Source organism: Triturus cristatus, chromosome 8 (assembly GCF_964204655.1).
Source record: "Triturus cristatus chromosome 8, aTriCri1.1, whole genome shotgun sequence".
In the NCBI taxonomy this organism is placed as follows: Eukaryota; Metazoa; Chordata; class Amphibia; order Caudata; family Salamandridae; genus Triturus; species Triturus cristatus.
In genome coordinates, this window is record NC_140591.1 from 1344315224 (window position 1) to 1344387312 (window position 72089).

Consider the following 72089-nt stretch of genomic DNA (forward strand, 5'->3'; position numbering starts at 1 on the left):
CTGGGTAAAACTTTTAAGTTTTTCACTTTTGCCGCAGTAAAAAGATTAGTACATGGTACTGGATCAGTCACTGGATGAGTGCACGATGAGTGACAAGATGTTTATTGAAGTATATAGATATTTACTAGTTAATTAAAGAAGTGAAAGACAAGTGTGTAGGTGACTAGAGGTTTATATGCATACTGCATTGGGGTTTCAAGCAGTCCATGTTGTAAGGCCTGGCTCGCTGCATGAGTACTTGGATACTGACTGAATGATAAGAGTACTACAAAGAGAGTGCCTGAGTGAATTTATAAGTGTTTGGGTTTTGGAAAAGTGAATGGTTTAGTATATGCTGCTGAATGGGTCACTAGAGGAGTACATGGGGACTGACAGGGTGTTTGCTTGAAGTGTATGAATACTGACTGTGGAATTAAAGGTGTGAAAGAGAACTGTGTAGATGGTTAGAGGACTGCATGCAAAGTGGATAAGCATTTGAAACAATGCATGTGCTAAGGCCTGCCTCACTTAGTTACTACTTGAATATTAACTGAATGTTTACAGTATTGCAAGGACACTTCCTGGGTGATTACATAAGCCATGACTGCCTTCTAATTCTAACAAAACTTGAGAACAGGAACGTTTTTAAGCAGTTATGCATATTCAACCATATGAAGTACCCAAATACTTCTCTCACAGTGGTTCCCAAATGCACACAGACTCACAGTGTGATTCTAGATGAGCAACACTATCCCTAGGAGTTTACCAAAACTCATTCACTACTGTGGAAGGGGTAAGGGTACTGTACACAACCTACATATTTCAGTACGACACTTTACTGTCAATGCCTGACTCATTTTATCAATGCATAAGCAATGACTGGCTTCTAATGCTACTAAAACTTGATAACATGACAGTTTTTAAAACAGTTCTCTGGCAGCAAATACATGATCTTACCAAATGCTTCTCTCACAATCCTTACCCAAATGCACACAGACTCACAGTGTGATTTTAGGCAAGCAACACTATGCTAGGAGTTTACCAAAACTCATTCACTAGTGTAGAAGGGGTAAGAGTACTGTACACAATCTACATATTTAAGTACTGCACTTTAGTGTCAAAGACTGACTCATTTTATCAATCCATAAGCAAAGACTGGCTTCTAATGCTACTAAAACTTGACAACATGACAGGTTTTAAAACAGTTATCTCTCAGCAAATACATAATGTTACCAAATGCTTCTCTCACAGTGGTTCCCAAATGCACACAGACTCACAGTGTGATTCTATACAAGCAACACTATCCCTAGGAGTTTACCAAAACTCATTCACAACTATGGAAGGGGTAAGGAGACTGCACACAATCTACATATTTCAGGACTCCACTTTAGTGTCAATGCCTGACTCATTTAATCAAAGCATAAGCAAAGACTGGCTTCTAATGCTACTAAAACTTGACAACAAGACAGGTTTTAAAACAGTTATCTGTCAGCAAATACATTCCGGACGGCTATAAGATCACCCGGAGGGACCGCATCAACCAAACCGGAGGCGGCATCGCCGTTGTCTACAGAAACACCATCCGCTTTACGACCAACACCGACGACACACTCACCGCCGCCGAGCTGCTTCACTTCCAGATACACACCGACCCCAAGACCACCCTCAGAGGTACTCTCATCTACAGACCCCCAGGACCACGCACACAATTCAGCAAAGCCATCGCAGACTGCATCAACCTGCTCGCCCTCGCCTCCTCCGACTACATCCTCCTAGGGGACCTCAACTTCCACCTGGAGAATACCAAGGACAAAAACACCACCACCCTGCTAGACAACCTCGCCATCACCCACTGCGCCGACGCCCTTGCACCACTGAAGAACCCTCCAAGCATTCCCGACAGCAAGAAAGCCGCATGGTTCACCGACGACCTCAAAGACTCCAAGAAATCCTGCCTTACACTCGAAAAAGCCTGGCGCCACGACCAATCAACAGAAAACATGACAGCCCTCAAGAACGCCATCTGCAAACACCACCAGCTGATCCGCACCACCAAAAGAACATCTTTCAGAGACCGACTGGACAACAATGCCCACAACAGCAAGGAACTCTTCAGCATTGTCAAAGAGCTCTCCAACCCCGGCGCCAGCAACAACGACATCACGCCATCGCAAGACCTCTGCGACTCACTCGCCACGTTCTTCCACTGCAAGATCGCCGATATACACACAAGCTTCGGTGCTCAGACTACGCACCCATCCACAGAACCAAGGCCCACCACCACCACCCTCTGCACCTGGAACCCCATCAGCACGGATGACACCACCCACATGATGAACACCATCCGCTCCGGCTCCCCAGCCAAACCCTGCCCACACCACATCTTTAACAAAGCCAACTCCATCATCGCACCCCAACTTTGGGACATCATTAACAACTCCTTGACATCCGCCACATTGCCGGAGAGCTGGAAGCAAGCGGAGATCAGCACCCTCCTGAAGAAACCCACTGCGGACCCCACAGACCTCAAGAACTTCCGTCCCAACTCGCTCCTCCCCTTCCCCGCAAAAGTCATAGAGAAAACCATCAACAAACAGCTGACCACCTTCCTCGAGACGAACAGCTCCCTCGACCCATCGCAGTCCGGATTCCAAGCAAACCACAGCACCGAGACAGCCCTCATCGCAGCCACCAACGACATCAGGACCCTGCTTGACAACAGTGAAACTGCCGACCTCATCCTCCTCGACCTGTCGGCCGCTTTCGACACTGTCTGCCACCGCACCCTGACAACCCGCCTCCACCATGCCGGGATCCAAGGAAAGGCCCTGGAATGGATCACCTCCTTCCTCTTTGACAGAACTCAGAGAGTCTGTCTCCCGCCCTTCCGCGCAGCGGCCACCAAGATCATCTGCGGCGTACCCCAAGGATCCTCGCTCAGCCCTACACTCTTCAATGTCTACATGAGCCCCCTCGCAGCCATCGCACGCAAACACAACCTCAACATCATCTCCTACGCCGAAGACACCCAACTGATCCTCTCCCTCACCAACGACTCCGCCACCGCCAGAGCCAGCTTCCAGGAAGGAATGCAAGACGTCGCGGAATGGGAGAAGCTCAGCCGTCTGAAGCTGAACTCAGACAAGACGGAAGTCCTCATCCGCGGGCCATCCCCCTCCGCCTGGGATGACTCCTGGTGGCCCCCGGCTCTGGGCACCGCCCCCAAGCCCACGGACCACGCACGCAACCTGGGCTTCATCCTTGACTCCTCCCTCACGTTGACCAAGCAAGTCAATGCCGTTACATCTTCCTGCTTCAACACCCTCCGCATGCTCAGAAAGATCTTCAGTTGGATCCCCACTGGAACCAGGAAGGCGGTCACCCAGGCCCTCGTCACCAGCCGACTGGACTACGGGAACGCCCTATACGATGGTACCACCGCCAAACTACAGAAAAAACTCCAGCGCATACAGAATGCATCGGCACGCCTCATCCTGGACATTCCCCGACACAGCCACATCTCTGCTCATCTGAGAGACCTGCACTGGCTCCCTGTCAGCAAGAGGATCACGTTCAGACTCCTCACCCACGCACACAAGGCTCTCCACAACATGGGCCCCGAATACCTCAACAGCCTCCTCACGTTCTACACACCTACCCACCAGCTCCGCTCCGCCAGCCTCGCCCTCGCCACCGTCCCACGGATTCACAAAACCACCCCCGGAAGAAGATCTTTCTCCTACCTGGCGGCCAAGACGTGGAACTCCCTCCCCACCCACCTACGACTGACCCAAGACCATCTCTCCTTCAGGAAGCACCTCAAGACCTGGCTCTTCGAGCAGTAGTGGCACCCCCCCCCCAGGGCCTTGAGACCCTCACGGGTGAGTAGCGTGCTCTATAAATGTTCTTGAATGATTGATTGATTGATGATGTTACCAAATCCTTCTCTCACAATCTTTACCCAAATGCACACAGACTCACAGTGTGATTTAAGACAAGCAACACTATCCTAGGCGTTTACCAAAACTCATTCACTAGTCTAGAAGAGGTAACGGTACTGCACACAATTTACATATTTTAGTACTGCACTTTAGTGTCAAAGCCTGACTCATTTTATCGATGCATAAGCAAAGACTGGCTTCTAATGCTACTAAAACTTGACAACATGACAGGTTTTAAAACAGTTATCTCTCAGCAAATACATATTGTTACCAAATGCTTCTCTCACAGTGGTTCCCAAATGCACACAGACTCACAGTGTGATTCTATACAAGCAACACTATCCCTAGGAGTTTACCAAAACTCATTCACTACTGTGGAAGGGGTAAGGGGACTGCACACAATCTACATTTTTCAGGACTCCAGATTAGTGTCAAAGCCTGACTCATTTTGACAAAGCATAAGCAAACACTGGCTTCTAATGCTACTAAAACTTGACGACATGACAGGTTTTAAAACACTTATCTGTCAGCAAATACATAATGTTACCAAATGCTTCTCTCACAGTGGATCCCAAATGCACACTGACTCACAGTGTGATTCTAGACAAGCAACATTATCCCTACAAGTTTACCAAAACTCATAATCTACTCTGGAAGGGATAAGGGTACTTCACACAATCTACATATTTCAGTACTACACTTTATCAATGCATAAGCAAAGACTGGCTTCTAATGCTGCTAAAACGTGACAACATGACAGGTTTTACAACAGTCATCTATCAGCAAATCCATGACATTTCTTAATCTACGAGTACTACATTTTAGTGTAGAAGCATGACTCATTTTGCAAATTCATAAACAATGCCTGATTTCTAATTGTACCAAAATATAAAAACAGCACAGTTATCTGTCTGCAAACACATGAAAAACACAAATGCTTATCACAGAATGGTTTCTACATGCACACACACTGTCAATAACATTGTAGACAAAAAAAGTACTCCCTGCACTTTAGCAGGAGAAATACATTAGTCTGATTAAAATCAAAATAGTCTACATACATCCCCTCACAATTAAATAACTTACCTTTCAAGTTGTTTTGTAGATTAAGAAGTATATCAGTCACACACCAGATTTTCTTATACAGAATCTCTGCACTGTGCACCTGTCAGCAAAACCAAAGACTGGCAAAGTTTCCCTCTCATTTTCCATACATATACATGTAAACATCAAATCACATTCCTTCCCACATAAATTCAAAAGCAAACACACATTTCTATTGGTTAAACATTTCAACCCTTTCCAAATAATATAAATTTGAACTGTACCCCCAATCTGCCTTCTGCCTGTTAGTGCACTGTGGTGGTAATGACCTAGGCACTTTGACTGGGGTAGGTCTGTAAATGCTTATAAAGGACACCTTTGCAGAATTGTTTTCACTTTTTCCCAAAACTGCCTTTGTATATTCTATCATATGCCAAAGGCAGAAGTGGAACTGGTCCAATCATTTTTGTCCACAGATTGAGAAAGCTAGGAAACCTGTGAATAAATCTGTTTCTGCTTTTCTCCGAGACTATAGAATGGGGTCCATGTACAATAACAATCTGCGCTTTCATATGCAAGAGATGTATAGGAGAGATGGAGTACACTTTACTGATGAAGGAACAGAGTCTTCCTCAACAACTTTAGACTCTGTATAGGTACTTACTTATAAGTACCAAAAACTCTCAATGAATACAACGGCTCTTTTTAGAGCCACTCAAGAACAAAACACTTAAGCTTGATGTTTATCTCCCAAAAGTTTCAGTTTTTTTTCCTTGGATCTGCGCACCCAACGCGTTAGGAACCGCGCACCCAACGCGAGAGGAACCGTGCACCCAACGCGTTAGGATGCGCGACTCCTAATTTTACTGTAAAAAAAAATAGCCCCTATCACTAATTGTTATTATCCCCGGGGACCCCATTCCCCGGGGCTTATAAAAAATCGCTGGAGACCGTGGGGGTAGCCCCAACACCCCCACGGTTCCAGCCAGCTCCCCGCGTCCTTTGGGAGCCGGCATTGCTTTTCCACATGGGGAGCTGCTGACATGCAGCTCCCCATGTGGAAAAGCAATATCGTTTGGATTTTGAAAGAGAGAGCAGGTTTCCCTGCTCTCTCTTTCAAAATCCTAACAAAGTTTGCTATGGGAGGGCGGGAGACTCCCTCCCTCTCATAGCAAATAACAGTGTCCTGGGGTGGGCACCCCAGGACACTGTAGGAGCCGGCCCTGGGGGGTGGCGGTTCCCAGGGCCCTCAAGGGCTCCAGGAGGGGAGCCAGCAGCCCCCCTCTCCCTATTAATTAATAACCATTTTGCCCCCGGGATTTGGCCCACCCGGGGGCTAATTATTAGCGAAGCGCGGAAGCCCACGCTTTTTTTTTAAAAAGGGGGCCCCAGGGGGTCCTTCTGGGACCCCCTGAGCAATACTAGCGGGTCAGAGTATTTCTACCCTTCCCCCTTTATATGTTTTAAACACTTATTCCCCTTACTTCTTCAGCCTCGCTTCTACCGAGGCACAAAATGGCTGCCAACAGTGCCTGGTTTCGGATGTAGACAGACACTCGACAGCCAATTAGCATTCAGCGTGTGATCGGGATGGTGCGCGCTCGGTTCGGGGAGGGTGCGCTTAGGGTGCGCTTAGGGTGCGCGGATCCTCCGAGGTCAAAGACATATCTATCTTTTTTAGTATAATTTTCTCAGGAACTACTGAACAGATTTACACCATTTATGCAAAAGGCACGAGTCTGAACTGAGGACTACCTCTTTGCCAAATTTGGTGTAATTCCGTTAAGCGGTTCGGGCTGTAGCTGCGTCAACAGGTCCTATGGGAAATTGCATGGGGAAAACACGTTTTGGGACCCCCCTTTTTCTCAGCCCCCGCTTGACAAATCACCACGAAACTTTCAGGATAGGAGCGGACCGGAGCTGGCCAAAAGTTTGGACAATTTCGCGAAGATTTGTCAATCGGCGCCAGACTTATTGGGAATAGAATGTTGCGTTTTTCGTATGGAAAATAGGTCCTAACTATGACTACCTACTGACTCCTTACGGGTTAAATCAGGATGAGGAACTGTTTGTGCATCTGTACATTTTGAATGGATACTCTACTTGGATACTAGTATTCAACTATTTACTTGGGGAACAGCTTTGATTAATTACATATTAGTCACAATGATATTAATGACAACACTGAAGTTAGTATGCTGCATCTTTGATAAGAGAAAATGTTATCAGGAATGGTAAAATAACATTATCAATTCAAGGGTCTCTAGGCAATATATCTAATCATTAGAACAAGCATATATACCCAATAGAGGGATGATAGAGCCATACTGAAGCAGCCGTGACTAAATTATTGGTAGTGGTAGTGGGGATGATCATGCCTCCTGATTAGACAGAAAATGATCATGATCTGGTGAAAATATTGTGATGATAACTGACTCTTCCCAATATATTAATATGATTTCAAATATTAATACCCACTAGAGGGCTTATACTATAACAATGATTTAATGATGAATAATTGAAACATTAGTTTTGGCTTTCATACAGCTAAATGTCATTATTTTAACAATTGTTTTATCATGCACTTTCACATATTTTTTTGTAAATTAGCACTTCTTCACAGAAAACTCTCAAAAGGAAATTGTATGAATCTTCAAAGGAAACATTCATAACACGTAAAAATAATAATTGTGTGCACTACATAGACCAGAAAGCTTTGCAACTATATAAACAGGAAGTAGTTGTGATAGTAGAAATAAATAATGCCTAGTCTTTCCCGGTTGTTACCCGTGATCAAGGTTCAGGTTGAGAACTGAAACGCATTGGGCATAGCTTTGTTTGCGAACATGGAATAAAAGCAGCAGATTCTGAGTGAGTGTGTCTTGAATTGACCTCTGGGCTAGGAGGTCACTTGTGTTTATATTTACCGGCTGCCCTGCCGGAGGAATCTTTCTCCACGCCAAAAGAGGAGCGCCGACTTTCAAATTGAGGGCCCCACAGGATTTATATATATATATATATATATATATATATATATATATTACATACTGGCGGTCGCCAGTAGGTAGTTATAGTTAGGACCACGTTTCCATAGGAAATCTGCAACATTCTATTTTGAATAACTTTGGCGCCGGTCGACGAATCCTCGCAAATTATTCAAAATAGGTGGGGCGCTACGCTCCGCTCCTACCCTGAAAGTCTCGGGGGGATTCGTCAAGCGGGGGCTGAGATAAAAGGGGGGTCCCAAAACGCGTTTTTCCCATGCATTTTTCCATAGGACCTTTAGACACAGCTACAGCCCGAACGGCTGAACAGAATTACTAGAAATTTGGCAGAGAGGTAGTCCTCAGGTCAAGGAAGTGCCTTTTGTAGGTTTGGTGTAAATCTGTTCAGTAGATTCTGAGAAAATAGCCTTTAAATCAATATATATATCTGAGCCAGCTTACGGTGCGCTTACGGTACGCTTACCGTACGCGTACGGTGGCGTGCGCGAGCGCGATTCTGATTGGCTCTTAGATCTTAGTAAACATTCGAATCGGTCGAAACCAGGAAGCGGCGGCCGCCATTTCGTGTGTTTCACTCAGAAAAAAAAGAGTGATAACAAGAAAAGGGGGCAAGGAGGAGAGTTACAGACCCCCTAACATTTGTAAGGGGGTCAAAGAAGGACAGAAAAGTACAAAGAAAACATTTATTGATTTTAAAAAAAATCACGGGGTACACGTACGGTAAGCGTACGGTAGAAAAAAAAAATAAAAAAAAAAATGAAATGCAGATTTAAGTGTTTAGATATTAGGGGGCTCTAAAATGAGCCGTTGTGTTTATTAAGTGTTTTTTTAGTGGTACCTACAAGTAAGTACCGATGCAGAGTCTAAGGTTCAAGAGGAAGACTCTGTTCCCTTCATCATTGAAGTGTACACCATCTCCTCTATAAATGTCTTGCATGTCATAACGCAAGTTGTTGTGGTAAATGGAACCCATACCATAGTCACGGAGGAAAGCAGAAACAGATTTGTTGACGTGCTTTTTTGCTTTGTCAATCTGCGGACAGAAATGATTGGACCAGTTCCATTTTTGCCTTTGGCATATGTTAGAAAACACAAAGGCAGTTTTAGGGAAAAGTGAAAACAGTTGTGCAAAGGTCTCCTTCATAAGCATTTCCAGACCTACCCCAGTCAAAGTGCCTAGGTCATTGCCACCACAGTGCACTATTATGAGGTCAGGGTGTTGGATGTGCATGAAGGATTTCACCAATGGCATCAATTGGTGCCACTTTAACCCTCTCTGACCAATCCATTTAATGTCTACATTTGGCAAAGCAAGGTCTCTCACCATATCTGTTTTCTCTGCATACTTTTCACTCCAGAAGACATAGCTGTGCCCTACAATCCACACTGTGAACATCTTCAAAGGAGAACTGGATGCACTCAGGAGGTGTCTTTCAGTAGAATGGCAATATGAAAAGAAAGACAGTTTGGAAATGGAGGCATACATATTTTTTTAAAAAACAAAAAGAACTGATTGGCTGTTTCATACCATTCTAGAATAAAAACTAGGCTGTATGTGTAAATTAATAGAAGCATGTTTTGTATTGGTACAGAAAAATGTGTTACCAAAGAACAGTACTATGGATTTGCTGTTAGGTTTGAAAAGTCAAGCACTCTTGCTCTTTGGAATTGAAACATTGTTTGGCGAACTTCTGACCTGACTCCACACAGCAGTGTTCCATGAGCTGTTGCTATGGTAGCAGGCAGAAGTCAAGTTGGGGGAAGGGTACTAGGCAGAAGTCAAGTTGGGGGAAGGGTACTTTTGGAAAAGGGTTGGTTTTCAACCAATAGAAATGTGTGATTACATTTGAAAAAAAGGGGCAAGCACTGAGATTTGAAACTAACATGTATATGTGTGGAAAAAGAGAGGGAAAGTTTGCCATTATCTGGTTCTGCTGAGAGGAGAGAGGTGTAGAGAACAGAGATCCTGGCTCTGATAATCTGCTGTTTGAGTGCCACATTTCTTTCACAACTAACTAATTTTAAAGGTGAGTTTAGAGTCTGAGAGGGGATGTATATGGTAAATTAAGAAATGAATAATAGAAATGCAATTCTTTTTGTTGAAGTTGTGTTTATTATTTTCTGTTTGGGGAGAAATTTAAATGTGAGGAACATGTAAAATAATATGGACTATGTTTTCACAATAAATTAAGGTGTACTGGTATAATAAAAGAATAGTTTAAGGGTTTGAGGTTGGACTCAGTAATGCAAATACATTCAGCATCACTAAGGCTGGTTGCCCTTGCTGGAGTGTAGGCAGACACCCAGGTTACAAACGATGCTGGTCTGAAAAAGCAGTTTGGACATGTGCTTTGTAAAAAATCTGAAAAGTGGATTCATAATGTGTCAGTCTGTAAAAGTGTTTATCACTTGCCAAAAAAAAGAGCAGTAAGTGTGCTTTCAAATTGGCAAAGAAATTTCGTTTTGTGACTAATGTGAAAACATGACTCTGTGTGCAAATAGGAATTACAGGCAGAGATTTATTGCGTATTGCTCTGGTGATTTCACAGTTGCATTAGAAGGAAAGGGGGAGCCTTTTTTTGGTGCAGAAGCAGACTCTTAGCACACAGGTAGCTGCTTACCATGTGGAATCATGCACAGTATTCACAAGCGAGTGGGGTTTGAGGTTTCAGTCAGTAATGCAAATACATTCAGCATCACTAAGGCTGGTTGCCCTTGCTGGAGTGTAGGCAGACACCCAGGTTACAAATGATGCTGGTCTGAAAAAGCAGTTTGGACATGTGCTTTGTAAAAAATCTGAAAAGTGGATTCATAATGTGTTAGTCTGTAAAAGTGTTTATCACTTGCCAAAAAAAAGAGCAGTAAGTGTGCTTTCAAATTGGCAAAGAAATTTCGTTTTGTGACTAATGTGAAAACATGACTCTGTGTGCAAATAGGAATTACAGGCATAGATTTATTGCGTATTGCTCTGGTGATTTCACAGTGGCATTAGATGGAAAGGGGGAGACATTTTTTGGTGCAGAAGCAGACTCTTAGCACACAGGTAGCTGCTTACCATGTGGAATCATGCACAGTATTCACAAGCGAGTGGGGTTTGAGGTTTCAGTCAGTAATGCAAATACATTCAGCATCACTAAGGCTGGTTGCCCTTGCTGGAGTGTAGGCAGACACCCAGGTTACAAATGATGCTGGTCTGAAAAAGCAGTTTGGACATGTGCTTTGTAAAAAATCTGAAAAGTGGATTCATAATGTGTCAGTCTGTAAAAGTGTTTATTACTTGCCAAAAAAAGAGCAGTAAGTGTGCTTTCAAATTGGCAAAGAAATTTCGTTTTGTGACTAATATGAAAACATGACTCTGTGTGCAAATAGGAATTACAGGCAGAGATTTATTGCGTATTGCTCTGGTGATTTCACAGTTGCATTAGAAGGAAAGGGGGAGCCTTTTTTTGGTGCAGAAGCTGACTCTTAGCACACAGGTAGCTGCTTACCATGTGGAATCATGCACAGTATTCACAAGCGGGTGGGGTTTGAGGTTTCAGTCAGTAATGCAAATACATTCAGCATCACTAAGGCTGGTTGCCCTTGCTGGAGTGTAGGCAGACACCCAGGTTACAAATGATGCTGGTCTGAAAAAGCAGTTTGGACATGTGCTTTGTAAAAAATCTGAAAAGTGGATTCATAATGTGTCAGTCTGTAAAAGTGTTTATCACTTGCCAAAAAAAAGAGCAGTAAGTGTGCTTTCAAATTGGCAAAGAAATTTCGTTTTGTGACTAATGTGAAAACATGACTCTGTGTGCAAATAGGAATTACAGGCAGAGATTTATTGCGTATTTCTCTGGTGATTTCACAGTTGCATTAGATGGAAAGGGGGAGATATTTTTTGGTGCAGAAGCAGACTCTTAGCACACAGGTAGCTGCTTACCATGTGGAATCATGCACAGTATTCACAAGCGAGTGGGGTTTGAGGTTTCAGTCAGTAATGCAAATACATTCAGCATCACTAAGGCTGGTTGCCCTTGCTGGAGTGTAGGCAGACACCCAGGTTACAAATGATGCTGGTCTGAAAAAGCAGTTTGGACATGTGCTTTGTAAAAAATCTGAAAAGTGGATTCATAATGTGTCAGTCTGTAAAAGTGTTTATCACTTGCCAAAAAAAAGAGCAGTAAGTGTGCTTTCAAATTGGCAAAGAAATTTCGTTTTGTGACTAATGTGAAAACATGACTCTGTGTGCAAATAGGAATTACAGGCAGAGATTTATTGCGTATTTCTCTGGTGATTTCACAGTTGCATTAGATGGAAAGGGGGAGATATTTTTTGGTGCAGAAGCAGACTCTTAGCACACAGGTAGCTGCTTACCATGTGGAATCATGCACAGTATTCACAAGCGAGTGGGGTTTGAGGTTTCAGTCAGTAATGCAAATACATTCAGCATCACTAAGGCTGGTTGCCCTTGCTGGAGTGTAGGCAGACACCCAGGTTACAAATGATGCTGGTCTGAAAAAGCAGTTTGGACATGTGCTTTGTAAAAAATCTGAAAAGTGGATTCATAATGTGTCAGTCTGTAAAAGTGTTTATCACTTGCCAAAAAAAAGAGCAGTAAGTGTGCTTTCAAATTGGCAAAGAAATTTCGTTTTGTGACTAATGTGAAAACATGACTCTGTGTGCAAATAGGAATTACAGGCAGAGATTTATTGCGTATTGCTCTGGTGATTTCACAGTTGCATTAGATGGAAAGGGGGAGAGATTTTTTGGTGCAGAAGCAGACTCTTAGCACACAGGTAGCTGCTTACCATGTGGAATCATGCACAGTATTCACAAGCGAGTGGGGTTTGAGGTTTCAGTCAGTAATGCAAATACATTCAGCATCACTAAGGCTGGTTGCCCTTGCTGGAGTGTAGGCAGACACCCAGGTTACAAATGATGCTGGTCTGAAAAAGCAGTTTGGACATGTGCTTTGTAAAAAATCTGAAAAGTGGATTCATAATGTGTCAGTCTGTAAAAGTGTTTATTACTTGCCAAAAAAAAGAGCAGTAAGTGTGCTTTCAAATTGGCAAAGAAATTTCGTTTTGTGACTAATGTGAAAACATGACTCTGTGTGCAAATAGGAATTACAGGCAGAGATTTATTGCGTATTGCTCTGGTGATTTCACAGTTGCATTAGAAGGAAAGGGGGAGCCTTTTTTTGGTGCAGAAGCTGACTCTTAGCACACAGGTAGCTGCTTACCATGTGGAATCATGCACAGTATTCACAAGCGAGTGGGGTTTGAGGTTTCAGTCAGTAATGCAAATACATTCAGCATCACTAAGGCTGGTTGCCCTTGCTGGAGTGTAGGCAGACACCCAGGTTACAAATGATGCTGGTCTGAAAAAGCAGTTTGGACATGTGCTTTGTAAAAAATCTGAAAAGTGGATTCATAATGTGTCAGTCTGTAAAAGGGTTTATCACTTGCCAAAAAAAAGAGCAGTAAGTGTGCTTTCAAATTGGCAAAGAAATTTCGGTTTGTGACTAATGTGAAAACATGACTCTGTGTGCAAATAGGAATTACAGGCAGAGATTTATTGCGTATTTCTCTGGTGATTTCACAGTTGCATTAGATGGAAAGGGGGAGACATTTTTTGGTGCAGAAGCAGACTCTTAGCACACAGGTAGCTGCTTACCATGTGGAATCATGCACAGTATTCACAAGCGAGTGGGGTTTGAGGTTTCAGTCAGTAATGCAAATACATTCAGCATCACTAAGGCTGGTTGCCCTTGCTGGAGTGTAGGCAGACACCCAGGTTACAAATGATGCTGGTCTGAAAAAGCAGTTTGGACATGTGCTTTGTAAAAAATCTGAAAAGTGGATTCATAATGTGTCAGTCTGTAAAAGTGTTTATCACTTGCCAAAAAAAAGAGCAGTAAGTGTGCTTTCAAATTGGCAAAGAAATTTCGTTTTGTGACTAATGTGAAAACATGACTCTGTGTGCAAATAGGAATTACAGGCAGAGATTTATTGCGTATTGCTCTGGTGATTTCACAGTTGCATTAGATGGAAAGGGGGAGACATTTTTTGGTGCAGAAGCAGACTCTTAGCACACAGGTAGCTGCTTACTATGTGGAATCATGCACAGTATTCACAAGCGAGTGGGGTTTGAGGTTTCAGTCAGTAATGCAAATACATTCAGCATCACTAAGGCTGGTTGCCCTTGCTGGAGTGTAGGCAGACACCCAGGTTACAAATGATGCTGGTCTGAAAAAGCAGTTAGGACATGTGCTTTGTAAAAAATCTGAAAAGTGGATTCATAATGTGTCAGTCTGTAAAAGTGTTTATTACTTGCCAAAAAAAAGAGCAGTAAGTGTGCTTTCAAATTGGCAAAGAAATTTCGTTTTGTGACTAATGTGAAAACATGACTCTGTGTGCAAATAGGAATTACAGGCAGAGATTTATTGCGTATTGCTCTGGTGATTTCACAGTTGCATTAGAAGGAAAGGGGGAGCCTTTTTTTGGTGCAGAAGCTGACTCTTAGCACACAGGTAGCTGCTTACCATGTGGAATCATGCACAGTATTCACAAGCGAGTGGGGTTTGAGGTTTCAGTCAGTAATGAAAATACATTCAGCATCACTAAGGCTGGTTGCCCTTGCTGGAGTGTAGGCAGTCACCCAGGTTACAAATGATGATGGTCTGAAAAAGCAGTTTGGACATGTGCTTTGTAAAAAATCTGAAAAGTGGATTCATAATGTGTCAGTCTGTAAAAGTGTTTATCACTTGCCAAAAAAAAGAGCAGTAAGTGTGCTTTCAAATTGGCAAAGAAATTTCGTTTTGTGACTAATGTGAAAACATGACTCTGTGTGCAAATAGGAATTACAGGCAGAGATTTATTGCGTATTGCTCTGGTGATTTCACAGTTGCATTAGATGGAAAGGGGGAGACATTTTTTGGTGCAGAAGCAGACTCTTAGCACACAGGTAGCTGCTTACCATGTGGAATCATGCACAGTATTCACAAGCGAGTGGGGTTTGAGGTTTCAGTCAGTAATGCAAATACATTCAGCATCACTAAGGCTGGTTGCCCTTGCTGGAGTGTAGGCAGACACCCAGGTTACAAATGATGCTAGTCTGAAAAAGCAGTTTGGACATGTGCTTTGTAAAAAATCTGGAAAGTGGATTCATAATGTGTCAGTCTGTAAAAGTGTTTATCACTTGCCAAAAAAAAGAGCAGTAAGTGTGCTTTCAAATTGGCAAAGAAATTTCGTTTTGTGACTAATGTGAAAACAAATGTAGTAATATATTTAAATAAAATAAAGGATTTTTTTTTTAGTTTTTTTCAGGTATTGCTGAAGAGCAGTGAACAAAATTTAAGATGCCTACAAAATCCAGAGTAAAAAAAGAGCAGAAAAAAAACCTATATTTGAAGACAACTCGAGGACCTAAGTTAGTTGAAGATGCTCATGTTGGGAAGAAGAAAAAATCTTCTGGTAAGCAAACAAAAGATTTTCTAAGGAACATATTCAAAAAAAGGAAAAATGTACAAAATGTCTGTACTGAAAAGAATGATTTGAATCGAAAAGGACAGGAAAAAATTGAGAATTTAGTTAATGCAAATATACCTTCTGCAACTAAAAAGATAAACTTAAACAGAAAAACAGCGTTTAAAGAGATACGTAGAAAAATGTTTCAGAGGAGAGTTATGTCCAATTTGATAAAGGATGTGAAGAAATATAAGCAAAAGGCAAAGTTTTATAAGAGAAAAAAAGAAATTGAACCCATTGCAGCAAAGGCATTAGAATTAAAAAGGAAACTATTCATTTTAATTTTGAATAGGATGCGTACATTAGACAAAATGGTTAATGTACTGAAATCACATAGCAAAAGGAAAAGAGTAGTGAACAGAACAAACTTTTGTAAAGTGTTTTTAGGAAAATGGATGCATAGTTCAAGTAGTGAACCTTTTTTTAATGAAGAGAGTTATTTTCAAAGTAATAGTTTGCTGCATGCAGTTGACACCAGAAGTCGTGCTTATGAAGTGAAAAATGGTTGCATAATGGAGAAGGAGATAATGGTTCCAAGAGATGAGGTACAAGTGATGGCGGATGAGGCTATGGGGAGACGTCCTAAAGCCCCAGTGTACACTTGGAATTGTAGTAGTATTTGCACTGTGCGTCAGGAATCTATTGATAAATTTCATGAGTTTCTAAGAGAATATAGCAAAAAAAGTGTGAAACAGAAGATTAAGGTGCTTCAAAGTCTAGATCCATGCAGAGTGAGAGAGAATACTGGTTTGCAGGGTCATTCTCTGGCTTGTCTATCTAGAAAAGTGTGTAATAGTGTTTTCCATCATTTTAGGATGCTGGCTGTTCATCATACTGAAATGAGAAAGTTTGTGAGACGGTTGTATTTTGCTAAAAGTCCAGCAATAAAGTTAGATGAATTGAATAGGGCTCTGTTCCGTGGAACGGTATCAGATGTAGAGAAGGTTGTTGATGAAATTCAGTTTTGTTACTTTGGTCCTGAACAAAACAGTGCAGAGAAGGACACAGTAAATGAGGAAGAAGTGGAAGAAAATGTAGAACCCTCTGTAAGTAAGACATTTAATGATCACATAACAAAATTTGCAATAATCTCTAATGAAAGACCAAATATAACTTGTATTTGTTGCCGCAGAACTCATTATAGAAAACAAACCAGGTATGTTGATCTCTACAGAAAGAGTGAAAATGAAGATAATTATAAGTGGAAGGATTTTGCCACCTATATATTTCTTGAAAATTGTTTTGAATTGGGTGAAGTTCAGCGTATTTGTAAATACTGTTACAACAAGTTAGAGGAAAATAGAATGCCGACCAGAGCTGTACATAATAATTTAGAATTGGATGCTATTCCTGCTGAACTTTCTGAATTAAATACATATGAGTCTATACTCATTCAATGTGTTCATCCGTTCCAGACCATAGTACGTATGGAGCCCAAAACTGGTAAATTACCTCCTTCAGATTTACTGAGAGGTTTAAAAGGTAGAGTGGTGTATTTGCCCTTGGATTTGAAAAAAAATATGGAAACTATTGATGCGGATACTTTGGAAACTGAACCATTAATTATTCTGGTTAATGGTGTACCTACAAAGAATAAGAAGATTTGGCAGGAGCTGGTAGATGTACGGAAAGTACAAAGAGCAAATTTGTATTTGAAAAGGAATAACAAATGGTATGAATCAATTTATATAGAAGAAGAAGAAGAAGAAGATTTACAAGAAGACACAGAAACACCAACTGGACAAATTGAAAAAGTGGACAAGTCAAAGGAAGAAGAAATTTATGAACATTTTAGCATACATCCTCTTCATTCAAAAGAAATTATGGGAGACAATATTGATCTATTTCAGATGAAGAAAGCAAAAGGAACTCCCGTGAGTGTATGGGAGGAGAGCTTGGAAGCTCGATGTTTTCCCCAGCTGTTTCCTAAAGGAAAAGGAGGACGATACGATGAACGTCCGGAACAGATTCCAGCTTCTGAGTATCGGACTACAAGACTATATGCTGAAGATCCCAGATTTCGACAAAGTATTCCTTATTTGTTCCATCTTTTATTTGAAAGCGACTTGTCTGCACTGTCTTATGCAGTAAATCACATTTTAAAAAGTGGAGTACATTTACAAAATGTGTCTGCTAAGGATTTTATGGAGAAAGTGCAGCACCGAGATGATCATTTGGAAACACAACTGATCAATCTGATGGCTTGTCAGCGTGGGACAAATGAATATTGGTACCGACGCCATGGTGAATTAAAATGCATGTTACGGAATTTAGGAACACCAACATGGTTCCTTACCCTAAGCTGTGCTGAGTACGCTTGGGATGATTTACTGGATTTTCTACGAGAGGCAAATTCAAACATTAAAAACATCGAATACAAAACAGCAGGAGAACTGTGCTCATTGGACCCGGTTAATGTTTGCAGATATTTCAATCATAGATTTGAGGCTATGATGTCCTTCATCTGCAATAAAAAAAATCCACCTCTAGAAGAAGTAGTGGATTTCTTTTGGAGAAAAGAGTACCAGGCAAGAGGTGCTCCTCATATTCATATGCTGTTGTGGATCAAGGATGCCCCAAAGTTTGGAACAGATACTGATGAAGCAGTGTTATCTTACATTGAAGAATATGCAACATGTGCTATACCAAAAAGCACAGAAGAGAAAAAGTTAAAGGAGCAAGTTTTACGTTTACAAAGTCATCGGTGTGGAAAATACGGTCGACGGAAATACAAGAGCAAAGATAAATACTACACTAAATGTCGATTTGGATTTCCTAGACCTGTTCTTTCAAATGGAAGAGTTAACAGTTTTATGTCAGCTGTGAGACATACTATCACAAGAAAATCACCTAAGAATACCTACAACCTTAAAAGAAAAGAAGAATCAAAAAATATAAATGACTACAACCCAGTGATTTTATCCATGTGGAACGCTAACATGGATATACAGTATGTAGCTGACAATTCCATTGCTGTTGCTCGATATGTAACGTCTTACATTACGAAATCAGAAAAAACAGAATTGAAGGAAATGTGGGAAGAGATTTCTCACGAGAAAACTGTCAGTAAGAAGCTGTACAGTTTCAGTTTGAAGATGTTATCGCATCGAGAAATTGGATCCTACGAATGTTCAGATAGGTTATCTTCTGCAAGTCTCTACTCGAAATCAAGAAGAATAATTTGGGCAAGTTTAGGCCTTGCAGCAATGAGAAATCGGGTACTGAAATCTGTTGGAGAAATTGAATATTTGGCCGAGAATGACCCAGAAAGTACAGATATTTTGAAATCAAACATGTTGGATACATATTACCCAAAGAGAAGTCATCATCTGGAGAACATGTGTCTCTATGAAGTGCTGCAGAACTACATTTATTCACGGAAAGCCGCAGAAGACATCAACAATGGAAAATATAAAGTTATTGGTGAGGAAGGATGTTTGGTGAAGCAAACAAAAGGAAGTTTGATAAATCACCGGAAGCTGAGTTGCGACACTACTGACAAAAAGGAATTTTACTACTTGGCTCTTTTACAGCTGTTTAAACCATGGCGTACAGAGGATGAACTACTGGGAGAATTTCAAAGCTATGAAGATTCATTTAATGCTTGCAAAGACAGCATACAATGCAGAACATTCACAACTTATCTGCAAATGTTAAATGAAGAAATTGAACAGGAAACTACAATTGCAGCAGAAATATCTAGAGACAGTTCTCAGGACAGCCAAAGTTCAGGAACACTCAGTCAAGATCCCCTAGGACAACCAATCGTTGAAAATGAAGCATCAATAGCCATGAATGAAGTGGAAACAGCTATGAATCAAGCTCAAGAAGAATTTATAGACTTACAAAATTTGGAAAGACAACTGAATCAAGAGCAGCAACAAATTTATGAAGAGATCAGAAACAAAATTGATCACGGATTTCTACATGAAAAAAAAGAGTGCTCATGCACATCATTTCATCCAATCAGGATGTATGTAAGCGGACAAGCTGGAACTGGAAAAAGTTTCCTTATAAAAGTCATCAGAAGCTACCTACAGCAAAAAACGGATTCTACTTTGTCTTGTGTGGTTACTGCTCCAACTGGGTTAGCAGCATATAACATAAAAGGAATCACTTTACATCGTTTGCTAATGTTACCAGTGGAGCATGAGAACAAAATACAATACAACAAGCTAACTGGAGAAGCATGCTTGGAAGTTTCAAGAGTATTGAAGAAGATGCAAGTTCTCATTATTGATGAGGTGAGCATGGTATCGAACTTAATGCTTGCCTTTGTGCATTTAAGAATGCAGCAAATTCTGAAGTCAGACTATGACGTGTTATTTGGAGGAAAACACGTCATAGTTTTTGGAGATCTTTTGCAACTTACTCCAGTTAAAGGACAACCAGTGTTTAATACTGTGACACATGAAGACACGAAGAAGTCATTGGGAAGCATCGGTAATGCAAATATTTGGTCCTTCTTTGAGTACAAGGAACTTACAACTAATATGAGGCAAGCAAACGATGAAGAATATGGAAGTATTCTGAAAGATATCAGGATTGGACTACTCACAGAAGCTGGCAAAAAAGCATTACAGACTCGGCTGCTACATAATTTATTTCCAAAGGAAGAAATAGTTGCAGAGAAGATATACAAGAACATTGCAGAAAACAAAAGTGTCATCTGCTTAATGCCAACTCTACGTGAATGCTCAATATTCAATGAGGAGCTTTTGAAATTGGAAAAGGAAGATATCAGGAAATTGGAAGCAGTGGACAAAATTGAGGATGGAAGAATTACTGTCACATTAACAGGCACACTGAAAAATAAATTGGATTCACTAGAGAAGAAGATTTCCAAAACAGCTGGATTAGAAAAAAATCTATATGTTTGCATGAACTGTAGAGTATTTTTAAGGAGAAATTTGGATGTTGAAAAAGGTTTAGTTAATGGAGCTATGGGAAGAGTTGTGGGTTTTATTAATTATCAGAAAAAAGATGGAATTGAATGTTTAAAAATAAAATTTGATCAGATAGAAGAAGTTAAAGATATTTGTCGTTGTACAGTTCGTTTCATGCTTGTGAAAGACTTATATGTACGTAGGAAGCAGTTTCCGTTTTCTCTAGCATATGCTGTAACTATTCACAAGTCTCAAGGATTGACTGTAGATTGTGCATTTGTGAACATTGGTTCAACTGTGTTCAAAGAAGGTATGGCATATGTTGCTTTGTCACGAGTGAAAACATTATCAGGTTTATTCATGATAGACTTTGATGATTCAAAAGTTAGTGCTGATACAAACTGTGTAAAGGAGTATAATAGATTAAGAAGAAGCTATGCTCCTCATTTAGGTCAGTATCCTGTGTTGGAGAAACGTGTAGTTTCTCGTAAAAGGAGAAATGAGAATATCTGTAATGAAGATGTAGAGAGGAGGAAAAAAAAGAGGAGTGATGTAATTGCAAGCAAAAAGAATAAGGAAAATGAAGAACAGGTTGTAGGATGTTATTTTGAAAATAGCTCTGGTGTCAACTGCTACGCTAATGTAGTGCTGAATGTTGCATTTTATCTGGAAAGTTTGCAAGAGCAGATAATAGTAATTCAGGGAAAAAGATTCTGTACTGTGCTGAGTCTCCTTTTTGAAAAGCTGAGTAATGATAAAACTCAAATAGAAAGTGCTACTGAAATTAGAAAAGTTTTAGATTTATGTTCAGGACGAACACAGTTTTCTCAAAATGTACAGCAAGACGCACAGGAATTCTTGATTTATTTTCTTCAGGTACTGGAAGAAGAAGGGGTTAACATTGAAAATGTATTTGGTCTCTCTTATAAATGGGAACATAGTTGTGAAAACTGTTATAATATATGTGGCTCTAATGTTGATTCTGAAAGGTTTATTTATTTAACATTGCCAGAGAGTAAAACAGTCACTTTTGCTAAATTAGTTAAAGATGCTAATCATAGCATGCAATGCAGTGAGTGTAAATCTGACATGTTTTCAACATTAATTTTAAAGGAATACAGACAGTATGTAATTTTAATGATGCAACGATGTAGAGCTGATGGTTCAAAATTGGATACTTTAATAAAGAAGTTTACAGGACAGCAATTATCAATTTCAGGAAAAACTTTTGTAACAGTTGCAATAATTTTCCATGATGGACCTACTGTAACTTCTGGTCATTACACAGTTTATCTTAAATGTGAAAAAGGCTGGACACTGTGTAATGATTCCCAATTGATTTTTAAGCAACGTTTGCCTTTTGATTTAGCAAATTCCTATCTAATCTTCCTGAAACCTAAATTTTAGAGAGATTTGACAACATCTGGAGAAAACAATTTTACCATTTTATTGGATTACCATTTGGAATTTACAAATAAAAAGATTTAACAAATTATCATTTGGCCTAATGGAAAGGTAACCAATTGTAATGTGGAATTTTTCCATTTTTTAAGGAAACTTTGGAAAACCAAAAATTTGGAAAAAATCGGTAACATCTGCACAATTTAAATTTTGGAATGTTATTGGATTGCCATTGGAAATTTTTTCAAAAAAGATTTTTAAAATTACTATTTGGCCATGCGGAAAAGTAAACAATTCTATTGTGGACTTATTTAATTATTAATTAATCTTTCGGAAACCAAAATGTTACAGAGAAACGGTGACATCTGTACAATTTAAACTTTTGTTTTTTATTGGATTACCATTGGAAATTAACCAAAAAAAGAATTTTAAAATTACTATTTGGCCTAAAGGAAATGGAACCAGATGTATTGTGGAGTTATTTGACATATATTATTGTGATTATACTTCTGAAACAAAAATATCAGACGGTATTTTAAAGAAATAAGTATAGATATTAGATGATATTTTTTTAGAATATTATGCATTTCTTTAAAGTTATGTTTATGAAAAAAGAGATTCTGGGCTTTTTTAAAAACAATCTTTGAGATTGTTAATTTTTTTTTGCCTGCTGTTAAATGATGAATGCAATTGCTTTCACAATTTATAGTGAAATGCAATATTTTCTGAAAACAGCAAAAAAAAGGCAAAAATATTTTTTGAAAAATATGTAAATATGTGTACTGTATTATTAAATGTTTTATTAAATATTAATACTTTTTTCTTTTTTTTCAGATTGAGATAGAAAATTTTCGAAAACTATAACCATTTAAAAAGCAATTAAAAATAAATTAAATGAATAAATCTTTTTTTGAGTGGGTATGGTAAGTCAATAATGTCATGGTCCCTTTTTTCCACTTCTCTACAATCACATTTGCAGTTTTTAATTGGAGTCTCTCAAGGACCTTGTAATGTGATAATTGATTATTAGTGTTTTTTAAAAAAAAAAAAAAAATTACGCGTACCGTACGCGTACGGTAAAAAAAAAATAAAAAAAGTTTTTAAAAAAATATATAAAAAATAGATGAAAGGTAAGGTTGGCTCTTAAAAGAGCCGTTGTGTTCATGCAGGGACAGAGGAAAGAAAGATTGGGAATATTAGACGGTACGACAAGTGTGCTGATCTATTTTACTGTTCACTAGGGAAACACTGGTCTCCCTATAAGTAATTAGATCGTGACAATGGGCGCACCGTACTTCAACCCTCGCAAACCGAGGGTTAATTTCCAGAGGACCAGAAAAAGGAGATGCTCCCCCCACAGATGAAGGGCTCACCTGACCTGCAGAAGAAGGACTCGGCTCTGCAGATGATGGTCCAGGCTGAGCTGCTGTGGATGTGCTTGGTTGATTTACTGAAGGGTTACCTTCAGTAAGTCGAGCATGTGTCCTTCTGTGTACATCCTTAAGGTGTCGCATCATGGTGTGATTCCCAAAGGAATACTTCCTGTCAGGATTACCTCTTGAAAGTACACGCTTACACAGCTTGCAAGTCACTAAGGGTGCATTTACCTTTTGCTGGCCTTCTGGAAAAGTAAAATAATCCCATACGTAAGAGGTCTTTTGTTTCCTCGCTCTCTGCCTCAAGGTAGTGCTGCTAGCCTCACTCTCAGAAGAGCTCTGCTGTTCTGCCATCGTATCACAAAGACAACCCAGCTCCTTCTCCTAAGGGATCACAAGCAGAAATGAGGGGAATGGGTGTGGTGTAGGAGAGTTCTAGAACTGAAAGTAGTTTCAACCAATCAAAAGTTGTGTTTCATGATCACATGACCTACCGTACGCTTACGGTACGCTTACGGCAAAAGTACGCATGCGCGTAAAAAAGACACGCGCTTGCGCGCATGCGCTTAACAGTCACTCCCCGACACTTCCGCGTAACGTGCGCGTGTAGCGTACACGCGTACGCGTCCCACGCGGAGTATGCGCGGCTACGCAAATTGCGTAACTATACGCAAACAGCGTAGATAAATTACGGACGTTGCGTAAACCGTACGCTTACCGTAAGCTTACGGTACGCGTACTAAAAAAAAAATAAAAAAAAAAGGAAAAAATGTATTGCTAATAAATTTTACATGTTTATTTTATAAAATATATTAAAAAAAACATATTATAGAATTTTTAAAATTTAACCATAGTCTTTAAAAAAGGATAGAAAATTAAAATAAAAATATGTAAAAAAAAATAGAAGAAAATAAAAAAAATTAGCATTTAAAAAACCTTGCAAATTCACTGAAAAAACCATGGGTTTCACACACGTTATAGTTAGGAATTATCATTTAAAAAACCTTTGAAATTCACTGAAAAAACCATGGGTTTCACACACGTTATAGTTAGGAATTAGCATTTAAAAAACCTTAGAAATTTAATGAAAAAAACAAAGGTTTCACACATGTTATAGTTAGCTGGACATTTCACTCGTAAAAAACTAATGAAATTCCCCCGTTATAGTTAGTTCAGCTAACTATAACTCGCGCGCCCGCAATGCACTACTGATGACGTCACATATTACATCACTCATGACATGGTCAGTGACATCACTCATGACATCACTGATGACATCTCAAATGACATCACTGATGACATTATCCTTGTGACAGAGTGGTAGACCTCCTCTCACCCTAATATAACCTTTGATACAAACATTCAAAAATAGAGACTAAAATTTTCAAAACAATGGACATACCAATACCAGTTACAACAACCTATTCAGTAATTCTAAGATCCACATACACATCCACTCATCCACCAACAATCCTATACAGTCACTCATACATGTACTCACACATCATATGTACTCATACACCTAAACATCCTGTAACACAATCCCACTCATCCATAGAGTTACTCACACACATAGTCACTCATGCTAATAAAGAATCAAACATCCATTTACTTGCATATACAGTTATACACACACCAGCACACTTACTTTAACAGAAACTTACACATACTTAGTCCTTTTAACAATCACTTATAGAAACACATACTTATTCATACAGGAACTCTTCCAATCTCTCACTCTCACATATACTCACTTATAAACACCAATAGTCACATATACTAGTTTAAAACATATGTAGTTACTTATGAAGACACTATTGAGACAGTCATTCACTCACTAACACACCCATGCACACACTCATCCACCCATACAGTCCTGCACACATGCTGTCTTCAACACATACAACCAGTGAGTCACTCATTCATGCATCTATGCACTACGTAATACCCCCCACCGCACCATGAAGACACTCAGACACTCATACTGATACTCAAAAAACCAACTATTAACCTATATAGACACTCATGTAGCTACTCACCAACCCATGCAGCCACTTATATACAAAGTGAGAGACTGATACAGGTATTTACACATTTAAACATTACTCACTAAGCCATGTATTCAAAAAGATACACTTAATCAGTCAGTTATACAATCAATTTTTCAGAAACAAATCATCAATTTAGACACTTATATACTCATTTATTCTTCCATCAACCTTGAGATATACATATATAAAACATATTTAATTTTCAGAAAAACACACATTCACTGGATGATGTCATCAGTGATGTCATTTGAGATGTCATCAGTGATGTCATGAGTGATGTCACTGACCATGTCATGAGTGATGTAATATGTGACGTCATCAGTAGTGCATTGCGGGCGCGCGAGTTATAGTTAGCTGAACTAACTATAACGGGGGAATTTCATTGGTTTTTTACGAGTGAAATGTCCAGCTAACTATAACATGTGTGAAACCTTTGTTTTTTTCATTAAATTTCTAAGGTTTTTTAAATGCTAATTCCTAACTATAACGTGTGTGAAACCCATGGTTTTTTCAGTGAATTTCAAAGGTTTTTTAAATGCTAATTCCTAACTATAACGTGTGTGAAACCCATGGTTTTTTCAGTGAATATATATATACATATATATATATTGGAAAACGTTGTGCCCATGCACAAGAGAGCACTCGAGACCAGCGCTGATGGTGGCACATCTTTATTCAGGTAGAACCGCTGTCATCAAGAGGGTGAGTACAGCAAGGTTGCAGTGTTAAAATACGACGCGTTTCGGGAATGGCTCCCTTCTTACTGGTACAACACAGCAGCTAGCAGTCGAACACACCTGCATCCATTTGGACCTAACATGCCCTCCAGGGCTAATCCTCTGTTGCTGGTTGCTTATGGAGCAGCGTGGGGGTTGATTTTGAGCCACTACATCCAGAGGGGCCCATCCAGGGTTAAATGCATGAAGATTCGCAGGACAAAGATTGTGGCCATTGACATTGCGACACACTGCAAGTCCCAGAATTCAGTTGGGACTGACCTCACAGAGGATTGGCCCGTTGGAGGGCGTGTTAGGTCAAATGGACGCAGGTGTGTTGGACTGCTAGCTGCGGTGTTGTACCAGGAAGGAGGGAGCCATTCCCGAAACGCGTCGTATTTTAACACTGCAACCTTGCTGTACTCACCCTCTTGATGACAGCGGTTCTACCTGAATAAAGACGTGCCACCATCAGCGCTGGTCTCGAGTGCTCTCTTGTGCATGGGCACAACATTTTCCAATATTTTAACGCGGCCGCCCAGCCGCGGAGAGCGGCACCACCCCGAGGATTGGAAAGGGGGCCATGAGGTTTCACATTTGCGGAGTCTTATGGAGCAGCGTGGGGGTTGATTTTGAGCCACTACATCAAGAGGGGCCCATCCAGGGTTAAATGCATGAAGATTCGCAGGACAAAGATTGTGGCCATTGACATTGCGACACACTGCAAGTCCCAGAATTCAGTTGGGACTGACCTCACAGAGGATTGGCCCATTGGAGGGCGTGTTAGGTCAAATGGATGCAGGTGTGTTGGACTGCTAGCTGCGGTGTTGTACCAGGAAGAAGGGAGCCATTCCCGAAACGCTTCGTATTTTAACACGGCAACCTTGCTGTACTCACCCTCTTGATGACAGCGGTTCTACCTGAATAAAGATGTGCCACCATCAGCGCTGGTCTCGAGTGCTCTCTTGTGCATGGGCACAACGTTTTCCAATATATATATATATATATATGTATATATACATATATATATATATTCACTGCAAAAACCACAGGTTTCAGGGATGTTAAAGTTAGGCTGACATTTCACTTGTACAAAACCAGAAAAATTGAGCCGTTATAGTTAGGTAAGCAAACTAAAAATCACGACGCAGCAATGCACTGTTGATCACATCACACATTACATCATTCACGACATGGTCAGTGCTATCACTGATGAAATGACATCACTGATGACATCGCAATTACATCATCCACTTAATATCTGATACACCTCCTTACACACTGACATAACCATTCATGCACACACTCTAAAATAAAAAATACAGACTACCATTCTTGAAATCATAGACACACCAATACCGGTTAGCACATATACTTATATACATAAGACATGTTTGCCTTTGCAACCACATGACATAGCAGAACTGAGAAGATTAGACCACCTATAGGAGAAGCTACCCACTTTGTAAGCTACCATCTTTGGATGCATAACACATGTGAGAACGCATGAACAAGTGGACATATACCTCAGTCACAAGAGCATGCAGACCTTTAAACTTGAAAGCTTGCACTTCTCATTTGAGTACAGAAAGAGGCATGAGAAGTACAGAAAAAGGAAAGAGAAGTGCAGGGATAGGGAAGAGAAGTGCTGAAAGAAACAACAGAGGTCCGAAAGAGGCAAGAGAAGTGCATAAAGGGGCAAGAGAGGTGTTGAAAGAGGCAATAGAAGTGCTGAAAGAAACAACAGAGGTGCGAAAGAGGTAAGCAAAGTGCATAGAGAGGCAAGAGAGGTACAAAAATATGCAAGACAAGTGCAGAAAGAAGCAAAAGAAGTGATGAAAGCGACAAGAGAGTTGCCTTAAGAAACAAGTGAGGTGCAGAAAAAAGAAAGAGAGGTGTAGAAAGAGGCAAGTGAGTTGCAGAAAGAGGCAAGAGAGGTGCAGGAAGAGACAAGAGAGGTACAGAAAGAGGCAAGTGAGTTGCAGAAAAGGGGCTAGAGGGGTGCAGAAAGAGGCAAGAGGGGTGCAGAAAGAAGCTAGAGAGCTGCAGAAAGAAGCATAGAAAGTACGGAAAGAAGCATCAGAGTTGCAGAAAGAGGCAAGGGAAGTGCAGAAAGAGGCAAGAGAGGTACAGAAAGAGGCAAGAGAGGTACATAAAGAGGGAAGAAGGGGTGCAAAAAGAGGCAAGAGCAGTGCAGAAAAAATCAAGAGAGGTACAGAGAGAAGCAAGAGAAGTGCAGTAAGAAGCAACAGGGGTTCATAAAGAGGCAAGAGGGGTACATAACGAGGAAAGTGAAGTGCAGAAAGAAGCAACATAGGTGCAGAGGCAAGAGAAATGCATAAAGAGGCAAGAGAGGTTCAGAAACAGGCAAGACAGATGCAAAAAGAGGGAACAGGGTTGCAGAAAAAGGCAAGAGAGGTGCAGAAAGAGGGAAGAGGGGTGCTGAAAGAGGCAAGAGAGATGCAGAAAGAGGGAAGAGGTAAAGAAAGAGGCAAGAGAGGTGCAGAAAAAGGCCAGAGAAGTGTAGAAAGAAGCAAAAGGAATGTAGAAAGATGCAAGAGAAGTGCTGAAAGAAGGAACAGAAATGCAGAAAGAGGCTAGAGAAGTGCAGAAAGAAGCAACATAAATGCAGAAAGAGGCAAAAGAAGTGCAGAAATAAGCAATAGAGTTGCAGGAAGAGGCAAGCTAGGTGCAGAAAGAGGCAAGAGAGGAGCAGAAAGAGGCAAGAGAGGTGCAGAAAGAGGGGAACAGGGATGCTAAATGTAGCAAGAGAAGTGCAGAAAGAGGGAAGAGAAGTGCTGAAAAAACAACAGAGGTCCGAAAGAGGCAAGAGAAGTGCATAAAGGGGCAAGAGAGGTGTTGAAAGAGGCAATAGAAGTGCTGAAAGAAACAACAGAGGTGCGAAAGAGGTAAGCAAAGTGCATAGAGAGGCAAGAGAGGTACAAAAATATGCAAGACAAGTGCAGAAAGAAGCAAAAGAAGTGATGAAAGCGAAAAGAGAGTTGCCTTAAGAAACAAGAGAGGTGCAGAAAAAAGAAAGAGAGGTGTAGAAAGAGGCAAGTGAGTTGCAGAAAGAGGCAAGAGAGGTGCAGGAAGAGACAAGAGAGGTACAGAAGGAGGCAAGTGAGTTGCAGAAATGGGCTAGAGGGGTGCAGAAAGAGGCAAGAGGGGTGCAGAAAGAAGCTAGAGAGCTGCAGAAAGAAGCATAGAAAGTACAGAAAGAAGCATCAGAGTTGCAGAAAGAGGCAAGGGAAGTGCAGAAAGAGGCAAGAGAGGTACAGAAAGAGGCAAGAGAGGTACATAAAGAGGGAAGAAGGGGTGCAAAAAGAGGCAAGAGCAGTGCAGAAAAAATCAAGAGAGGTACAGAGAGAAGCAAGAGAAGTGCAGTAAGAAGCAACAGGGGTTCAGAAAGAGGCAAGAGGGGTGCATAACGAGGAAAGTGAAGTGCAGAAAGAATCAACATAGGTGCAGAGGCAAGAGAAATGCAGAAAGAGGCCAGAGAGGTGCAGAAACAGGCAAGACAGATGCAAAAAGAGGGAACAGGGTTGCGGAAAAAGGCAAGAGAGGTACATAAAGAGGGAAGGGGGGTGCTGAAAGAGGCAAGAGAGCTGCAGAAAGAGGGAAGAGGTAAAGAAAGAGGCAAGAGAGGTGCAGAAAAAGGCCAGAGAAGTGTAGAAAGAAGCAAAAGGAATGTAGAAAGATGCAAGAGAAGTGCTGAAAGAAGGATCAGAAATGCAGAAAGAGGCTAGAGAAGTGCAGAAACAGGCAAGCGAGGTGCAGAAAGAGGGGAACAGGGATGCTGAATGTAGCAAGAGAAGTGCAGAAAGAGGGAAGATGTGTACAGAAAGAGGCAAGAGGGGTGCAGAAAGAAACAAGTGAGGTACAGAAAGAGGCAACATGGGTGCAGACAGAGGCCAGAGAGGTGCAGAGAGAAACAAGAGAGATGCAGAAAGAAGCAAGAGTGGTTTGCTCACCATTAGTACCAATTTAACACCCACATTTAGCAATAAGGAACAGGTGACCATTCCAGCTTTGCGAAGGGCCTTCCGCCACTCTGTAACACTTGTCAATACATTTTTGGTAACATTTGAGCCATTTGAACTAGAAACATTTTTTTTTTTGTTCAAATCTGAAGATTATGCAGCGGATGATGGATTATGTAGCAAATGCAGAAAATGGATAACTATGCGAAAATTGGTGCAGCCGAACACTCGCATAGTTTCAGTGGCCCTGCTCATACCTCTGACTAGGTCCAGAAGTGCTCCTCAGAGGTTCCTTCATTTTTTGTCTCATTGATTTTATAGTTTAGCTTCTATGGAGATGAGGAAGACTATACCTGAGGTTACCACTCCACAAAACAGGCTACCGTACCACATAATTACTCTCCATAATACAGAATCCCACTCTACATTATGCCAATGCACTAAATACCACATACTTTCTATCCACATAATTTCACCGCACAACATACCACACATGTTCACTACACACAACGTACATCCACTCCACTCCCAAAAAGATAAGCACAAAACTTTTACATTTACAACGCCACTAGCTCTAACTCTCACAAATGCGAGACCTATTACTGTGCAAATGCTTCTTTAACTTGTAGTCGTGTTTGCAGAGTGGTGGAGAAAGGTGGCTGGGAATCCGATCAGCGCTCAGAAATTCCACTTACAGGAGGTACCAGGAGGGCTTCTTGTTTCCCAAAGTCCCTCAGGAGCAAAGTCGACTTCATCCCACAACCACTAGTGTGCCAGGAGGCACGTTTTCAGGGTAGTGGAGAAAGGGGGTTTGCAGCATGTTGTTAAAAGGGGCATGGCCTTCTACCCCCTATCAGCAAACCAGTTATGTAGGGCTTACTGGAGGTACCTGGTGGGCTATTTAGGCCCTAAGGACCCTCAGTAGTGAGGGGACTTCTTTCCCCAACCAAGATCGCGCCAGGAGGTGCATTCGCTGTGTCGTGCAGGGAGGGGCAGGAACCTCCAGCGAATTGCCGGTATCTTTTTTTTTTTTAAGATGGGGTCTGTGTGGATCTCCTCCCTTGACTCTTTTGGGCCCCGGGGACTCCATCCCCCGGTGCCTGAGCCATTTTTTATTTTCAAAAATAAAATTAAAAGGGAGGCGGTGCGCAGCCCCTCTCCTGATGTTGATTTTGGCCCCAGGTACCCCTCCTCCAGTGCTGGGCCTTAGTTTAATTATTTTTCAAAAAGGGGAAGGGGGCTGTACGGCACCCATTCCCAGGCCCATTTCAGCCCTGAGGACCCCATCCCCCAGGGCCCGGCCATTTTATCCTCTTATTTCTAGGAAGGGGGATGAGTGCCCCCCCAGGTCGACTTTGGCCCCAGGGACCTCATCCTCCGTGGCCCGGCCATTTTGTCCTTCTTTTTCGAGGAAGGGGGATGAGTGGCCCCCCTCTTCATGCCAATTTTGGACCCGGGGCCCCATCCCCCGAAGCCTGAGCCATTTTTATTTTTAAAAATAAAAAGGGAGGGAGGCACGCAGCCCCTGTCCCGGGGCCAATTTTGGCCCTGGGTACCCCATCCCTCGGAGTGGGCCTTAGTTGAATTTTTTTTTTTTAAAGGGGAAAGAGGCTGTATGGCACCTCTTCCCGGGCCGATTTGGCCCCAGGGACCCCCTTCCCTGGGGCCCTGCCATTTTTCCTTTTATTTCTAGGAAGGGGGATGAGTGGCCCCCCTCCCCAAGGCCTACTTTGGCCCCGGGGACCTCATTCTCTGAGGCCTGGCCATTTTTTCCTTTTTTTTCTAGGAAGGGAGATGAGTTGTCCCCTCCACAGGCCTATTTTGGACCCGGGGGCCCCATCCAAGATCACGCCAGGAGGTGCGTTTGCTGTGTCGTGCAGGGAGGGGCCGGAACCTCCAGCGAGTTGCCGGTTTCTTTTTTTCTTTTAAGATGGGGGCTGTGTGGCTCCCCTCCCTTGACTCTTTTGGGCCCCGGGGCCCCACCTCCTTGGACTTGAGCCATTTTTTATTTTTTTAAATAAAATAAAAAGGGAGTGGGGTGAGCAGCCCCTCTACTGAGGTCGATTTTGGCCCCACAGACCCCATTCTTAAAAGGGGAGGGGGCTGTATGGCCCCCATTCCCAGGGCCCAGCAATTGTTTCCTTTTATTCCTCCTCCCAGGCCAACTTCAGCCCAGGTGACCCCATCCTCTGGAGCCCAGCCATTTTTTTCTTTCTAGGAAGGAGAATGAGTGCCCCCCCTCCACAGGCCGAATTCAGACCCGGGGACCCCATCCTCCAGGGCCTGGCCATTTCATGTTATTGTATTTTTAAAGGGAGGGGTACTGCCTTTATGATTCCATGAGTTCCATTGCCAAGGTCACACTGCGAATACTAGGTGTTTTCAACAAAGTATTAAAAACAAATATAGACATAAGGTTTCAATGTAGCTATTTAGTAACATACTAATTTTACTTTCCCCTTTGCCTTCATTTGTTGAAATAACTAAATCAAAAATGCATTTCTTTTTACCTTCTTCACAGCAACACCGGAGAATACAAATGACAAAGTGTAAAACAGATATATAGACCTATTTTACAAAACGTTTGAGTCTAGCTGTTTAGTAAATGATTAGTTTAACTTTATTTTAAGAACACATTTATAAAAAAAGAACAGTTTGATAAAATAACTCATCATCTGAACTCCTGAATAGAACATAACTACCACACACCCATCAAACTACCCATTGTTACCCAAACTCATTGGGAAATGACACCTGCAACACGAGTGCAATGCACAATCTTCAAACATCACATGACCGGGAAAGTAAGGAATATAACTGGCTAATATACTTTTCAGTGAAATGAATAGGAAGTATATGCCAACTCCTACTTCTTGAAACTTCTTTTCCAGAACACTATTGTGATCAGGTGGTAGATTTTGGTTGGAGACTTTTTAGGACTCATGTGGGACAGCATTCATGTTATATCAACTTAAAACCTATCATAGAAAACCTCTCCAACTGCCGATCAAGCAGAGCGAAGCCGGAGGACCATCAGCAGCAACAATTACCAGCCATAAAGTCCCTTCAGAGGTACAAACTACTACAACAGATATGGTTCCAGAGTTTTCAAGAATGGCCACATAATGCATGGACTGTGGTGTTGTTATAAGAGCTGGTGAGCAGTGTGTCACAGTTATTCACAATGCTGCCAACACTCTTACATGCAATTTTTTTACGCTTTTATATTTTTTACACATTCTAAGTGCACATTTAACGAATTTCTCTTGTCCCTGTTGCCTTTTTTGTTACCATGAATAAAAACATGTTTTTGTAAACTTTAAAAAACAACCCAAAAGAATATTCAAAATACAACACATAAAATCATGTCACTGGGAATAAAGGAAAATCATTGGCTAATATACTTTTCAACTAAAAGGCTAAGAAGAACATGCCCATGTATCTATTAACAATTTCTTTAAGACAAGTTCATAGTGAGCAGCAAGAAGGCAACGCAATGCTGAAGGACCTTTGACTTCAATAGCAGCCACAATACCGAAGCAGAGAGTCCATTTAAAAGTCCAATCTCAATTTCAAGATTTGGCTCCACAGTTTTCCCCGATGGTATCATCCTGCATGTATTGTGGAGTTGTAGTGAGTGCTGGAGAGCAATCCATAACAGACCTTTTTAATTCTGCAAAGAATGTTAAATGTTGATGTTTTATTTATTTTTGTCCCTTCATAGGTTTTCAGGCATTTTATTATCTCACAAAATGAGTATCTTCCGTGTTTGGCCTATCTCCTTATGTGGCAGGACCGTCTCATAATAAAGGCCACACGCTCGACCAGATTTTTTCTACTTCTCCTATCTGTGTTGACCCTCCCATGCCAGTTTTGTGGTCAGATCATTTTCTCATCACTTTTTCCATCTCTGTCATGGTTCCATCACGGTCTAAACCAGTAGGGTCGCTAAAGCATCTCTCTAAATCTTTCCATCTTCTTACTACAGAGATGCTATCAAATGTTCTAACTAACTTCCCGTGTCCCACCTCTGACAATGTAGAGGAGTACAGCGATCTCTTCCATAATTGGTTCACAGACCGTCTAGAGAGCTTGGTTCCGGCCATGAAACAAAACTCTGCAGATAAGAGAACATCTGCCCCTTGGTTTACCCCTCATCTAAAAAAAGCACGACAAGATCTTAAGAAAGCAGAAAGAGCATGGAGGCGATCCTATGATCTTTCTGAGAGGCAAAAATTTAAGAAGCTGACTCGAGCCTACCATAAATTAATTTGGGATGGTAAAAAATCCTATCTGGAATCTAGAATAAATGAAGCGGAGCATTCTTGCAAGGAAATTTTCAGGGTGGTTAAAGATTTCACCTCCCCCTCTGCTTATACTCCGATCCATGCTCACTCCGAAATTTGGTTGAAGGAATTAGCTGTCTATTTTGTACAGAAAACCACCTCTATTCAATCATCTCTCCAGGCCACTTTCCAGCAGCATACGAAAAGTCTGGGGTGTCCCTTGCCAGATCATGGCCCCTTTCTGTCCAATTTTCCCCTATTAGATCATGAGAGCTCTCTTGCTATTCTGACAAGTCTCAAATCCGGATCTCCACAGGATCCTTGCCCTGCCAAGTGTCCAGCAAATATGGCACCTGTTCTTAATGATTTGATTAATCCCATTTTGAATCTGTCACTCTCTTCCGGGGTAGTTCCCAAAGCTTGGAAGAGTGCCATGATCTTGCCACTTATAAAAAAACCTGCGCTCGACCCTGCAGTCTATGCAAATTACAGACCCATCTCCTTACTCCCTGCTCTGGCGAAAGTGACTGAAAGGTTTGCTCACAGATCTATTTCCAATTTTATTGAGGAAAGGGGTCTGTTGCATAATACTCAATCTGGTTTCCGTGCAAATTTCAGCACGGAGACCGCGCTCCTTGAAGTCACAGATGCCATCAGGGAGGAGTTGGATGTTGGTAAAAAAGTGGTACTGATTATGCTGGACCTGTCGGCGGCGTTCGACACCGTTCCCCACGCACTTCTTCTCTCCAGACTCTGGGACTTTGGTCTGCGGGGAACGGTGTGGAATTGGCTTAAATCCTTCTTAGCCGACCGCCGGCAGACAATCTGGGCGCCACCCTTCTCTTCTGAAATGTCACCACTTGAAGTGGGGGTCCCTCAAGGTTCCATCTTGAGCCCCCTCCTGTTCAACATCTTTATGGCCCCCCTGGCGGTGACAGCGGAGGCTTTTGGCGCCCGGATTGTCAGCTATGCTGACGATACCCAGCTCCTCTTTGTAAGTAACAGGGATGGTCAGTTTGATAGTGTCCAGGTCAACGGATGTTTGAGTGCTGTCTTTGAGTGGTTTGGACGCCATGGGCTGAAGTGCAACGCCGACAAGTCGGAGCTGCTCTTCTTTGGCTGTACATCTGAACCCGATTGGAAAACCTGGTGGCCGAAAGATATGTCTCCTCCCACTAGCTCGTCTGTGAAAGCCAAAAATTTGGGAGTGGTGATTGACAACAAGCTATCTTTCGGACCACATATTTCATCTCTTACTGGGAAATGTTTCGGCATCCTGCGGATGCTTCGCAAATTTCTCCCTCTAGTCTCTATCCAGCACAGAAAAATTATTGTCCAGGCACTGATCTGCTCCAGGCTGGATTATGCAAACATTCTGTTTCTGGGACTTCCCAAATATTTGGTCAGGCGTCTGCAAATCGCCCAGAATTCTGCAGCCCGAGCCATTTTTGGTCTTCCAAGGAAAGTCAGAGCCACGGATCTTCTTGCCACATTGCATTGGCTCCCAGTTGCAAAAAGGATTCTATTTAAAACTCTGACCACGACTTTCAAGGCCTTGCATGGCATAGGCCCCAAATATATCTCCAAACGACTGTCTTGGTATACCCCTCCCAGATCTCTTAGATCCTCGTCCTTATCAAAGATGAGTGTTCCCACTATCAAACGAGCAAGAGCAGGAGGACGGTCTTTTCGTCACTTAGCCCCTCATGCCTGGAATGATCTTCCAATCTCTCTAAGACAGACTTCTAGTCTTCTGTCTTTCCGCAAGGCTCTTAAGACTTTGCTCTTCCCGTAATCTTGATGCTGTTTCTGTGTTTGTATGCCCTTTTGGTGTTATGTTTTTCCCCATCTTCGGTTGGGAGTCTTCGTTAAAGCGCCGGGATACTCCAGTGGAGTGGCCGTGCGCTATAGAAGTGTACAAATAACATAACATAACATAACATAACAGTATCTAATATATCTGTATTTTTCATTTTATTATCTTCCAATTAATTGTAACACTACTTACACATAACTTGCCGGATAGACAAGTAAAACCGTCCCTCTACAAATAAATACACTGCTAACTTTTTGCCATTTATCGTTTTTTACTTTTTCACTTTTTAACTATAAGTCAACTGTGTTTAAATCTTCTAGTAAGTGCATTGACAACATGAAGAAACATACTCTGGTTTTTTAGACAATGCTGTGTTAAATTTTATGATCTCGTCTTTAAAACTATCAACTGTAATATGTATCCTGTTGTAACTTCTCCTCGAAATAACTCTTAATTTCCCTAGAATCTTACTCAGGACCGAAGTAACAAAACTGCACATCACCACAAACCTTTTCTATACCTGCCACAATGCCATGCAAAAATGCTCTATTCATTTCTCTAAATATAAAGCAGGAGTTTCCTAACTAAATTTTGCATTGTTGAGTGGTATAAATTATTTTGTATTTTAAACTTTGCCTTGAAAAGAAACACAGAACTTTTCTTAATATATCAATGGATTACTGTCTAATACTACAAACACAACTACAATGTCATTTGTATACAGGACTCCGACTACGACTTCCATGTACCTCTTCTGCAAAAAAGTATTCTACATTTCTAGGTACCATAACCTCTTTTGCTATAGGACTACCATTCTTCATTTCATAACATCATCTTCTTTCATTAACAGCATGAATTAATCTGTTATCCTGGTGATAGCTTTCTGCTTTAAAGACATGTTCTGTTCTAGAAGTATGTATCCGTTCTCCACTAAAAACTGTATAAAAAGCTACTTACTGAGATTTTCTTCTGGTTTGTCTCCTCATGCACTACACTATTTTGTCAAGAGTCTTCATACTATTGAGAATCAAAATGAAACACTTCCTCTTCAAAGCAAAGGCCTTCTCAACTACTCTCTCAACTCGTTCTTTCTGTTTCACTGCATCTCTCCTTCTTCTACACTTTTTTTAATGTCTCACTAAATTTACAACCACACTACTACGAACCATCCTGGCTCTGATTTCCTTAAACTGCTTCTGTCTCCTGTTCATATTGTGTCCATGTTTGTTACAATCTTTTCTCTTCTTCCATAGTACACTTTGTCCTCTCTTGTTGCTTCTCATAGTCATAAATGTATTTTATTTATGTTTCAATCTTTGCACATATTGCATATATGTATAAGAAATGAGGTTATCCCTTTTGAATTAAATCTTATAATGAACATAGGGCCAAGGGAGAATATTTACAAGCCCCAGAGTGCCACTTTTTCTGACACCCTATTGGCATAGTGTGATGCTCCATATTTACAAGGCCACTTAAATCCACTTGCCATGGTTTTTTGTGGCATTATAAATACAGGCACTTTTCATGCAGCGCTCTGCTTGAAAGGAGCATGCTATGGGCGTTGCCGAGGATGTTCCCATGCAATACCCATACATTTTGCAACATTCCCAGATTTACAACAATTCGTACACTTTGGAATGCATCAGAATTCTTTGCCTCCCAGGGGAGGTGTTGGGAGGCACAACAAGGAGAAATATTTTTATTTCTGTTCCTTTTCTTCATCTTTCTATGAGTGCTGCATTCTGCAGCACAAATAGAAAGAGGTAAAAACATCTTGTGATTGTTTTTGTGCACAAAAATAATCTTCCCGCAACACATGCACCTGTGCACCATGGTGCAAGAGTGCCTGTATTGGATCATGATAGCCAGTTGTGCACAAGCACAGGGATCTATCATATTGTTGTAATTATGACGCATCCCTGTGCTTTGAAAGTAATGGAGCATGGGGCAACCAAATGGTTTGCAGCTCTATGCTGCATTTTATAAGTGTAGAAGTACATACAGTGTCTCAACACTGTAAATCCAAAAACATACCATAAGAGCTTTTTGCGTGTCTCTCTTCCACTGTGTCAATAGTGTATTTAGTATCTCATTACTTTTCTACGTAAATGTACTGGATTTAAAGTTTGGGAAACACTGCATATAAACATCTGCACATTAATCTATATCCAACCATATAGTCTACTAATTCATCCAAGTACTTTCAAACAGTGTGTGACAGGTTGCATATATAATTCCCCATATGGTTCTAAAAGACTGCTTATTTCTCAGTAACACTTGTAAATACATGTGTTTGCATGAGTGTACAACTAGTATCTGGGTGTTTGGATGAGTGGATGAGTTGAGTCTGAATGATTAGACAAGTGTGTGACTAATGCTTCAATAATTCAATACATGCATATCTACTGGTGGGATGATTAAATGAGTAGAACTCTAGTGCCTGGATGATTGCAACAGTGCATGCATAGTGCATAGGTGATTCATAGAGTGCATGGATAGTGCATACATGATTGTTTAATTCCATGCATAGCTCCTAGCCTATTGGATGGCTTCACAAATTCTTTTTCCGTGATTGGATGCTGTCCATTTGTTTTTGGTTGAGTGAACAGGTAGTGCCTGGATGTTTAGATAACTACATGGGTAGTGCCTGGATAATTGAATAAGTGCATCAGTACTGGCAGGCAAATTAGATGAGTGCATGACTAGTATCTGAGAGGCTGCATGAGTCAATTGTTAAAGCTTGAGAGATTGGATGAAAGTAAGTGCACTGCTACGGTCATTGCATTAGTGAAAAACGATTGCCTCAATAATTAAATGACTGCATAGGTACTGGATGGGTGATAGGTTTACTACAATGGAACTCATTACGTAATTAGATGCGTGCATGAGTAGTGCCTGATTGTTTCATCATTGCACGGGGGTGCCTCGGTATTTCAATGAATGAATTGGTTGTAAGTGGGTGTTTAGATGGCTACATAGGTTCTGCTCAAATGTTTTAATGGTTGCATAATTACAGCCTTGTTAGTTGCATAAGTAAATAGTTACTGCCTGGGTGTTTAGATAAATGTTTTCTAAGTGCCTGCATAGTTCAATGACTACAGAATATCTGCCTGCCAAATTGAAAGTGTACATTTTTGGTCCCCGGGTAATTAAATAACTCTATGGATAGAGTCACTGGTATGATGACCACCTGACTAGTGGCTGAGTGATGACATGAGTAACTGAATCCTGCTGAATGATTGTGAAAGCACCTTCATTGCTGTTAGATACATAACAGTTGTCACTATATCTCTGACTCATTGGTTATCTCCTTCTGTCGGTATCAAACTTCCTGTTTTACTACAGATATGATGTTCATCTGAGCTATGTATGAGTGAAGTAAAGGTATCAGATGTATACTTGTATGCATGGCTCTCTAGAAAAATACATTGCTTTGTTACTGAGGGTGCACATGTATCAGTAAGTTTCTAAAATGGAAAACAACATTATGATATTTTTCAAAGCACAGAACCTTTTGCGAATAGCATACCTACATCATTTCTCAAATACTTCTGCTTCTAAAACCTATATTCAGCTTATCTCAAACAAAATTTACACTTGAAATAAAGCTAGCACTAGAAATCTCAAGGCATTCTGCACTATTAATCCTCCACAATTTTAAGCAAACAATGTTTAAAGAAAACACACTACCCTCACCATAGACATGAAAATATCATCTGCCTTACTGAACAGAGATCACCATGCAAACGTACATGCGATTTCTTAATAGATGTACACTTTCCAGCAATCTTTCCAAAAATATATACCTCTCTGCATCTTTCAGTAAACTCAGAATTTCCACCGTATATATATATATATATATATATATATATATATATATATATATATATATAGAGAGAGAGAGAGATATGTATATATAGCTATCTGCAATCAAAATATATATATATATCTCACCATCTAAGCATATGCAAAGTGATCACATAAGTTAAAAACCACATTAACAAACACTTCCCAATACATACCTAATAATTATTTCTTTTTCTAATTCATATACAGGCGGACAACATGCTCTTATCTTTTCCTTCTCACTGGACTATTCCTGTTTAATAATGTTACTAAAAGTACTACATCTCCCAGAATGCAAATAACAGATGTATCTATTCTGCAAATGATGTTGAGACATTCAAAACATTCTTAGTTCCTCATTGCAACTATCCACAAGACTATATACTCCTATTTTTCAAGAAAGTACACAAAGTAATAAAGAGGCACTAATTCATTTTTAACTTACTTCCCAAAACTATTCACCACTAACCTCTTACACACATACCTTCTAATAGATACTTTTTTTTTCACACTACCATATACATCTTAATTTCGAATGCTGTTTTTTCAAAGGATTAAAAAGTTATGGACATAATTGAGTTTGTAAATTATATTGTTGTTTTAGCTCTCTGTGGATACTTTTGACACTGTTGGGTGGTTACCACTTTGAGCACAATCCCTGTGGGGATATTTTGAATCTTCTATTGTCAAAGTTCTCACTTTTTTTAATCTTAGATCTCATTGAGCTCTTAAATTCTGACGTGGTAACATATGTGGGAAGAGGCCAAGGGACGCTGATTGATTTCATCATCCTGTCTGACTATTTTAACTCTGATTCTGATGTTTTTAATATACCTAAAATACATTCCAGTGACCATTATCCGCTAACATTGAGACTAGCAATCTTATCAGACTCACTTATTACATCAGCTAAAGCGGTCCCCTTGTCTTACACCAAAAAGAAGGGGCTAACCGGGAAGTGGTCCACTGTCAATCCAGACCTTTTGTTGGAGGAGATTTTAAAGAGCAACCTTACACAAGTACTGGATTGCCTGGAAGAAAATGCAAGTGTCTCATCTATGATTAAATCAATTAAATCATATAAGGTAATAGGTGAGACAATAAAAGCACTCCTAACTAATAACCAGCCGAATGGAACACAGAAAATCAAAAGGTGGTTCAACAGGGAATGTTAACAACTACATAACAAACTAGTCAAGATTCTAAAAACTGAACCACGAGATAAAGTAGTAGTTTGACAGATGCGCAAAGATTATAAGTGCGTGCTAGAGAAACGTAAAATGGAGATCAGGCTAGAAGCTTGGGGTAATTTACATCTGGCATCCCAGAGTAATGACGACAAACTTTTTGGGAAAATTGTCAATGCAGAGTTTTTTGATGATACAAAAAATGGTAACATTGACGTAACAATCATGCCTGAAATGTGGGTAAAACACTTCAGTGCCCTTTAAAACAATAACATTGAGATGCAACATGGTGGCCATTTTCAACATGTAGCATTTCCCCTGGAACCCCAAACTCTAGAGGAGGTAAATAGGAAGGCTTTCCCAGACTGTAAAGAATAAGGTCCCAGGGCCGGATGGCATACTCACAGAAGTATTTTTAACAAATACCCCCTGTGGCAACCGTTACTAACAAATATATTAAGATGCTATGCGGCCCAGGGCCCCCCGGAGTCATGGAGATCAGTTATATTAGTCCCTATTTTTAAAAAAGCGAGACAGGTCGGATCCTAAATGTTATCGACCGATCTCTCTAATTGATAGTACTTGCAAGATTATGGGACGCGTAATACTGGAGAGATTGGAGACCTGGATAATGGATAACGGGAAGTTCTCAGCTGTCCAATATGGATTTAGGAAGGCCTGGGCACTGTAGAACAGTGCCTTAATCTGCACCTGGTCGTTGGCAAATATACCATGGCCAAGCCAGGGTCTCTATACCTTGGGTTTATGGACTTAACGTCCGCCTTCGACTGGGTGCAGAGGGGGATACTGTGGGAGAAAATGATGCTTATGGGCATTGATCCATCCATTGTCCACTTTTTACCACCAATGCATCAGGGAGTTACAGGCAGAGTACAGTATGATGTTGCCAGTGAGCTCACCCCACCTATAAAGATGGATTGCGGGGTGAGACAGGGATGCGTACTCACCCCTTTCCTATTCTGTCTATATATAAATGATCTAGAAAGACACATCAGTATGGGAAATAAGTACGCACCCACAATAGGCCGTAGGGCTTTACCAGCCTTGTTAAATGCGGACAATTGCATCCTTATGTCGAGAACTGGGGTGGGACTACAAAGTCTTTTAACCAGTTTTAACGATTTTATGAGTGACCTCGGGTTTAAAACAAATGTTGCAAAATCACATGTCATGGTAGCAGGTAAAGCCCCATCTAAAATGAAAACCTTTTATATAAAGAATGAAACACTATGTCAAGTGCCAACCTTTTCGTATTTAGGTATTATTTTTAATGAAAAAAATTCCTGGTCTCATCTAGTCAATGCCAGGATTGGGGGCTTCAATAAGAACATGGAGGCCATTTTTAGATTTACAAAAAAATTAGGTTCTCGACCAATAAAAGCAATTATTGACATCTATAAAGCACATACCTGCGCAGTCACTCTTTATGGTGCTGGAGTTTGGGGATATACTAATGCATTGGGCCTCCAGAGAGTAGAGAATATAATGTTAAAACATGTGTTGACACTGCCTAAAAGTACCCCAGTCACAATGTGTCATAATGAATTAGGTGGAATACCATTATCTTTTTGTATCCAACTGGCACCCTTGATGCTCTGGCGCAGCATCTGGGTAAAAGAGGAACCAGTACTGAACTGAGATATAATTTTAGACTGTTTGAAATTGAACCATGCAATAAAAATTCCCTGGCTCTTTTATTTGCAAGAGAAATTGGAGAAAATGGGACTCCGGGATTGTTTTAGTAGTCCTGGAAACATATCTACAATTCCTAAAGCCAAGTTGAAAAGTGATTTCCTTTTACTATTGAAGCTTGCAAGAGATAGCCAAGAGATGACTAAAAAAGGGTTGTAGAGCATTCATTGTTAATTATCTCCCCGCAAATTGAATCTTATCTCTTTTTTTATTTTAATCAAGCAAAAATGTTTTATCCGATTAGGATAAGGATGGGTATTGCTCATTTGTTGGTTTCGTACCCACGTAATGTATACTGTGATGCTAAACTAGACCTGTGTCCATGTCATTCCACTTTCTGCACAGAGCACTTTGCACTTTATGTTTTTTTGTAAATTGTATCTTAATCCGAGACACACTTTTTAAAAACCATTATTAAGATTTTGAAACATTAGAAAGTGTAAACCTGCATTATGCCATCTACTTCTTTTAAACAATGAATTCACTTGTCTTATGGTTTATAAGTATATCTCTTCTGCAGTCCAACTCCGTAACATTGTTGGAAAATGAACTTCCTGGTATTAATTTGGGTGGTTGAAATTATAATTCTATTATGCTTATCATTGTTAAAGAATTTTTTTATCTGTTCTTTAATGGCTGTCATTTAAGCCGAATAAAGATTTTTTGACTGACAGTCACTGTTAGGATTTGTAAAAACTAAGCAAAAGATTGGTACACCACTCTAAGCAACTCTGAAATGACAGACTCTTCAACTTTCTACTCTATTATCATGGGAAAGGCAGCAAATGAAATCATGTCTTTTATTTTAGACTACTGCATTTCCACTTGTGAATAGTTACCATCTGTTAACCCTTTTCCTCTCTTTCAAAACGAAGTTCCTAAAGGCATGCTTTTGCGATCATCGTGAAATATTCATACAAAGAACAAGAGTTAAAACTAATATTTAGGGTCATTTTTCAGAAAATGTAATACTACACAACAGTTTATATCATAGTCTTGAATAAGAAAGTAAAACTTGTCATTACTTACATTGTGTCATCACTCCTCAACTTTAAAAAAACATATTCTCTCTCTTTAACACTCTTCTCCCCCAATACACTCTTAGCTCAATGTACCTAGCAACACAGTGGAGCCAGCAGGTCACAAGTTCGTAGCACAATCTAGAAGGAACATGCTACTTCCAAATAAGATGTAGCAGGTGTGCTTTACTACACATATTCAAAAGCAGATCCATATCTATATAATATTTCTTTTTTTAAACAACAGCCAATAATGAGACTTCTTGCTAAGGCATCCTACACACTACCTAATTTTATTTACTTCGATGCTGACAGCATCCGATGAAATATAGATATTTAGTTTTTAGTAAAAATCCTTCCTTCTTCATAATTCTGTTTGTGTCTCTGGAATTTTTCTTGTTTCTATGGTTTGACCTTTTCTTCATGTTTATAAATTCTGTCTGTGTTATCTTACTTTAACTTCTGAGTTCTATTGTTCAATCCATTTTATCCAAATCTTTTTCCAGTTCTTTCAATTCTTTTTGTATATATTTCCTACTAACAGTTATTAGTAGGTAGTTATAGTTAGGAACAAAATTCCATTGAGGAGCATTTTTTAATTTGCCAATAACTGTGGAAATACCCTGACCGCATAGGCCTCTTGGGCGGTACCACAAAAATATGTTTTTAATTTGAAATTGATTTAAAAATAGAGCATGGGCTCCCATGCTTCATTCATCATCAGTCCCTGAGTGGGACAGGTTCCGGGGGCATATTTAGAATAAAGGAGGGGGCACATGAGCTGTCTTTCTGGGGCTTATTATGCCCTGGGAACCATCACTTCCTCTGTGTCTGATTAATGATAACTGGGGGTTATAGGACCACCCGGGCCCAGGGACCACATACACCACCTGCCCAGGGCGTATGCATTCATTGAAGTCAAGTCTTTTTATTAATGGGAGGGGGGCCCTCTCCTGGGCTGTTCCTGGACCCAAGGGCCTTCAACTTTCTATGGCTGACCCTACAATAAGAAAGGAGGGTGGCTGTGTAGCCCCCTCCCCTCCTGTAGCCCACCACTTGGACATAGCTATTTGCTATGGCTTACCAGGAGCTTTAATACTCCTGCCAAATTATAGCAAACTCTCTGCTTCTAGCAAGCAAGAGTGTTTAAAAGGCTCTTGCTTGCTAGAAGCGGAGTAAAATTGCTTTCACACAGAGGGAGCTACATGTTTAGCAGCTCCTTATGTGTAAAAGCAATGCCAGCTCCAGCAAGATGCTGGGAGCAGTCAGGGACTGAGCGGGCCTACAGGTTCCCCCGCAGTCTCCATCAGTGGTTAGTGATGCCCTGATTGTGACCAGGGTACCCTCAATAGAGGCCAGACTCCAAAGGATGGGGTCCCTGAGGCTCAAATCAGCTCGGGAGGGGGGCATGCAGCCCTCCTCTCATTATTATAACAGCAGAATTGCTGAGAGTACTTTGAATACCACATAGACTTTCTCCACTACTCTGCCTCCTCGCGCACTTCTGGTTTGGGGATAAAGTCCCCTTAGCTACAGAGGGTCCTTGGGGCCAGCAAGCCCTACTGTTACCTCCAGTAAGTCCCACACAGTATTATTGCTGAGAGGACTTTGGAGGCCATACCCCCTTTCTTCACCACTTTGCAAACGTGCCTCCTGGTGCATTGCTGGTTAGAGTATGAAGTCCTCTTGGCTACAGAGGGTCCTTGGGGGCCAGAAGCCCTCCTGTTACCTCCACTAAGACTAGCACAGCAGGATTCCTGATAGCTGGTGGGAGGCCCCGCCCCCTTTCTCCGCCAGTCTGCAAATGTGACTACTAGTTAAAAAAACTAAGAAATTCACTTAACAAAGTAAAGGCTACAGGGATGTTATAGTTAGGAAGTAGAATTTTAAAAATTTTAGAAATTCACTTAAAAAACCAAAGGTTACAGGGTCATTATAGTTAGTGAATAGAATTTAAAAAACTTTTGAAATTCACAGAAAAAAGAAGGGTAATACGTTATAGTTAGGCTCACATTTCATGCATAAAAAAACAGTGAAGTTTAGCAGTTATGGGTACAGTTACCTGAGCTCACTATTACTTCTGCCGTGCAATGCACTACTTATGACCTCACATATTACATGGTCAGTGACATCGCTGCTGACATCATTGGTGATGTTTAAATGACATCATTCAGTGAGTGTACATGTTTTCTAATAATTTAGGAGTGTTTAAAATATATACCAAGATAATACAAAACTTAAAATAGTATACTTTCTGTTCTACTAATGAGTGATACTATTTCTAACATATTATGTGAGTGGCTATGTGACTGTGTGTATCTGTGTGCGAGTGGGTCTCTGAGTGCTGGTATGGGTATGTGAGTGGGTGTATGAAGTATCTGTAGGGGTATGTAAGTAGGTATATAAGAAGCTGTGTGGGTGAGTGAGTGAATGTATGGCAGACTATGTTGGTGAGTGGGTGGGTGTGTCAGTGGCTGTACAGGTGAGTGAATGGGTGTGTAAGTGACTATAGGGGTGAGTGAGTGGATATCTGATGGCTGTATGAATGTGTGACAGGCTGTGTAAGTGACTGTTTGATTAAGTGAGTTTGTGTGTGAGTGGCTGTATTGCAATGAAGTATCTGTGTGAATAGATATATGGGTGAGTGAGCAGATGTGTGAGTGCTTCTATGGGTGTGTGAATGGGTATGGAAGTGGTTGTGTGGGTGTGTGACTGAGTGTGTGAGTACTTGTATGGTAGAGTGACTGGCTGAGTTGAGAGGCTGTATGGGTGAGTGAATGGGTGTGTGAGTGAATTTATAGGCAAATATGTTGGTGTGTGATTAGCTGTTTGGATGATTGTGTGCTTGTGATTGGTTGTATGGGAAAGTGACGTGTTTGAGTAGCTTTATAGGTGAGTGCGTGTTTGTGTGAGTACCTGTATGAGTGAGTGAGTGTATGGGTCTGTGAATGGCTTTGTGAGTTGATGTGTTTGTATGTGAGTGGGTGTGTGATAGGTTGCATAGGGGAGTGAGTGAGTATGTTAGTGCTTCTGTGGATGATGTCATCAGTGATGTCATTTAACATGTCATCAGTAGGTCTGGGTGGCAAACTCTGCTCCTCTGGTGGAATTCGCTGAGTTTTGCCACTCTGAGCACCATTTGGAATGTGGAGTTTGGCAAAAACTCTGCCATCTGCCGCATGACGAAGTTTACTGGTGAAGTAGCATCCACCACTAGAACTTGGCCATGTGGAAAAGCAATAGCAAGTCACTGATCTTGTCACAGCATACCAACCTCCAGCACAGACAAAGAGCGCTGCCAATTGGGCATTTCTGTCACACAGATAGGGAATTCTTTTTGCTACTGCTCATTTCCGAGACACAAAATCTCCTGCACCCCCTCCTGGAAACTGCATGGGCACCGAAGAGGGTTCGCCAGGGCCACACCTTGCTCTCCAAAGGAGAGAGGCTATATTCAATTTAAGACCGTACATGAGCGTTGACGCCAGTATTGCAACTCTTGGAATCATGTGCAGTGAGTGGACCCTGATTTAAAAGCCACTCTCTATTCCACACCATCTTCTGGAGCTTATCTGCAAAGTGCAGGAGGTTGAGGGGAGTTTCAAGTGCACAGATCCGAGGCAAGCACCGGAGGTGCTCAAAGGACAGAATGAAGTGAATCTGTCCATAAAGGGGTCCAAGCTGTTCAAAAGATCCACCCTCAACCATAGCGAGGTAAGTAACCCAGATGGATCAATGTCATGGCAGGAGTCACATGAGCTCTGAAGGGATCCTGACATGCCTGTTTGTGTGTGACTCATAGTGGCCGGGGGGGATTCTGCACAAGGAAGGGTTAGTGTTACCTGAGTATACAGGGCATCTATCTACTCTGCATGCAAGGCTCTTCTAATGAATTACTACCTTGCATGGTAGTCTAAAAAGTTTTTTCGAATATGATTGTTTGTTTCTTAATGGAAGGTACTGCAGAATGCACTGTCACATCCAACCATCTGTCACGTCTGCAGGGATCTGACCATACATGAAGCCAAGCCATGCACAGTGTGCACTAGTTTTTATTGTATGTGTTTCAATTAATTCAATGTTATCCACCTATATGGGACTACCAGAGCTCTGTTGAATGTAGGTGCAGTGTACTATGTAAAATGTATATGGTGCTTCTGTGTTGTTTCTTGGAAATGAGAGCTAGTAAAAGTGTGGGGAGGTGAGACACAGCTTGCAGACTCCCTGTCACTGTGGTCTAGCTACTTTTAGTCAGCAGCACTTTACATGGTGTTGTTCTTCAGCCATTGCAGTGAGTATATCAAAACCCCAACTTTCAAAATTCAGCTGGTGGTTTGGATGAAAAAGAAACAGTAATGAATTTCACTGAGAACATGGTAATTCTTGGGAGATATGCCATCAGGGCTTTGAGGGGCACGAGCCGACGGGGGCAAGTAGTAAGGAAAATGATTTTAAAATACACTCTAAATACTTTCCAATAGATGGGCCACAGTGGTAACTGGCTTTGTGGGTTCTATGCAGCATGTTTGTATTCTTGCAAGAGAGACCTCCGCTCATATCAGTTTGGCAACTATGGTATATGATGTTGCCACCGGACTAGGTTCCCCCACAGGGAGGATTCTGATGGATGCCAAAAAGGATTTCAACTGAGCCTCATGGCCCTATCTTTGTCTTCAGTCCTAGGTTTTTAAAGAAGCCTCTAAGGTCTTTGTGCGACGTTCTTGCCCCAGATTGTGTGCATGCCTGCAGGGCTTGTATTTCAGCAAAGCATGACATCAGCAAAGACGATACACATCTTAAGTGGCCTCACCCTGTATTCAAAGTATGTAGAAGAAGCTGTATCTTGCCTCTCCAAACCTGCAAAAGTACTGTACCTTTGCCAAGTGTTTGCTCCCTTGACACTTTACTCCCTTGGGTATATGGCCCTTAGGACAGCTGCAGCCCATGCATGTAAGAGCGGTGAGGCCGGGTTGGGGGGATTCGACAGGTGACCATGAGGAAAAATTAAATAAATAATTGATTTTCCCTTGTCGCAGTCTGTTGAAATCCCCCCCACCCGGCCCTATCACTCTTACCTGGATGGGCCCCGGCTGCCTTAAGACATGCATACTCCGTCCACTCGCAGAACTCTGTGGAGATTTCTGGTAACTCCACGGAATTCCATGGAGTGAAACTAGCTTTACACATGTGAAATGTGACCCTAAACATAACGTCTCAGGAAACTTTGTTTTTTTCTGTGAATTCCTATTTTATTTTTTTATTTCTATTTCCTTACTAATGTCCCTGTAACCTTTGTTTTTACAGTAAACTTAAACAATTTTGTACATTTTATTCCCTAAAGGTAACCTGTTGAGGTTTAATTTCTGTGAAATGTGCATTGATCACTCCTGCGCCAGCGCTCTAGGTGATAGCACCTTTGCTGTTCTGTTGAATGTGTTTTTTTAAAAAGAGAAAATCGTTTTTTTTTAAAGAGAAAATCGTTTTTTTAAAAGGAGAAAATTGTTTTCTTAAAAAGAGAAAATCGTTTTTACATGCAAACTGCTGTTGCTAATGTGATTCGAATTGTGCACTGACTCCCCGGTCCACCGCAGCTACTCGGGCTGATTGTTGTGGAGGGAGAACAGAGCGCTCCTACTGCCTGGTAGTGCCATTTCTTGGCGGCCATTTTAGTGGGTTGACGCTCCAGTGTTCCCTGAGCCCTGACTACTTAGGCTCCCAGAGCTGACACGTTCGAGTAAAACCTGAATTGATCACTCCTGCGCCAGCGCTCTAGGTGATAGCACCTTTGCTGTTCTGTTGAATGTGTTTTTTTAAAAAGAGAAAATCGTTTTTTTAAAAGAGAAAATCGTTTTTTTAAAAGGAGAAAATTGTTTTCTTAAAAAGAGAAAATCGTTTTTACATGCAAACTGCTGTTGCTAATGTGATTCGAATTGTGCACTGACTCCCCGGTCCACCGCAGCTACTCGGGCTGATTGTTGTGGAGGGAGAACAGAGCGCTCCTACTTCCTGGTAGTGCCATTTCTTGGCGGCCATTTTAGTGGGTTGATGCTCCAGTGTTCCCTGAGCCCAATCTATATTAACTTCCTTTGCCCCGCGCAGCGGCACGCGCAGCGTAGCGCCTTAGACGCGCTAAAGAGGCGCCAAAGAGAATCCAGTCCGCGTCCAGACGCTTCCAGTCTCCGGACCCAGCTGTCATCATGGTAGGAAATCTCCTCACATACAGCACTTCCTCACTATATGCATTGCGTCCTTCGGTCAACCCACTATGTTTGCATTCAGTCCTTCCCTTACACCCGAAGGCCCACTGCAAAACTTGTGATTGGGGCATAACTACTCCAAATGTTATGAAAAACCCCTCCAAGCAGAAATGGAGGATGTTCCTTCTTAACTGCCGTTCCCTGCCCAAACACCATACTGAACTGGCCATGCTGATAGAGGAGCTCAATCCAGACACCCTCTTTCTAACAGAGACATGGCTTCAGCTAGAAACTGATCCTGCAATAGCATGGGCCACCCCCCAAGGCTATACAATTAAACATTTGGATCGCAAGACTGGCAGAGGTGGAGGGCTGGCTATTATGTATAGGGACAACTTTAGATGCCGCATCACTCCCTCCCCCATGCCAGCCTGTGAGAACCTACATTTCACTCTTGAGTTCTCCCCATCCACTACTTTCTCCGGTATCCTAGTCTATCGACCACCTGGCACCCTCAACAACTTTATTACTAACATGACGGATTTAGCTGCCAACCTAGTGCTCACCTCGGCAAATTTCACCCTTCTGGGCGATCTTAATTTACACCTAGATGAGCCACTTGATTCAACAGCCAATAGTCTTCGAAGAAACTTTCAGTCCATTGACCTGGCTCAGAAAGGCTTTCAATCAACGCATGTCAAGGGACATCTCCTAGATCACATCTACAGCAATCTAGATAGCTTAACCGTCGAGGCTCCAGTACCACTATCCTGGACCGATCATTTTTTAGTACCTTTTACATGGTCCACTTGCTCCCCCCCATCTCACAAAATCACAATAAGCAGCGGGGAAGAAAATGGGCCTCCCTCCCACTTTCTAAGTGGAAACTGGCTCTTATAGAACACCTACCCCCAAATGTGACCAATCCCAATACAGCCATTGTCAATTTTGATAACTGGATCTCCAGTTCCCTTGACCTAGTCCTACCAGAGGAATCTTTGCACTCAATAAACAGAGCCAAAGTGGCCCGCTGGTACTCCCCGACTCTCAGGACTATGAAGCAATCTTGCCGCAAACTAGAGAGAGCCTGGAGACAAGATTACTCACAATCAAAGCAAGTTGAGTATAGAGCCGCAATAAAGCTCTATAAAAATCAAATAAAATCTGCGCAAGCCCATTTTTATGAAGCCAAAATCAATCTAGCTGCAAACTCCCCCAAAGAAATTTTTAAAATAGCCAAATCTTTAATTTCTCCCCCTCCCCCCGAGCGTCTGTCACCTGACGGCGCGCAAACCCGTTGCAATAATTTAGCCACTTTCTTCTCCCAGAAGATCCAGGCCATCTATTCTTCATTTTCTACTGGCAGTGGTGACATGGACCACACCACCACCACAGATTCTGACTTCTTAGCCCCCAGCTCACTGGATGAATTCCCCCTCCTAGATTCCGACACTTTAGACAGAATGCTTCTTAAAGTCATCTCAGGATCCCCCAATGACCCAGCACCCCCGCAAACTCTCAATAAGGTGATGGACATCATCCGCCCTGTCATTCTAGATGTCCTTAATGCTTCCATCTCCTCTAACTCCGTCCCAGCACCATGGAAATGTGCGATGGTTAGGGCCCTTTTGAAAAAACCCACCTTGGACCAGAACAACTTGGCCAATTTCCGCCCCATTTCCCTACTTCCCTGGATGAGCAAACTGCTTGAAAGGCACATCAATAATATCTTAGTAGACTACTTAGAATCAAATAGTCTGCTATACGCCTCTCAGACGGGTTTCCGCCCGCAGCATGGAACTGAAACTGCTCTCCTAGCAGTGACGGAAGAAACTAGATTGGTGCTGGACCGGGGAGGAAAAGCAGCCATCATACTACTCGACCTCAGTGCCGCGTTCGACACTGTCAACCATGCCACACTGCTACACCGTCTGAAAGGCATGGGCGTGTCGGGCGCGGCCCTGGAGTGGCTGACCTCCTTCCTGGACGAGCGCTTCTTCCAGGTGTTTGAGGGCAAAGCAGTCTCCCCTAAGCAACCACTTAGATGTGGGGTTCCTCAGAGCTCCTCCCTGAGCCCCACACTTTTTAATGTCTATATGCGACCTCTAGTGGAGATAGTCCAGCCCTTTGGTGTGCATATTGTCACCTACGCGGACGACACCCAGTTGGTGGTCTCTCTGGACCACACTGAGGAGCCGTCCAACACCCTGGGCCTCTGTCTAGAGGCCGTTGCTAAGTGGATGCAATCGTCCTGTCTCAAACTTAACGGGGAGAAGACAGAGATTATGCTATTGGGTAACCCTCCTCCGACCATTTTGACATCAATTTGGCCCACCTGCCTTGGTGTTCCCCCCCCTCCCAAACCGCAGATAAAGAGTCTGGGAATCTGGCTCGATAAAGCGCTGGACTTCTCGGGCCTAATGAAAATGCTCCGCAAAGTACTCCCTCTGCTTCCTTTCCAGGCGAGGAGAATCATGGTTCAGGCCCTGATACTCTCCCGCCTGGACTATGGAAACGCGCTATATCTGGGTGCCCCGGCTTCAGTGACCAACAGGTTCCAAGTAACGCAAAACTGCGCCGCCCGATTATTATTCAACATCCCCCGCTGGCAGTCAGCCAAGAAAGCTCTAAAAGAATTGCACTGGCTCCCGATGGCTGCTAGAGCACAGTTTAAGGCTATGTGCATTGTGCACAAATCTTTCCATCGAACAGGCCCTGCCATCCTGTCCCCCTTAGTTGTGCCCTACGCTCCATCCAGAGCCCTTCGCTCGGGATCATTGCACCTAGTTACCACTTCTAAAATCAACAAAGCACGTTGGGGCGGCCGTTCCTTCTCCCATACTGCTGCGAGACTTTGGAACTCCCTCCCCTTAGCCCTCAGAGAAAATAATAACCGGCTGGCTTTTAGGAAAGCTTTGAAAACCCACCTGTTTGCAAAAACGTGCTAGTCTCACCCTGCGGCCCGCCACAGTGATCAATCAAAGCGCTGCGAGGCCTCCGGGTAGTCTATGCGCTATATAAATATAATTTTTCATTTCATTTCATTTCATTGTGCCAGAATGAATCCTGCCCTGTGTATTTATCCAAGAAGAGACCACCGTTAGCTGCAACAACTCTACCTAACTGGAGTACTTTCTACTGGCTAATTAGTAAGTGCTACCCTGTTGGGTAAATGTATAATGCATCTCCTACACTACAGCTGTGTAAAGAATGCCAAGGAAATGCCTCTAGTGACCTTGTGTGTCTGTTTCTTTGCCAAATTGATTGTTGCTCGAGCATCTCCAACAGACGACTTTACAAGGTGGAACTGCAGAGAAAAACACACTTGGATGATTTGTACTTTACAGAAGGAGGTGCTTTTTTGTTTGGTGAAGACTCAATCTATTTGACCTCGCCCTTTTTGCAGGGTACACCCCAAAATTATTGCTGTCTTCCTCCTAATTTTTCTGACTTGTTTTTGTTGGCTTTAGGACTCTGGGCAATTTACCACTGCTAACCAGTGCTTAAGTGCATATATTGAATTGGTGATTGGTTTATCCATGATTGGCTAATCTGATTTACTAGTAAGTCCCTTGTAAAGTGCACCAGGTGTTCCTAGGACCTGTAAATCAAATGCTATTAGTGGGCCTGCAGCACTTATTGTGCCACCCAAGGAGTAGCCCTGCAACCATGTCTCAAACTTACCACTGCAGTATCTCTGTGTGCAGTTTTGAACTGCCAGGTCGACCTGGCAAGTCTATCTACTTGCCAAGCCCAAGCCTTCCCTTTTACTACATGTAAAACACCCCTAAGTGAGGACCAATGCAGCTCTGTGGACAGGGTGCAGTGCATTTGAAAGGTAGGGCATGTGCTGTAGTGCTTTAAATGTCCTAATAGTGAAAAACAACTAATTTTGTTTTTTGCTATTGCAAAGACAATTTCTCCCACAGGGTAACATAGGGATTGCCTAAAAATTGTCTTTGAAGTGTAATTTCCCAATTGGAGCAGATAGAGATTTGGAGTCTTGGTCTTTGAACTCACAATTTAATATCAAATATTTTAGAGAAGTTGGTCTTTAGATTGCACATTTGAAAATGTCACCTTTAGAAATATGGCATTTTATTGTTTAGCCATTCTGTGCCAGCCTGTAGAGTTTGGGCCCGATTCACAGAATTAACTTAAGACAAAATCCCAAACTTACTACCATTTTCGTATTCACAGAAGGCACTTACTAATTTTGGTATTCACAGAAGTCACTTACTCACTTCGGTATTCACAGAAGTTAGGAGTCCTAACTTTAGGACTCCTAAATGCCTTCTGTGAATACCGAAAGTCTTAAAATTAGGACTTGTAATTTACAGAAGTAAATGCTTCTTTGTTTAACTATGGGGCGGTGGCGTGTGCCCATCGGGCCTGATTACGGCCCTGGAGACCCCATCTCCTGGGGCATGGCCATGTCACCTGGGTGCCCATATGGCACCCACTGTGCATTGGGACTGTGGGTAAAGCTCCAAGGACCCCACGGTCCCAGCTGGTTCTCTGCCTCCCGCAGGAGCCATCAGTGTTCTGACAGACTGAAGGCTTCTGAAAAGTAACTCCTTGTCTATCAGAGCAATGTTTTTATCTGTTTTCCTGTACGCATATTTGCGTTCAGGAAAACAGATGGAAACTCCCCTTTCTGATGCCCATTGGGAGGTAGCTATCCCCGGGTCTATGGGGGGCTGTGTGGCCACCCTTATTTTCATTAAATTGCCCCAGGGAGGTGACAGTCTTCGGGACTGCGGGGTCAAAGGTGGCTCCACAATAATTTTATGTTTAGACCTGGGGAGATGGTGCTCCACAGGGCTGCAGGGGGGGGGGGGGCAAACAGCATAATTCCGTTCAGCATCTCAGGCTGTGGTTGTGTCTAAAATGGGGGAAACATGTTTTTGACCCCCATTTTTCTTAGCCCCCACTTGATGAATCACCACAAAACTGTGTAAGTGAGTGTATGGATGAATGAGTAGGTGAGTGAGTGTCTGTATGGGCTACTGATTCAGTTTGTGGGTGGCTGTGTGGGTGTATGAGTGGGTATGTTAGTGTCTGCATGACTGGATTTGTGAGTTGGTGTATTGATCAGTGAATAGGCTCTATGGTTGAGTACATGGGTGTATGAGTGGCTTTATGGGTCTGTGAATGGGTATGTGAGTGGTTGTGTGAGTAGGTATTTGTCATTTGAGATGTCATCAGTGATATCATCGGTGATGTCACTGACCATGTCATGAGTGATATGATATGTGAGGTAATAAGCAGTCCATTGCAGGGGTTTAAGTTATACTTAGCTCAGGTAACATAACTGCTGAATTGCTATGGTTTTGTGCATTCAAAATATGAGCCTAGCTATAACGTATCTGTAATCTTAGATTTTTTGTGAATTTCTATGTTTTTTAATGTTATATCTCTTAGCTATTATGTCTCTGTCAACTTTCATTTTTTAAGTGAATTTCTAATCCGTACAGATTTTTATTTCTAAGCTACTATAACGTATATACATGAAACAATTCAAATTATTTATTTTCTAGACAGCATCTCTTAGCATACTGTGCTACTTCCACCTGACACACTAAAGTATACAAAAAAGTGTGGATCGAATCTTGAATTAATCTCAGCCTCTAGTAATTACTCGGGCTGCATCCCAATCTATAGTGTTTTTGCCCACCATGTCACCTCAGTTTGGACCCAGCTATATGCACATCACTCTTCACCCTGCTCCAATCAGAACAGTCCAGCATGAACTGCCAAATCAGGTCCTCCCTAAACCGGAGTACATGCAATCCAGGACCAGGTTTACCATAGGTATGGGCTCATCAGCCAACCACAGCTTCATTCCAGTAATACAGGGCACTTGGGACCCACGTCAGGGCATACTCGTCCCAGTTAGAGGGACACTCTGAAGTGGACAAAAAAGTAATGGATGCTTATATTCATCTCAGAATCCATTCTTTACTTTGTAAACTGCGTCACCTCAGTTTGGACCTAGCTATATGCAGATCAGTCTTGACTCTGCTCCAATCAAAGCAGACTTGAACAACCTTGCGTCCCTGTTGCCCCTCACTGCCCTGTGGAGTGCACAGAGCATCGAATGGGAGGAGAGACTCCAGGATAGCTATGATAAAGCAGAATGATAGCAGAATGTAGTAGTTGCATATACTGTGAACTCACTACTCCTACCCCATATTCGGCCTGTGAGCGTTATGTCTTGTCAGTACACAAAACTGGGAAAAGAAAGGTCATTGCACTTCTCTCTGTAGGCAACCATGTTAGTGTAATTGAGAGGGAATAGATTCTAGCCAAAACATGGTTATCACACTAGTACTCCACTTCACTCCAAATCATGTGAGAGACAGGCTGTATTAGGAAGAGAACATGCTCCTTTACAAGATAGCTTTAAAATCCCTGAGCACTACAAAACTCATTAAGGCATCAATAACCTCCTCTTTTAGACAGACTCATTAATAGTATTTATTACAGCTACTAATTTGATTAATCTCATGAATGAGCATACAATTTTTGAAAGTCTGATGAAAAGTAGGTCAACACTTAAATCAGCACCCCATATTACTAGGCATGATCACTCCTGATGGATCAACATAACAGCTTCTCCCTCCAGAGGTATCTGAACTGGTAAGGCCCAGGCTTTTACAAAATCATTTTCCTGCCTAACTTATCTGAGATTGTCACTAAAAAAATAAAGTACTGGATAATGAACAACATGCTCTTCACACACCAATGCAATTATGGTGGTAAGGAGTCACTCAAGTTTAGCCCTCTCTTTATCAGTCACTGCGGATCCTTCTGAACTCAAATGTTTATGAAGGAGCTCATTGAATAAGACTATCTACATATTTAATGGTAGAAAATCAATCACTTTCTCTTCAGGAATACATAGAAAAGGCACAATTGGAAATGATAAGATAAGCAAGGTCATTATTCTATCCAAAGAGGTCAGCATTCCTCAATTTGACTTACATTTCAGGATTCTCCTTCAATCCTGAGAATCACCACCAAACAACAAACTCCAAACTAAGGGGCATATTTGTCTAAAATTAGTGCTGCACACAAAGCCACCTTTCTGCTCTGTACTACAGGGAAATGGCAGAAATGTACTGTATTTATCACAATATGGCACATTCCTGTCCTTTACCCAGCTCTAGTGCTCAATGGGCTGCCTAGTGACAATGTATACAATCTTGCACTATGGTGCATGGGTGCTTACATTGCATGCAGGATTATTTTCTGTGCAGGAAGAGACACACACCTGATGAAAATCTACTTACCAACAACACATGCAGCTCTCATGAACCCCTTGCGTGCTGGTTTATTTCTCGGCGTTTGCGATCACGACGGCTCCCGGCCGTCGTGCGCACACGCCCACCGTAATGCACGACGGCCGGGAGCCGTCGTGCGCACACAAGGGGTTAAATAAGCCACATCACACAACCCACTTACCACTCAAAACACAAACCATAAGCAACATAGGTATTTAATAAATATTGTGTTATCTGTCTGGAAGAAAACAACCCAGATTCTCAGAAGACAACAATCGTTAGCCAGAGAAGGTAAACTTGGGACAGATCTGTGGATAAGGTTAATGCTGTCTCTAATAACTGATGCTCACAGGAAGATATCTCCAAGCAGTGGAATGACATGCAGGAAAAAGTCCATACCCTTGCTTCCAGAGAACACCAAGGAAACCCTGTCAAATTGTAGTGGGTCTCCCAGGCCCCTCAATCTCATGCCTTGGCAAGAGAAGGTATCCATACGCCACATCAAAGGCATTATAAGAGTTGCTGGCATAATGAAGACAGGTCATTACAAACAGCAGGTATCTCAACCTAACACATGTATCATCTTTGCTTTCTGCCACATCTAATCCCAAATGAAAATCTACATTAATTGCAACCTATTTACATTTGTACACTACATGATGCCTGACATAATTCACTGAATTCACCATGTAATCACAATCTATCATTTGTTCTTCTGGAACACCATAGTAAACACCATCAAGCATGAGTTGCCTCATATTCGGACCACAAATCGAACACCCCTGCGTAATGAATTCTATAAAGTTACTAATAAAACTGTAAGCTCCACTTACCTTTACCATATTCACACAAGACATATTACCTTTCTTGACCTGCTACATTATTGTATTACAAATTGCCAGTAGTGCAAATGGAACAGCTAAATCCATTTCAAAAGGACAGTTCTATTCCAATCCTGAGTTTTGCATTAAGATATGACTGCATTCATCATTTTATTATTTTATATTGACCATTTAACTAATGCACATTATTCCAGTGTTATGTTAAAGCCAATTAATTGAAATGTTGTTTCATGGCAAAATCAATCCATTTTGTCTGGTGCATAACACACTGCTGTGACTCGCATTTGTCTGGTACATAACATTGAGTTTGGTGGGTCTTGACAAAAGCAAGAACTACTAGTGTTTTAACCTATTGGCTGTTAAGACCTTCCTAGTTGTATGAAGGAAACATTTTTACAACTATTTTTCAATTTTTCTAAGCCATAGTTCATTATTCCTGTTTTTTGTGGTTTTAACCTACTGACAGTCAGTGGTGGAAACATGTGTAAAACCATTGGTTAACCTAGAAATCTACACATTTCTAAAAAGCTCACAAAATTCTGATTTCAACAAAAGGTCATTTGTGTAGATCCCTCAAGGTTTTGACAAAGCAACAAATTGTTCAAACAAGAAAATAATGAAAATGAGGACAACAGCCACTGGTGATAAGGTTTTTGTATAGAATTTTCGGTCACATGCCTGATGTAAAATCAATGTATCAATACATCCAAAATACCATTCTGCTCACAGGGATTTTTAGGGATTGTAGGATCTCCAAAAATATGAGCTACCCAGAACCAACAACTGGTCTGAAGTGTAAAAATATTTTTTATTGTGTAGCAACTATGCAATAATTCCTACAGTTATTAATAAAAAATGGGTACGAAGGAACCCCAGGTATTTTTTAAATGGACATGAGATGCTGAGTTTAGGGGTTCTTGTTATATGCACACTTCCGAATTTGGAGTTTCTCATACTGTATGGTGAATCAGACCGCATTAAGCAATGTTTCTTCTTTCTTGCCCACTGTCTTACATTTTGAAACCAAAGATAATAGAAATCCAATTGTTAATAGCAAATGGGGAGTTGTCTTTAAAACATAAATACATACCATTTTAAAATTCTGAACAATTAAAAGATTTTTAAAAAATCTAACCCCATCAGACATATATATATATTTTTTTTTGCATAGTTTTATATAGCGCTAACTTGACCCAAATCCAATCAGGTAACAGAGCGCTTTACATAGCACCTGTTACGTTACATGAAGACACACATTAATGTTTTGTTAGGCATGGGGAAATTAAGTTATTTGCACAGAATCACAGGGGGCCCGATTCACAGAACTAACTTAAGACAAAATCCTAAACTTACTACCATTTTGGTATTCACAGAAGGCACTTACTCATTTTGGTATTCACAGAAGGCACTTACTCATTTCGGTATTCACAGAAGTTAGGAGTCCTAACTTTAGGACTCCTAAATGCCTTCTGTGAATACCGAAAGTCTTAAAATTAGGATTTTTCTCAGTTTAGTAGTAGTATAGTTAGGACTCCTAACTTTAGGACTCCTAAATGCCTTCTGTGAATACCCAAAGTCTTAAAATTAGGATTTTTCTCAATTTAGTAGTCCTAAGTCTAAATTTAGGACTACTAAATTGAGAAAATTCCTAATTTTAAGACTTTCGGTATTCACAGAAGGCATTTAGGAGTCCTAAAGTTAGGAGTCCTAACTATACTACTACTAAAGTGAGAAAAATCCTAATTTTAAGACTTTCGGTATTCACAGAAGGCATTTAGGAGTCCTAAAGTTAGGACTCCTAACTTCTGTGAATACCGAAATGAGTAAGTGCCTTCTGTGAATACCAAAATGAGTAAGTGCCTTCTGTGAATACCAAAATGGTAGTAAGTTTAGGATTTCGTCTTAAGTTAGTTCTGTGAATCGGGCCCAGGAAGTTTAGGGTCATTACCGAGACTCAAACCCAGTTCCCCAGGTCCGAGGTCGAGCGCCCTAGCCATTAGGCCATCTCCTCTATTAAGTATATTAAGTATCAATCTATTTGCCCTACCCCTCACACATTTTCTTTGCTTTGCCCAACATCAGTCAGAATCCCTTCTTCCTTAGTCCGTAGACTCTAGAATATCCAGCTTCATTGTCTTGATCGAGGCTCCTTACATCACTAGTCGAAGCATATTTTTAAACATTTTGCCAAAGCACATGCAAAATCTGAAAACTTAATATTTAACAAATATGCAGGTGCATTTTTGCAATGTTTTATTTCACAATTTATAAGAAGGGGTTTTAAAATTAGGCTACATGGTAAACATCCTTTACACCAACTGCGTTACAATGCATGTCAACTCATTACCACACATTTTTTACTCTATAGCAACTTTTACAATGCAGGTCTTTACACCGCAAGCCTGTACAATGCATTCCACATTACAACGCACGGTTGGAGTTAGAATAGTAAATTGCGTTGTAATGGATAATGCATTGTAATGACTTGCGGTGTAAAGCCCTACGTTGTAAAAGTTGTTGTGGAGTACAAAATGCAAGTTAATTGCACATGTTGTAAATGCGTGCTGAGTAAAGTGTCATGTTCGGCTACATATTCTAAAAAAATTAGGAGAATCAATTACAAAATTAACATTAAAATTCTGGAACCTCAGCCCACATGTGCAATTATTCTCTGTATACAACAAAACGTTACATTTCTCAGCACTCAAATACCGACCATTTAGAGCTACCTAAATGGATACCAATAATGAGCATAAGTGGGCATCAGGCAAAGGTGATATGTACCCTCCTTTTTCCCCACAATTCCAGCATATCAATTACTGAGGGTTTTTCCCCTACATACTCAATATCAGCCAGTATTGACTGCCTTCTACTGGCAATATTTAATTCACCTTTCGACAGGAGGGAGGCCTCAGCCAACTTACATTTCTCCATCCTTAGGGACCCTGCAATAGTCTCAAGTCTATTTCTGAACAACTCACTGCTTCCAATTTTAGAAGCGGAGAGAACTGATATCTTCTGTACCTTCGAGAACCTCAGTTTATCCCATTATCGGAGGGTTGATTTATAGGCCAGGAATTTCCAGGCCTGCAGCTCACCCTCCAATCTTTTTGCTGGTCCCATTGCACTTTTCGGGAGGCCTAGCAGCTTTTTCAAACACTTGTTTTGACACCTTTCCCAGTCTCCTTCTATACCTCGGCCCCGTAAAGACATTGAGTGGTAACCATTGCACTGTAAGCTGTTAAAAGGGGAATCCAAGATGGACCACCAAGAGTATTCCTAAAACAAACTAGGTCCCCTGTAAGTGTAGCTGCATGCATCTGAACCAATTCTGGGTAAATCAATGGTGATTTTGGGCCTGGGCTCTGCTGCTGCCCAGAGAATACTACTAAATTCATACATTTGTGACACATGTGTGGGAAAAGTTCCGGAAACTGTGGGCATCCTCAAATTAACTACCACCTGGCATTCCCACTTATCTCCTGATGACAATTGTACCACACTTGTATGGGTGAGCCAAGCACCTGAAATAAGAAAAACACCCAAAATGCAACATGGACAATTACAATATTTTTCCCATTTCGGCTTTTTAGTGCTCCCTCTTGATGCCAGAATAGCATTCGGCATGATCGCATGGACATACCTCTTTGAAATTCTTCCCAGGATGGGTTTTGGTCCACACTATATAGTGTGGATATGCCTCCTCTACAACAAACCCTAGAGCGCTTCACTGTTAATGGGGAAATTTCCCAGGTATTTATACTCCAACAGGGTCCTGGGCAGAGCTGCACTTTTCAAAATGATGGCCCTGGCCGCATTTTCTATGCCTTACACAACACACCCTATCTGGTCCCTGTGACTTACTTTAGAGCAATAAGGAGCGAAGTCAGGGCACTACTGTGGGATGAGGGTCCGGCACGAATAGCCATCAATAAACAAATGAGGGAGTGGAATGATGGAGGGATTGCCCTCCCCAAAGTACAATTACTACCACTGGATGAACCTTTGTTTTGAATGGATTGACTGATCATACAACCAGGGGGATATCTTAGGTCTCTATACGCCAGCCCACACCATGTAAATCGAAAAGGCCCTAGTGCAGTAACGGTTCACATTTGGCACACAACCATTCACGAGCTTGGTTGCAGGGCAAGATCACTCTGGCCACTCTGTTGTGGGACTCAGAGTCATTGGGTAATCTAGGGAATCAACCCAGATTTGATACATAGGATCTTATTGGACTCTCAGAGGTAGGGGGTCTCTGGACAGCAGGAAAAATCATCCCTTTTGTTGACTTGCTGCAAGACCACCAGGAAATGCCTGAGTCCTCACCCCTGGAGAATATGCCCCACAAATCAACTTCCCTTACTTATAAAAAACTGAACAATAACTCACCGGACACTCTCCAGCACTTGCCGGAATGATGTGAGGAAGTCTTGGAGGGTGTTGAGGATGGGAATGGCCTGAAGCCCTAGAGTCCTTGTGGGAGGTAGCTATTAAGTCTGGGTTCCACCTGTTGCAACTGAAAATTCCCCACAGGTCTTCTTTTGCATGTACCACCATGCGGTGTGGCCAACAGGGTATTTTCTTCATATCATTTTGAGCTGCCCTGTGACAAAAACCGTCTGGGAATTAGTGTTTGCATGCAGGAATGACATGTGTGGGAGCAATAAGGCAACTTTAATTCTAAATGGTGTTTGTTAAACATTTGGGAAGGAACTGACATAAAATGAATGGAGCAAACCTAGATGATCCTAGCACTGGAAGAAGCCAAACACAAAATTGCTCAACAACGAGGTGTTGCTCAACCACCACAACTGAGGGACTGGAAGCGGGACATGGACTGGTGCATGTTGCCTGAGAGGGTGATATATGAAAGCCATTGCTGTCCTTGGAAATGGACGAAAATCTGAGGGAAATGGAATGACTTCAGAGGGGGGTCTCCACTCCTCTCATTTGAGCTGGCTTGGGGGTATTGCTTTCTAACTGCTCCAATCATCTTGCCACCATCTGTTATGCAGAAGGACGGAAGGGTGGTAACATAGGTACTGTTTAGCAATAAGTGATCTGTACTTTCTTTACCTTGTGGATGTATGATGATACATGAACCACTTGTCTGCTTATTGCGTGCTGTGTTTCCAATTAAAAGATCTTTAAAGAAAAAATGCTGCTTTTTCAGCAAGGTGCGTAGCTGTGGATTTTGGACCTGTAATCGGCCATCACTCTGGGCAGCCTACTAAATCCCGACATTTCGGAAATTTACACACCTGGAGGAATCTAGGTTTCTGTTACTTGCAGGTATCTTATATAGATTACCCAGAAGCCCTTGGAAACCTCAAACATTGGCTTAAAATATGCTTTTTTGACATTTCTTTGAGGCATAGTTCGGTAATCTTTGGGGATCCACAAAAGTCCTACACCTAATGTTTGCACACATATTTTTATCAAAACTGTATTCATCTTGTGTGGGCATCTCAGTTCCAATGACAGAGGGCCAAAAACACATGGACAGATTTCATTTTTCCTCTTCAAACTAGCACTCTATTTGCAATATAGTTAACTGTAGATTTTGGGTCAGGAATCTGCTGGAGCCAGGAAAACCTACCGAACCCATACTATTGTGAAACCTAGACCTGGAGTCTTGTGGGTTGTAACTTTCATACATTTCTGAACGTTTTCTTATACAGAAACCCTTGCAACTCTCAACCTTTGGTTAAAACACGTATTTTCCTCACATTTCTGCGAGGGAAAGTTCTGGAACGTGTGGGGATCCACAATTTCATAGGGCTAAAACATTCCAACGCAGCATTCCAAGTCACACATAATTGGAAGACTGGGAATGATCCGCGGAGAGCCGTCTCCCACCCAGCCGGACATCAGACACAGTTACTTCCTCATCTCCTCGCTGTGTCTCCTACCCCCTCCCCCACCTCTTCCCTCCTTCATTCTTTGCTTGCCTCCCCTATTCCTTTCCTCTCTCCCCTGCCTGCTTTGTTTATCCTTGTGCTTACGCTCCACTTAATCTCCCTCCCCATCGCCCTTTTACATTACCCCTTTACCTTTCTACATGCCATGAACTAACGGATGTTGCTTGTAATTGATGTACCTTCTGTAATAATGTGTAACTTGTAAGCTATGCAACTCTCCTCATGTAAAGCACTCTGATACCTCCGGGTCTAGCCAGCGCTATATAAAACTCAAGTAAATAAATAAATAAACAGCTCCTGATTAACCAACTGTTTGCACTTGCATTGGGGGGGGATTCTAGAGCCCATGACACGACAGGCAGGAAAACGCAATGTGGAAATGTCAATATTTTCTGCAAAAAAAAATAACTGATTTGACAATAAGGGTAGCTGCTGGATTTGGGCCCGGGCTCAGACACCACCTAGAAAGCCTATCAAAACCAGATGGTAATTGAAAACTAGACAACTGAGAAATTCCATGGTAGTATGCCTTTCATGCCTTCCGCAAAGATTTCTTATCCAAATGTCCTGCAAATCTTTACCTTTAACAGAAATCACACATTTATGTTACTTACAGAATCTACATGTATCCAGGAAATTAAAACCACCCACAATTTCCCCTACTGCCTTGATTAAAACACTAACCCAAGTGTGTGGCTTGGCCAAGTGACAGGAAGTGGATTCATTGACTGCCATTGGAACTGGTTTGTCAATTTCTCTTCCTGCCCCCATTACCAACATGGGTACATCTACAAGCCCCCGTAACTGTTTCCTCCTTGTCCTGGCTTCTGTGAAAACCACAGCCATATTATCTGCTATAGCCCCAGGACACACTGTACCTGTGGCCACCCAGTTGCAAGGCAGTTTGGAAACAGCTGTGGCAGGGCCTTCTGCATGGCAGAGAGGGGCTCAGGGTGCAGTTACCAATGTCAACACTATAAGTAAAGACCTAATGGGTGTATTATATGGGAAAAGGATCATTCGGACCACATTTTTGACCTCCCAAATCCCAGAATTATATTATCAGGACCCAGAATTATCTTTTTAAGGATCACGTGAGCATCAAGGTGAGGAGTGGTTTCAGAACATTGACTACAGCTGTGTCTGATTTAGCTGCCGCTTTCTGTGGTGACTACTATATAAACAACAATGGTTCCAGGAAAAAGGTTTCCCAGTGAATAAATGTGAAAAATACAAATAAAAAATAAAGTAAGGTGCCCACACAAAGATTCAAAAATATTATTGAAATCAGATTTCAAACATTTTAAACACAACAAAAGCAATGAAAAATGGAATTTCTTGCAGCTCAACAAATCACACCAAAAACTTTAGACAGTACATAATGTGTTACAAATAGACAAATAATGGCAAAGTAACAATGATTTAATGGAATAATCTATAATCAAAATGGAAGATTTCAGGTTTTAATCCCATCCCAAGCGCTAAAAGCATTGGCGGCCATTTGTCCCCCCAAAGCGTCATCATCCTGGTTGTGAAAAAAGTCCCTGCGAGCACCAAGCTCCAGTTGTGGTTATCTGGTTGCACCATACTGGGACAAAGTCATACGTTCCTGCTGACTACGATTGAGCGTGGGCCAGATACAGACACCAAGTTAGGTGCTCTGAACAAAGTACCATAAATACTGATTTTCAAAGCATTGTGAAATCCCGCATTGAGGATGTGTCGCATTGAAAAGCCCTATATCGTTGTTGAGGATGCCATGAAGAAGGGTCCTGTGATGTGAAGTCCTGGTTCAAGGATGCATCAAGGGGGGTCAAGGGGGCATTTGATAGCCCTTCCAGATACACCTAATCTCTCTACGTGTGACTGTCTGGGAGGACTAAAGAGAGCCCAACTGCCAACTACAGCCAGTCATGTGACCCAGCAACAGGCTGCAGGCACCAAATGGTTAGGACCAGAAAAGAACAACTTTCTAAAAGTGGTATTTTCAGAATTGTCACTTAAATCTGACTTTCCCATTAAAAAGGGTTTTAAATTCCAACTCTTTAGACACCAGACTTGACATTCCCACCTGCTCCCAATTGAAAGTTAATACATATTAAGGTGCCGATTCCGATCCGTCAAAAATAATTTGCGTCGTAGAAGCACCGTACAAACGGCCAAGTACGATTCGTCCGTGAAAAATATCTACGAATAGCGTCGGGAAAAGTCTACGAGAGTGCGTCGGAAAGTGTTCACGTCCGAATATCGTCGGGAAAAGTGTACGAGAGTGATCCAGATATTTTTACGTGCAAATCGTAAAACACAAGTCCGAGCACGCAAGTACGATCCTGACCGTCCGTCCGAATACACAATCGCACGTAAAAAGGCCCATACAGAGCCAACGCAGTAGCACACATGCACAGCCCCCCACCCCCAAATATGTCAGCACCGTACACCGCCCTGTCTGCACTGTACCCCAGCCCCGCAACTGTACGCGCCGTACCCACCCCATGTACGCGCCGTACCCCCCATGTACGCGCCTTACCCCCCCTGTCCGCACTGTACCCCAGCCTCGCACCTGTACACGCCGTACCCCCCCATGTACGTGCCGTACCCCCCATGTACGTGCCATACCCCCCTGTCTGCACTGTACCCCAGCCCCGCACCTGTACACACCGTACCCCCCCATGTACGCACTGTACCCCCCCTGTAGGCGCATCACCCCCGCATGTACGCGTCGCACCTCCGCATGTACGCGCCGTACCCCCATGTACGTGCCGTACCTCTGCATGTACACGCCATACCCCAGGGCCGCACCTGTACGCACCGTACCCCCACCGCATGTACGCGCCCTCCCCCATATACGTGCCCCCCTCCCCCATGTACGCGCCGTCCCCCCATGTACGCGGCTTACCCCCCCTGTCTGCACTGTACCCCAGCCCCACACCTGTACATGCCGTACCCCCATGTACGCGCCGTACCCCCCCTGGAGGCGCATCACCCCGCATGTACGCGCCGCACCTCCGCATGTACGCGCCGTACCCCAGGGCCGCACGTGTATGCACTGTACCCCCACCGCATGTACACGCCTTACCCCCCCATGTACGCGCCGTACCTCCGCATGTACGTGCCGTACCCCAGGGCCGCACGTATACGCACCGAACCCCCACCGCATTTACGCGCCGCACTCCAACACCATACCCCAGCACCCTCACCCAGCATCGCGTATGTACGGATCGTACCTACGCGAAAATGACTCTTACAGAACCAGGACACTGTAAAACAGCACAAGGAGTGTCAATTCGACTCGCACAACACCACAAAACACATCTACATGACAAAATACATCTCAATGACTGACCTGGCACATCCAAACAGGCAAACAGAGGCCCCAAATCACAACCACCACTTATAACACACCCACCAAAATTCAAACACAGCCACACCCAAAAATGGACCAATAAAAAGGGCCCACACACACAACCCATGAGCCTTTGCAACATACCCACTGCTGCCAGACCCCACTGAGAAACAACTCCACATAGAAAGTACTCTACATCACTCATACCTCCACTACACCGTCACTCACACACCTTCACACAACCTCCTCCACAAACATCCCCCTCTTCACATTCACACACACACCGTCACATTCACACCCACACACCCACAACCATCCACACCCACACCCACACCCCACACCATGCCCACAGACAAGAATCCAAAGTTCACAACGGCGGAGCTGGACCTCCTTGTCAACGAAGTCATCAGAGTCGAGCCATAGCTGTTTGGAACATTGGTCAGACAGACCAGCATAGCTGAAAAATCTGCCATGTGGCAGAGGATTGTCGACAAAGTGAATGCTGTTGCGCCCATCCGAAGGACCAGGCATGAATGCCAAGCCAGGTGGTACGATCTGCGCAGGGCGGTCAAGAGGAAAATGAATGAAGAATATGCCCAGACTAACATCACTGGAGGTGGGCCGCCCCGCAGACCCGTACACTACCATCCCTGGGAGGCCCTGCTACCGCCGGTGGGAGTACATGGCGTCGAAGGAGTCGCAGAGCCTGGTGAGTACACAAACAACTTACATAACATGGGGGCAATGGGGTCCACACCACATATACACCAAATGCACCCAACTTCCCCTAAGCACTCACCGCAAACAACCACACTCAAACACCACGCTCATGCCACTAGCGTCACCATGCACCCTTCACTAATCAAGGCAAGGCCATGTCCAAGCCCACAACAACCACAAACACAAGACTGGATGTCCGGGAGGCTGGGAGTGTGGGCCCCACACAACACATTGTGAAAATGAGACACCAATGCCCTCAGCCCATATGGCATAGGTACATAACCATGCACAATGCACAGGGACTGGCAAAGTACTGGCAAGGTAGATGACACTTGGCCCTGCTGTATGCAGCACAAGGCCCTCCTGCGACCACTGTACACTCAAACACCAACTCCACAAGCACAGGTATCTAGCACAGGAACTCACACTCACTGTCATGCCAGCATGCACCATGAAGGGGACAGACATATCACCTGGGAGACCCAATGTCAACTCACACTACACACAACAGCAGGCCCGGTCACAACCCCCCCCCCCAACACAAGCACACACACCCGGGGCAGGCAACGGATTTACACACTCCCATAATGGACATGTGACACAACAAGACTGATCCAGAGCCAAATAAGCATCAGAGCAAACAATCTACAGGTCAAACACTCAGGAGAACATCCCAATCTGTCCCCCGCAACATACCCATCCCCAAGTGGACATTGAGAGGAATGCTAGGCACATCCAACTACCTGGAGGAAATGTGTCAACTTGAATATGTATGAAACATAGATGTCGCATGAAACACCATTAACATTGTCTCTCTCTCACACACAGGGCAATGTCATCGATCTCCCCCCAACACTGGGGGGGAAGAATCACAGTCCCAGGCACCGCGTGAAGACGATCCCACCGGCAGCGACGACTCTCACCACTCCGTGGATGACCCCGACCAACCTGGACCCTCTGGTGCCCAAGCCCCTGCAGCACCTGCGTCAGGTACATCTGTGCCAACCACCACCCCCATTCCTGCCACATCCCAGGACACACCCAGGAGCCCTGCTCACACTGAACAACAGAGCCAGTCTGACCAGGAGGGACAAGGTTCTCCGGGCACCCAAGAGGAGGCAGGCAACCCTGCAAATGCAATCCCTCAGGGGTCCCGTAGACCCGATGTGCCCACAAGGGCAGGCCAGGCTCAAGTGGGCAGGGGTGGTGGGAGTGGAGGCAGGCGGGGCGCGAACCTGACCAGCCAGCTCAGGACCCCGGTATCGCACACATACGCAACATCCTGGACTCATACCGGCGTGACACCAGAGGCATCAACCAGGTCGTGTCAAGACTCTCCGAGATGCAGGGGACCCTCGATGACATTAAGAACCTGCAGGTCGAGCATCATGCCAGTCATCAACAATACCAAGGACGGATGGAGGCAAGACTGACTGAGCTCCTGGCAGTGCACAGGGACGTGAGCCAATCACTCTGTCAGATCGCCCAAAGCCTGGCAAACCCTCCCTGTGCCACCAGGCGTAGACCAGCACCAGACACAGGGAGGGAGGAGTAGGAGGATTCATCTGACGGAGCGTCCCCAGCATCGTCAAGGCCTGCATCTGAGGGTCCCCGGAGGAAGGTGGGTCGTCCACGGAAAAGACAGTGAGAGTCAGCGGACCATCCCCATCTCCCAGGTCACCTGGCCTGGCACCTGGCCCTCTGGCACAACAGCAGCACCTCATCTAATGTCATTCTCTGCCACATGGACTTGCTGGTCACAGTCTGACCAATGATGACCAACACTGTGGTCTGGACTCTGATGACTTCCAATGCCAAGGATACCATCTCCCCTGTGAACTTTGGATTCTCTTCCCCCGGTACAGCACCCAATTGCATCTACCAAACCACTTACCCCACCGTAAATAAATATTTCACTTTGGACACGAGACGTTCCTGTCATTTTGCATCATTCAACGACATATGTGTGTGGAAATGTCAAACTATGGCTGAGTGTTGAACCAACTCCAGCCATCCATACCCTGGGATCAGAGTCTGGTACAGGACACACATGGGTCACAAGGTATCATTCAATGTAGGCATGGAGCACAACACTCACCTGTGATGGCCTCTGGCTGCTGAGGGGGGCTTGCTAAACTGTGCGGAGAGACCTATTTGGGAGATCATCATCAAGGCGTAGAGGTCATGGCTCATGTGGAGGTTCCCGGGGAGGGAGTCCCAGGTATGTGTGTTCAGGTGGGAGAACAATGTCCTGTATGCTGGAGTACGGTGGATGTGAAGAACGGTGGCCAGGGCAAGGTTGGATACACGGAGATGGCCCAACGGGATCTAGGATGACAGACGTACAAGGTTGGTTGGGGTCGGGGTTGTGGACTGCCTCCTGAGTGTGGGTGGGGAGTGTGGAGGTCACCCTGCAGCAGACAGTGATCCATTGCAGCTATCCATGGTGGACGGTGAGGTGACTGGGGCGCAGGGTGTTGAATCTGAGGTGTGCAGATGCCCCCTGGATGTAGACAAGTTTCCTGGGAGTTTGGATGTACTTGCTCCATAAAGAGCAGGGCAGTATTTGACACGGATGTTGTCATGGACCTGGGGGATGGTCTGTCTTTTCTTGGAGTGGATCTATCTGTGGATCATGTGCATAATGCAGAGGGCGTTGCAGCATGAGGTACAGATGCTGTGGACTAGCATGGCAAATGTGAGCGAGCCAAACATGATGCACACCATCTTGTTTGTGTGGCCACTGGGTGCTTGTGCAGGGCTCTTGCGGGTGGGACACAGGCACTTGACCCAGCTGGAAGGGGACAATCCTCAGATGTTCACCTCAGTCCTGTACAAGTCCAGCCTCAGGTGGCTCGAGTGCAGCCATTCATCAATGGATCTCAGCATACTTGAATGATGGAACTGCCAATGTCTGTGTCTTTGTTGAGGGTGAGGAGCACCTGGCTGTCAATGGCATACGAGCTGATGATGAGGTGCTGTGCGCATGTGATGGTGGAGAGGGGGGTCCTGGACACTCTGTAGATTGACATGCTGAGAGATGATACCTGTGCCATGTCCCAGACGATGACACCATACTACATGCTGAAGCCTTGAGTCCCACTCCCATGCCCTTGCTGGGCTACAGAGCCGGTGGGGAGTATTAGGGACGTGACCTGGTTGGTGTAACAGGGTCTGGAAGGCGGGGCAGCGCAGTGTAGGCAGTTGGAGTTGCACACTCAGCATGAAAAGGTGTTGTGTGTGTGCCCAGGGTATGTCTGACAGCAGGCGTCAGATGTGTGGATGGACATAGCTCGGAGTGTGGCTGATACATCAGACTGTAGTGTGATGTGGGTAATGCAAGGACAGGATGGTGGTGCAATGTGCACCTTGCATGTGCTGATGGTCCAGCCTTTGGCACCGCGTGGCGGCAACAGTGGCATAGACAAGCTGAGGACAGCAAAATGAATGGGTGGAGGGAGGAAGTGAGGAGCATCCTGGAGGCGTGTGTGTTGCCAAATCTGGATACTCTGTTGGCCCTTGCTGCAGGGGCCGCAGCAGCAGGCGGCATCTCCTTGCAAAATGACAGAATTTGCACACATAGACTAGGATGTCAGAAGGACAACTGCAACAGGCGCGTGTGTAAAGTAAGGAGTGTCCAGTGTCACATGGCACACCCAGAGACAATGCATGCACAATCACCAAAGAAGCATGACACCGGATCAGGAAACTGAAGGCCGACCTGCGCACAGGAGACACACCCTCAGCAGCTGGTGGTGGCCCATTGTGCGGACCAACATGCCAAAAAACATACACGACCATGTACTTCATGCCCAATAGGGAGCCTAACCCATGAGCAACTGCATGCATGTTGCTAAACTACACATAGACTCCTATGCATAATCTTCCACAACTATGCCAGATATGCCACATGCAAAGTGGCAAGAGACCTGCATTGACAGAGATGAGGCACCTTGGAGTGTGACAAACACCTTTATTACTCAGCCTCACACTAAGGGAAATCCATCAATT